The sequence below is a fragment of the Cinclus cinclus genome, chromosome 2 (genome assembly GCF_963662255.1).
Source record: "Cinclus cinclus chromosome 2, bCinCin1.1, whole genome shotgun sequence".
Classification (NCBI taxonomy): domain Eukaryota; kingdom Metazoa; phylum Chordata; class Aves; order Passeriformes; family Cinclidae; genus Cinclus; species Cinclus cinclus.
In genome coordinates, this window is record NC_085047.1 from 113,030,123 (window position 1) to 113,101,204 (window position 71,082).

The 71,082-nt window shown below is 42.7% G+C and overlaps 3 protein-coding genes across 4 annotated transcripts in view; 1 reads left to right on the plus strand and 2 right to left on the minus strand.

Annotated features, from left to right (window-relative positions):
* Positions 1-319: 319 nt before the first annotated feature.
* Positions 320-28,359, minus strand: SLC37A1 (solute carrier family 37 member 1). The gene is made up of 19 exons (XM_062515206.1): positions 28,304-28,359; positions 26,539-26,620; positions 25,567-25,687; positions 23,637-23,715; positions 22,688-22,823; positions 21,107-21,183; positions 19,171-19,337; positions 18,172-18,209; positions 13,645-13,728; positions 9,717-9,848; positions 8,041-8,131; positions 7,060-7,122; positions 6,106-6,191; positions 5,432-5,480; positions 4,582-4,655; positions 3,627-3,705; positions 2,979-3,076; positions 1,042-1,094; positions 320-400 (listed from the first exon to the last, which is right to left on the minus strand). Exons 1-19 carry the CDS (start codon positions 28,357-28,359, stop codon positions 385-387), a joined length of 1,581 nt encoding a protein of 526 aa, XP_062371190.1. The 3' UTR covers positions 320-384.
* A 14,365-nt stretch (positions 28,360-42,724) lies between these two features.
* On the plus strand, positions 42,725-49,258 carry RSPH1 (radial spoke head component 1). The gene is made up of 9 exons (XM_062515207.1): positions 42,725-42,775; positions 43,133-43,246; positions 43,360-43,465; positions 44,481-44,571; positions 44,806-44,941; positions 45,245-45,316; positions 46,805-46,982; positions 47,400-47,480; positions 49,236-49,258. Exons 1-9 carry the CDS (start codon positions 42,725-42,727, stop codon positions 49,256-49,258), a joined length of 852 nt encoding a protein of 283 aa, XP_062371191.1.
* A 14,476-nt stretch (positions 49,259-63,734) lies between these two features.
* Positions 63,735-71,082, minus strand: part of UBASH3A (ubiquitin associated and SH3 domain containing A) — a 20,380-nt gene continuing 13,032 nt past the window's right edge. The window contains exons 8-14 of one of the 2 annotated variants that reach the window (XM_062515208.1): positions 70,378-70,477; positions 69,299-69,421; positions 68,432-68,524; positions 67,290-67,434; positions 65,211-65,323; positions 64,600-64,706; positions 63,735-63,872 (exon numbers count right to left, since the gene is read on the minus strand). In XM_062515208.1, the coding sequence (XP_062371192.1) occupies positions 63,735-63,872; positions 64,600-64,706; positions 65,211-65,323; positions 67,290-67,434; positions 68,432-68,524; positions 69,299-69,421; positions 70,378-70,477 (819 nt within the window). The remainder of the gene's footprint in view (positions 63,873-64,599; positions 64,707-65,210; positions 65,324-67,289; positions 67,435-68,431; positions 68,525-69,298; positions 69,422-70,377; positions 70,478-71,082) is intronic. The other variant, XM_062515209.1, reaches the window with a different exon arrangement.

Genomic DNA, 71,082 nt, shown 5'->3' on the forward strand with positions numbered 1-71,082 from the left:
AAAATTTCAACTTCCTCCTGCTCTAGTTTTGCCTTGATTTTTGGCAAAAAAAAAAAAAATAAAAAAATCAAGTTCATAGCTTCAATTAAAAACATCCTATCAAAAGAAATAAAAAAGGCACTTGGTATTTCTCTTTGGCTCAGTTGAGGCGTGCTGCTGAAACCTTCCCCAAGTCCCCATCTTTTCATCTGGTGAACAGTTGCCATCCTGAGGTACTTATTCATGTGCAAAAATCAGAGCTTCAGGGATTTACCAGCTGCTCCCAGTAAACCTGCAAGGCTCTTCACCACACTGAGACTCTTCAAATACAGAAAAAGGTGTTTGGTTTTCAGGGAAGAGCTCCATCCATTGGCACACTCCTTATCCCAGCTCTGGTCTCATAGCTCAGTGCTCTTTGAACCTGGGGAAGAGGAGCAAGCAGGCAGGAAAAGCTGAGCTGTGAGGCAGAACAGACACCAGAAGGCAGGATTCTGCCCCTGCTGTGTATTTTTCTATTCTCTCCATCTTACTTCTCCAAAATTCTACAATCAAGGAGCTCAATTTAGATTTTGTGTATTGATTCAATGGAAATTTTTTCCTCAATTCAAAATACTATGAATTCAGAGTGACCCTTTTCTTTAAGGAGAACTTTTGGAAAAAGTTACATTTTAAATTATTATTAAACACAGGGCAGGCAATTCTCCACCTGCACAATTAAACCCATGGAGGACTGAATATTTGGGAAAGAAAACCCACAAACAAGAGACTTTGACAGAGGTGTGCTCTCAGATATTTTTCAAAAGAAGATCTTCTAAAGGAAAATGTCTATGGCTTGAAAACATCAAACTAAGGTTACTGTTTTGAAGCAGAATTAAACCAGATGGAAATGGAGATACACAAACCTTAACATGCCCGCTCTACATTCAGGTATTAATGGGACAAAAGTTGGAATTGATCTTGGAGGTATTTTCCGACCTTAATGATCATTTACAGTCATAAATATATGGAAGGCTTAGAAATGTGTTTTCAAATTAAAGAGCAGCAGCCATACAAAACACTTACAGGGTGTGATCTGCATGACACTGAAGTTCCTTCTGGATAAGACGGAGTAAGAGCTGCAAAAACAATGACAAAATCTCCTGTAGCATCATCCAAACAAGAGGAAGAGTTATTTATTGTTATTTGGAGAGTTTCTTATTTGAAACATTACTCCGTAATGCTGAACTCAGTTTAAAAAAAAATAAGATTTACACATGCTCAGTAATGTTTGGAAGAGGAGCTTTCACAATAAGCAGGCAAAAAGAAAATAATTTCCTTTTTGCATCAGAGAGGTCAATTTCTTTATAAAAACCACAGTGGTTTTCTGGTTACTTTACCAGCAAACGTGTAAAGAAACCAGCAGAGGGACCCCGAGGCTTCAAAAAAAACGTGTCAAAGATTTTGGAGCATGGAGGTATTTTATCTGCTATATGCAAAAACATGTCTGTGTCTGAAAAGCTTTAATCCCACAATTAGTCAAGGTGAGCACAGAGAGTCACATTTGCTTATCTGTGCAGCATCAGGGCTTCCAAGTACACTTTAAAAGGATTATTGAGATAGTAGCAGGAAAAGTGATTTTACAAATTCAATTTGAAGGTTCTCATGTACATTACTGACAGAATTGGAGCTTTCAGGGTTCCTCACTGTTTCAGGTTGTGTTATTCTCAGAATGTCACTAATATAAATGTAAGTCTGCTCACTGTTTTAAGCACGAATGTTTTAAGAGGTTAAACATTTTCAGAGGCACAGAGGTGGCTGAGCATGACAGGACTGAATGCCACATAGGAGGCTAAGGCCCCTTCCAATGTTAGTATTTCTTGGAAAAATAACATTTGAACACAGATATCCATATGCTGCACTGCAAAAACCAGGAAAAGCAGAACAGTTATTAAAAAAAAAAAAGGATTTATTACAACTTCAGACTCAAACCTATCAAACCCAGAGCTTTGCAAAGGCGTTTTAATTGATTCTGCTAAGAAATGTGGCAATTTTGCATTTGAATCAATAACTGTAAGAGAAAAATGAGAGCTTTATCTAGGAAAAATATGACAACTTCCCAAGCCCCACTCTGCAGCATGAAATACCAAATACTGAAACCAGCACAAACCAGGACTTGCTGCTGTGGATAAAGCTGCTGACTACCAGTGGCAACACACTTCAGCTATTAACTTACCTAATTTATTTATTTAATTTCCAGAGAATTACTCCTAACCATGAAAAAAATTACTTTTAAAATTGAATTAGAAAATTACTTTTAAAGTTGAATTTAGGAAAAAAAGCCTCAGTTGAAACTGAAAGGCTTTCTGATTTTCTTGTGTCAGGAAGGGAATGGTCTGACACTCTCAGTTCCTCTGCAGCAGCCCAGAGCTCAGGGCTTTGGACCAAGCCACCACCTGTGTGTTCTTTTTTCCCCCTAAATATCTGCTCCTGGTTACTGTCAAAAGCCAGGATTACCACTCTTCATCTAACTTAGTACAGCTGTTTCAGGTCCCATCTGGAAAATGTGATGTATTAACTTTCAACAAGTTCATTATCAGGGAGATTTTGGTGACACAGCAATGCAGGAAAACATTTTTTATGTCTTTCATAAACTGGCTTTAAAGAAAACAGAAGTGATTCTTCCATGAGTGGAATCTCAGGCAACTTCTAGGTCTGAATATAAAGATTTACTTGCAATTATGCCTGCTCTAAGGTGCTCAGCCAGCAATTAACAGCTGGGAATTGAAATTGAGCTGAAAATGAACATTCTGCTCAGGAATTGAAGTGTATCAGAAGTGATTTGCACTTCTGATTAAAATTAGATGAGAATTTCAAAATAAGCAAATTTGCTGTTAGACTGAAAATCTCCTACACCACTGGAAGCCTAATACAACACAATATTGAAATAGCAAAAGGACAATTTTCATTTTGGGATAATTTAGCACAGAGGAAATACACATCATCTAAATTTTTAGACTTACTAGCAAGGCACATGCATCTGCCACCATGAGCATGTAGAACACGTTGTTCCAACCAGAAGGGGAAATAAGGCCAGCCAGGAGAGGCCCCAAAGCTGCACCTAAAATATAATATTGGAATTACACTTTGGTATTTTGTATTATATACTGTCAGAACTGTGCAATGTAAGATTTACTGTACTGAAATGTAGTTATTCTGAATTAGGGTATCAATTTTTCCACCTAGTTAGCTCAGTATTACCTGATAAATTATAAAGTCCCAGGAAGTGCAAAACATGAATGGTACAGATGGGAAGCTGGAAGTCTTAGACATGTGATAAACATCTGCCTTTGGTTCAACAAAATGCTCATCCAGTACTGAGCTGAATTTCATTTAGTTTTCCCTTCCACATGGAGGGCATAAATAAAATATCCCTGATCCCAGGACAATCCAGTGCCATCTCCTTTTGCTGTCTGTGCTCAGTATCAGTGATCCCCCTCTCTCCTTCCCTGTTCAGGTAGGAGGGTTTCAGAAGGTTTCAGGTGAAGCTTGTGCTATTCCTCATTTCCAAAACTGCTCTGAGCCCTGGTAAAATGTGACCTGCAGAGCCCAGTTTCTCCAAAGTGCTTTGTTTCAGCCTGTTGCAGCTGGGGCAGGTGGCCTTGGCTTACCCACAGACCCTGTCCCATCGATGATCGCCGTCACTGTGGACAAGGCTCTTGCATTCCCTTTCAGGCTTTTATGGGTTCCCTGCAGGGACAGAGCACATAATAAACAAAGAGGTGGATCAGACCCATCCTGAGCTCTGAGAAAGCCCTGAGAGCACCATCCATCTCCCACCCCTCCACATGGGATCTGTGTGCAGGAGATGCCTCAAGCACCTTGCAGCGTCAGCCCCCTGACCAAGGCTAAGGATGAAATGGGCATTGCCTGGTGGTCACCTTGGTCCTGCCAACACCTCTAGGCCAGGGACAGGGCTCCAGAGGATGCCTGGAGATTTCTGCCCTGCTCATTTTCTTGTATTTAAAACATTTCTGCATTTAAGACAATAAGAGGACTTTCGCCTCTTGCTTGATGCCCTAAAAAACCAACACATTAGAAAACAAACTTCCAAAGTCTCCCTACTGAGCAATGTTAATGTTTTCACATGGCATTTGTGACTTGGCTGACCTGATCCTGCTGAAAGTGCTGGCAGCTGGACTTGTTATTTTCACATACCTTTACTTCTGTGAAGATCTGTGCCAGATATAGCTTTCTGATGGGAATTAAATCACCAGCTCATGTCTCTAACAGGTACAGCTCCTCCAATCATTTAAAAATGCAATCTATAAAAGGGGCAAGGCACTTGTACAGAGGTCTGACTTTGCATGCAACCTTCAGATTCAATCTGGGCTGTCACCCACAGTCTTGTGAGTGGTCAAGAATAATTTAGAAGCCTCTCACAAGCATGGAACTCATTCATACTAAAACACAAAACATAACACAAATCTCAGGGGCTGAGCTCAGCACTGCCTTTCCAGCTCCTTTCTCCTTTGCTTTGGGACAATGCAGCCCCTTCCCTGGTGACCCTGCAGAAGTCATAGGGCTCTCTCTGGAGCCAAATATCACAGGGGAAGACAAACTCACCAAGTCAGCAGAGACAGCAGTGGTGATCAGGGCGTAAGGGCCATTCACCAGGGCACCACTGATAAGCAGCATCACTGTTCCAAGTTAAAAAAAAAAAAAAAGGAAAACATGAGTTGCATGGAAAAATGTTCACCATAACAGGAGACATCACAGCCTATGTTCCCAAGTGGTTTAATCCTTCCTTGGCTTCCCTGACCCAATACAGAATTGGGAAAGAAAGAAAACATCTATTCCTGTCTCTTTTCAATGCTTACTCCATGATGTGAGTTCTCAAATGTACCAGAAGGTGGGGCTGAGACAAAAAGCACTTCCCAGGGTCTTTACTGATCCTGGTAGGTCACAGAAAGGGGAGTATTTGACCAAACTGGCCATGAGGGCAGGGATTGCTCACGAGATACAACCACAAGTCCCTTCTCTCCTTGTACAGCACCAGAGACCCCTAAAAGTGAACGAGGCTTTTAGATGGGTGAGACACCACTGCCAGCACTCATGTTTTCATTTCTGGTTTGATAAGCATGTTAATGCTGCTGTCAAAAGAGCTACAGGCAATATTTAAACACCTCTGACATTTGGAACAATGGATATAAAAAAGCCTGTGCTGACATAACTAGCTCCAGAAAGACTAATGCTATTAACTAAATCTGCTCTCTTGCCACCACTTACTCATTTCCTACCTTCCCACTTCAACCTGTAAAAAGCCTGCAAGACCAAATGTAAGGAATTTGATTCTGTACTTCCTCCTCTAAGGAAAAGATAAAATAAAAAACAAAGGCAAAAAAGGGAAAGAGCATCAAAGGTCATAAATATGAAGTTCATAGAAAGCTAGACAGAGTAATTTAAAAATACTCACCTACAGTAGCCTCAAGGCCCATTTTACTGACTGCAGAGAACATGTATAGCTGTAAAGAGAATAAACAAGCACTCAGAATACCAACATATAGCCTAATCCTGGGCTCCCCATTTGCCCCATGTTATCTACAAGGTATCTTACTTGGCATTACATGAAAGTTCCAGGTTTTACTAAATCCTTTTAGAAGGATTGTTTGACTGGACACAGAAAGGAGATAAGGGGTAGGATCCCATTCCTCTATGTCCTTTCAGAAGGAAGGGCTGTGTTATGAGACCACTCAATTTTAAACTCTCCAACTGCAGCTTCAACACAGCACAGACTACAACTCATGAAAAAATAAAATAAAAATGTCTCCCTCATGTTCATTTGCTGGTTTTCCAACAGTTACAGCTCAGAAATTTTAGCCTTTGAGCAAGTAAAATTCTGGCTAACAACTGAGTATCACATGTTACAAGAGAGTGAAACTTCCCACATATTCTGCAACAAAAAATACATTAGACTCGTTTGCATGTTAGCTTGTTTACCCCAATATCTATACTTGCTCAACTTTTCATGCCAGTTTTTAATCTGGCCTGGACTCTTTACATCCAGGCTGGGAGATGCTGCCTGCAGAACTGTCCAGGGAATGGTGTCACAGCCTCAGCCATGGCAGGAAGACAGGGGCAGGCTCTTACTGTGGGTGCTGCAAGCAGCAACATCATTCCGCAGGTGGATGCTCTCTTCTCCAGCCTGTCTGAAATGAGACCTGCCAAAATCCCACCTGAAAGAACACATACGTGTGAGGAAAACATTCAGTGTGAGTTCTGCACAAAAGACATCAGTTTAAGTTAATGAAACAGAATAGAAAAAAATGGCTTTTACTGCTTAGTTACACAATTCACACAGCAACATCCTCATTAACCCAGCCAGTTTTGACCTGAAAACAACAGAAGCAGACAACTGGTCCTCCTCGTTATTTATTCCAAATATCCAAGGCAAAAAGCCTTTTACTAGGTGCCACGTGGCCCTACTGCTGGAGTTGTGGTATCCACTCACTGGTCTCTTAACACCTTACATGCAATAGAAAACTTGGTTCTCTGTCCATGTCCCATTGCAACCAGGGAAACAAACCAAACTGTCTGCACTGGCATGAAAATTTATTCAGTGGTCACCTTGAAAATGATAAAGGAATAGCTTAGTCATCATTATTATGATCTCCCCATTTTATCACATACAGTTTTATAAGGCATCAAGACATAAACCAAAACACCTGTGGCCATGAACCTTTGTGTCCACGAAATCCACACCACTGAACAAACAGGGACAGTTCTCATCAGTTAGACTGACAAAAAGAAGTCTTTTGATGGGTGGTGACCAAGACTCATGGACCAGAGCTGATGGAGATAAAAGATTCCATGATTTGACTATTCCAGTCTGTACTGGACAGCATCACTGGCTGTGAAGGTATTCTACTAGATTTTCACTTTTCAACACAACTCTCAGCTCAGTACCTTTACTGTACTCAGTACCTTTACTGCTACTCTTCTTCAGTAGAAATAATGACTATGAACTATAAAAGATGCAAGCTGTGAATACCAGAGCCCTTCCTGAAGTGGTGTGATCAAGAGTGAAATAACATTAAAACTTACCAAAGATCCCACCCACATCAAACAGTGTAGAAAGGTCCCCAGCTCTTTTGGCATCAAGATGCTCTGGTGAGAGAAGCAAAGCATTTGTCTCATTTCTGGACTATAAAACACGGAAATCCCAGCAGCCTTGTAATGCCAGGGCAAAGGCATCTTACAGCAGAACTCTTTATTCGGAATAAGCCACAATAACGTGACATTGTGTAAAAGAAATAAGAACAAAAGATGGTATTCAGCAATACAGACTTCTGAATGCAATTACTCTCACTGGAAGAGACATTTCACCACTTCTGTAATCACAGAACTACAGAATGGTCTGGGCTGGAAGGGATCTTTAAAGGCCATCCAGTCCAACCCCTCTGCCATTGTCAGGGACATTTTCAATTAGATCAGGTTGCTCAGAGCTCCATCCAGCCTGAGCTCGAATGTTTCCAGGAGTAAGGGATACACAGGTTCTATGGGCAGCCTGTTGCAGCATTTCAGCACCCTCACTACAAAATTTTTTTCTTTATATCTAGTCTAAATCTTCCCTCTTTTAGTCTAAAATCATTACCCCTTCTCCTACTGCAACAGACCTTGCTAAAAAGTTGGTCCATCTTGCCCTCTAAAAGTATTAAAAAAATCAAAACATCAGTACTGAAGAGATAAGGAAGTTCACATAATTTTGTTATGTGTTTTAATAGGACACTTCAATCATGAAAAATATTGTTAGAAAGTAAAACTTTTTGATTTGTTTGCAAGAGCCAAAGAAACAGCATTTATGCCTGGAATTACTGAAAATAAACCAGACACTTCTGTTTGTTTTGAAAACACCCTCTCATTACACTGAATTAATAAACCTGCTTGGTGACTTACAACTCCCCTGCTACTGCAGCAGAGAAAGCCTCTTGCAGAAGTGATGTTTATTTTCTTATTTATTCCAAGCTCGTATTTGCAGAGACTCTGTAGCCATAATTCTGTATACACCTTTCCTGTAATACTCACCTACATTTGTGATGTAGAGGGGAAGCCAGAAGAGGAAAGTGTAGCTCACCAGCTTTGCAAACAAGAGACAAAGGGAGAACTCCACAACTCCCTGAGAGAATAATGAAAACAGGGAGTTAGTATCTTGACAGAGCTATTTACTTTCAGAGACCATTATGAAAATGGTTTCTAGGAAGCATTTAGGCTTTTCTTTTTCTCTCAAGAATTCCCAAGAAGCATTCTTGCCCTGAGAGCACAAAGCTTGCACTCTGAGCAGACTGTGGTATTTCACTCACATGTTTCCTTTCAATTGTACAGAACTGCCTGAATAGAGAACACTAAAATGGTACTGAATAACCTGAGCAGAGAACACAGAAATGAATGTGAAGGATTTTATACTGTTTGGGACACCTGCATCACTTGCTTCCCTTAAACAAAGTTGCTATACAGCATTATAGCAGGTTTGGAGTGTGTTCCAGAGGAACTGGTATCTTTTTGTGCTCTTTATCTCCTTCCTGCAGATGGGTTCAAGGTTTCTCCCTCATTGTTCAGCTCTGTAAAAAGCCAGTAAAACAGTCTGACACAGTTCAGATCAGAATGTGGTAAGAGCACATTACAGACTGAGCAATGACCTGCTTAAAGCTCTACCTTGCTCCATGCTCTCTCCTGCTGAGCACATAAAAGTGCATTTACTGCACAGAGCTGCAACTGAACTGCCAAATTAACCCATCTTCATTCCCTTCACTATCTGATAGCTTCTTGTTTGAAATCAGATTTCTCAAATCCCTGGTATGGAGGGCTGCAATTATCCTGAGGTACAGCACACACACTCCACATGCAGCTGTGACCCTTCCCAACAGCAGGCAGGACAAATAGCACAGGCTTTCAGAGATTCCAGGTGGCAGCAGCAGCAATATTTTACCCACTACTTCCACTTTGCAACACAAAGAACACTTGAGGACCAGACTGAACACTATGAGAAGGTACACAGGAATACAGTTGTAGGGTGCAGAATTTTTAAAATATTCTACATGTGGTCCAAATCAATCTGCAAATGATCCTACTTCTGCATGCAGGCTTCAGGTTGAGAAGACAATCAAAAATAACAGGTTCTGACCTCAAGGAATCTTCCTTTCCTCTACCAGCAGTCCAAATGTTTGGGCTGCCTGAAACCTCTCAGACAAGAGATTTTAATATCAAAGCTTTTGAAAACAACGCTGAAGAACACAAAAAGAGGAGCAACAGAAGGAAGTTCTGGCACACAGAAATGCTTATGGACTCAGTTTGCTATTCCACCCTTAACAACTGCATGTCATTAGGTTCAGTCAACTTTTAGAACAGACTTTAGGACAGAATTAACTATTTCAGTCAGGAGGGACCTACAGCAACCACCCTGTCCAACTGCCAGACCCCTTCAGGACCAGCACAAGCTGACAAAGTCATTATCCAAATGCCTCCTGAACATTAGCAGAGAGAGATCAGCAGCTCTCTCTCCACCTGCCCTCTTGAGGAAGCTGCAGGGACCAATGAGATCCCCTCTCAGCCTCCTTTCCTCCAAATAAATCAAGCCCAAAGTCCCCCACATTTCAAGACTGGGATGCAAAGTTAACATCCACTACTGCTCCACCTGGAACTTTATGGAAATATGAATTTTGAGGTAAAACTTAATTCTTAAGAGGAGCAGCACAGGCACTCACAGGTATCTTCAGGGCCCCAAGGAAGCTGATGGCTGATGTCCCATGCCTTCCTTCCCCAGTGGCCACAGTGCTGGAGCTCAGGGACACGCTGCAGCTCTCGCTGTCAGTGAGTAAATGCTGCACCTCTGGATCCTGCAACGTCCCCCACCAACAGATGAGAGAGAGAAAACAAAGAAACAAAATATGTATCAAGAAATCAAGCAGTTCCAGAATAGTTTTTAAAAACAAGTACCTATTTTATCACAGGAAGTTGCAGCTTTTAAAAATGTCTTGGTGTGGCTATCCAGAGCATACAGACAGAGCAGAGTCTATATTCAGAATATCAGGTGGTATCTGGTTGCCAGATCTGACGGCATACAGTCCATCAGAAATCAAGTTTCTGTTCTATTGAAGAACAATTTCAAGTTGCAAAACCCGCACATATTAAAGAGTATATCCAGTGGAATAAAACAGTTTCTAATATTCCCTCACCCCACTACACAAACTTGGTCTAATTAAAGCTGACAAGCTACTGAGTCCTACAACACATTGTGTACAAGGAATTTCTACAAGGATATATTTCTGTATAAAATCATGTTTTGTCTTCTTTCTGTACAAATACTAAGTCTGTTTTCCAGACTCTGTAACATCATCTTACTGACTGATCTAAGTACAGGCCATCTTTCCACAACAATTATGGACAGAAAGTGCTTTATGTTAAGCAATCACTTACTTTTTTTCAAACCTGTTCCATTTTAGCATTGCAATCCCCAAATTACAAAAGCCTGGAGTTCACCAGCATTGCCTAAGTTGTGAATTCTGAGTTCTTTTCTAGTACTAGGAAGGATTTTATTCCAACAGTTCCACTGGCTGCTAAGAATACTTGTGGAGCAAGTTGACACCCCAGAAGAACAAGCCATCCCAGTGTAGCCAGGAGGGTTTATGTTATTTTTAATCCTCTACCAGACTGAAGTGAACTCTCAGAATAGAACTGGAAATTTACATCTTACAGCTGTACACAGCAAAAAAAAATCAGGTATAAATAGACCTCAGTACTTATTTTCCAACTTGGAAAAAGGATGGGATGCAGCTATCCTCACTTTCACCTGCTTGCTGAGAGGCTTTACCAAGCTCTGTACTTTTCCTAGTTATGTATTCTACACACAGTCTCCTTTCTCCTAATTCTTCAACATCTGAACAAAGCCTCAATGAAGAATTAAGCCTCAAATATACATTTGACCATGGGCTAGAAAGGATATAACAGCAGGCTGTTCCATTTCCAGTGCTTATTGCAAAAATAAAAACCTTGATTAATATTTGCTAAGCTGATGGGGGAAGGAAAAAAAAAGTGCTGGAAAAATTCAATTCTGCTATTTTACATGCAGTGATTCTAAATAACTCCTGTTTTTAAAGACTGTAATTTAGGAGGAGGCACCAGGGAACCATTTGGACCTGACATTGGACTCCTGTAAATCCTGCACCCCATCTAACAATCATGTCTAGAATTTTGGGTGCTGCGTGGCAGCTTCTAAAACTATGCTGAGTGTCTGGGCTCGTGATAAAGAATTAATCAGGAGACAGAAAAAATATCTAGGGATATGTGACACGGTACTGCAAACCTATGTCATGGCCCAAGAGTCACCCCATCATCATAAAAAAATATTTCTCTTCTGTATTACTGGAACACCTACAAAACTTGAACTATTTTAACAGCACCGATTCAAACCATAAGCTATTGATTATTTTTTATTTTAATGAGAAGAAAAAGAGGGAAAAAAAGACAGGTTTAAGCAGTGAATAGATAGTCTAGATGGTGTCTGAGTATCTCCTGCACAATCAGCACAGGAAACTCAGCCAGCACTGGCTGAGGCAACACTGCTCAATTCTTAGACAAGCAGCTCTAAATCTGTTTTAAAAGAGTGGGTAAATATTGCAGTAGAGGTGACCAAAGTCCAAATAACTTATTTAAACTCATACTGGACACTTTTGTTGATGATTTGGGGGTTTTTATGCTGCACACAGCTAAAGGATAAATAAACCCAGCAGTTTGCTTGGCAGAGATGATGTTGTACAGCCTTGCCAGCTTGTCTCAGAGCATGATTAGGCATATGGCACGCTCTTGATCTCTGGGGAAGGATTCAATATCCCACAGTTTTGTGCCATTTTTAAGAGGCCAACCTAACATAAGCAGCAATGAGCACAGAGGTATTCGGGTCACGCAGCCAAAACCACATTCTGCTTTCAATCACTGCAGATCCTGAGTATTTGTTTCCTTTCTACAGAAATTGCAGAGGTCAATGAAAACCCAGTCAAAGCTGCCATTCCAGTGTGCCTGGAGACCAACCCATAAATGCAAAACATCTGCTGTTTGTAGAGGCTCAAAAGCTGCCTGTGAAAATCGGCTCCAAACAACTGCAACACAACTCCTGTAAAAAGGGGAAGATGTTCAGCTTGGCTCTGACAGGAAAAAGATCTTCTTCTGTCACTGGCAGAAAATCAGGAAGCCCCAAAGCACGACAAAGAAAGGGTTCTAATGATTTTATTTGTTTCTTTTTAAACCTTGTTAAGGCTCTGTATTACAGACATACCCCAGCTGGCAGGGTGGAGAGAGAAGGGGGGGGATATTCCCAGGAGTGCCAGCAATTCCCCCAGGTTCACTGTCTGTGCTGTCCCTCTGTCCTGCTCCCAAAGGACATCAGGCAGTGGGAGAGGGGCACTTTTTCCTCACGCTATGCTAGGCACACCCTTCACAGGGTGGTAGCAGAGGCACCAGCAGAATTAGAAAAGAAATCTCTGTCCACTGATTGCTGATTTATGTGGGTTTTTTTAGCTTTGTCATCGTGATTTAGAATCACAGATTGGCTGGGGCTGGAAAGGACTTGAAGATCATCCAATTCCAACCCCCTTCCCCTATCCCAGGTTGCTCCAAGCCCCATCCAGCCTGGCTTTGGACACTTCCAGGGATGGGACATCCACCCTTTCTCACCACCCTTTCTTCCATAAATTAAAAAGAATTTATTCTGTAAATTCCATCTTGTCTAAAGACACCTGCTGATATTCTTACATCTCCCCTTACCTTCCAGCTGGTTGTGAAATAACACTGACAAATGGTTTCTGAGCTGGAGATTCTTGTTGGGCAGCTCAAAACAAAAATAATAAACTCAGTACAGAGAGAGTTTTAGCTGTATTGAAGTGTTTCCTTAGCAAAAATTTCAAAACTTTTTTATCAACACTGATTATTCCACCCTGTGAATGCTCATTGTTATTCTATGGGCAAAGGATAAAGAGACCAGGAAGTTCCTATTTTCCTGGAAAAGTCTGAAAGAAGTTTTAAAAAAAAAGTTATCCTCTCAGGATACAGTGTGCCAAGTGTCCTGAATACAAACACAAAATTTCAAATGCAAATTTTCAGTTCATGTCCATCACAAGATAATTTTTTTTTTTTTGCCCACAAAATGGGCAAGTCCAGAATTCATTTTCTAGTGAGAAACAGCAGCCCTTATGGTTATGAGTTTTAAAGCAAGACTTTTGTGAATAATTGTGTATATTTAGAACTTCCCATCTCCACATATAATCCTGTAAGTACAGACAGCTTTTGAAAGGAAAAGAGAGAGAAGTGAGACTGCAAGGACAGGACACAATATGCATAATTTAAATATTTCAAGTGGGCTGTCTTTAAAGTATTTTGCAGTGCATTATTTTTGATGGAATTGTGTCAAGATCACAAAAATAAAAAACCATTGAGCAAGCACTGCCATCTCCTACAGCTCAGTTTGCATTATTTATGGCAGGTAATGCTTAGTTCCTCATCTGAAGTTACATTTGTGTGTGAAGATGGAAGCAGATTTCAGCACCATAAAAAGAGAAGCAGTCTTTACAAACTGCAAATGATTCATGTGAGCCTTAAGAAGTCTTCTATGCTATTTTACAGCAATATTTTATATTTTACCTGAGATTTGCCATTTTCCTTAGCATTTAAGGTTGGCATCTGGATTCTGCACCGAGAGGCACCATTCAGGAAGGTTTTAGAACTCTAAAAAAAGAATACAAAATTTTTGTGCACTTTAACATAAACATAACCTCAACTGGAGCATCTTTAATTTGATGACCAAATTTAATTTGATGATGATTGTTTTGAGATTTTCGAGTTCTAACACAGACCTATGGCAATGGACATAAAATGCACTCACAAATTGATCTGAAGGCTGATTTCACACTGGTATTATACAGAAGTTGAATTCAGAGCATAGTCATGCCCCTCTCAACACCTTTAGCTCCTTTTTCTTTACTGAACTTACTGACATTACAAAGTCAATTTTCTGATCTTAAGCAGATGATTCTAGAATCAACAGAAGTTGATTTGTTTCATGAAAATCTCAATTTTTCATTTTCCTAATCCCTTTAAGAGAGAAGTTCATCCCTTTAGCTTATATTCTACAACACTGTATTCTTTTAGCCTGTAAATGCACTGTGTTCTTCTGGACAGGAGTATTGATGAGAAGTCTGAGCACCAGCAAGTTGCAGAAGAAAAAAAATTAGACAAAAAGCTACATTTCAGGCACCAGATGGACAGGCTTTTTATCATTACTTATTAACAAGTACATTCCTGAGTAAGTTCACACCAAACTGCATTCACTGGAAATTCTGGGATCTTTAGTCTAAAAAGATTTACCAGGGACATTCAGATTTGTGTGCTGAATTAAATATACATCTCTAAAGAAGACTTGCAGTCAACTATGGACAACCTGTTGCTAAGTCCAAAAGAAGCACTGTGTATTCTTCAGGGATGAGATGTTGAAGTGTCTAATCACAAACTGGATGCCACATTTAAAAAAAACCCAAACAAGATAAAACAATAAAAACCCCCCACAACCTCTGCCCCCAGTAACCCCCTCCTCAAGCTCACCAGCACAAATAAAAAAAAGAATGCAAATCCTTACTGAACAATCCAGCTCAAAATCAGTCACTGGGTAATTCTTACCCCCCCAAAAAAATCAACAGTATGTACTTCAGTATTTTTAGATAAATTGCCCTTCATCAATCAAATCCTTCTGAAAATAAAGAAATACTTTTGAGGATAAACTGTGATATTTCTGCAGCTCAGTATTGAGCTAAGGCACAAGCAGTCTTGGACACTCATTCCTCAAAATAAACCAACAACACTTAAGCCCCCAGGGTCTGACAAAACAGATTTTTAAGTTTTATCTTAAAGAAAATCTGGCTCTTGTCAAAAATGTGATTTACATGAACCCACAGGGAAGGAAATCCATCACCTAGAGACAAGTCATCTACATTTTTAATCAGCAGCTCAGCAGAGGAAAAATGAATGACTTTTTCATTTGACTGTCAAAAAGTTAGATTTGCTGTGGTAAGGAAGAAACGTCTAAGGAAAAGGACTAGACTGAGAGGCTGCACATTTAATACTTGGACTTCCTCCTCCTTTTCAGGAGATAAAAATTGCAGCCTGGCAATTTTTGAATACACAAGCACTTTGCAACAGGAGTTTAAGGGAAGGAAGTCTTCTGACAATGTAAAGTTGAGGCAAAGGAAGTTCCTAGAGTACAAAGGCAGGTTTGTATGAACATGATGTAACTATGGGGGGGGGAAAAATGCCACAGGAAGAAAAGATGAGAAGTAATAAAACTAGTTCTAAATCACATTTCCCAAAGGGGGGGGGGGGGAGGGGGAAGTTAAGTCTCCTCTTTAACTTTCATAAAGGAAGTGCAGCAATTCTGAATAAAACCCACTGACTTGTCACTTGCATTTATCACAGGTACAGCCCTTCAGAAAGTCAAGATTAAGCCTCCAATGCCAGCATTTAAAAGCACTTTATTGTCCTCAAGTATTTATTTGGAAACAAATTTCAGATGGGTAAAATCAGAGCCAAGATGAATTCAGGCAAGAGAAGCACAGCCCAGGAAACCAGAGAATAAAGAGAAAGAACCACACACTCAAGGCTCTGTGCCTGACTCTCCATCTGTGGTTTTGGACAACTCAATGAAATCAGATTACTCACCACTACAAACTCTGTGGAAATATTGGGCTCACGACCACGCTGCAAATAAACAGTAGACCAAATTCATCCAAGACAGTGACATCACACAGAGAGGACTGCAATCTCTGAATCTTAATATAAACCCTAAGTCCTTCCCTCCTGCTGAGCATTTATTTCAGTGGTGCTTAAATTTAACTGGCCTCATTCTTCCACGATGAGATTTAGTTTTCAGCACCAGCCAGCAGAGCTGCCTGCACCTACCCAGGACATCTGGCCAAAATTACCTGCCACAGCTTTATGAGAAAAGCAAGTGTGTACTTTAATGCCTCAAAAAAAAAAAAAATTAAATTTCTAACTACTTAAGCACATCAGGTTGCTCAGGTTGTTACCAGAATGACCAAACAAACAAACAAAAAAATAAAAGACAGCAAGCATTTTACAACTGCCAAATTCTATCCCTTGTACAACACAGATGAAATACTTTTTCCCTATTTTATTACATGAACCTCCCTTCAATTAGCACTCACTTTTCTTCACAGTCAGAAACTGTCATCACCACATTTACATCTGGACATCTTGAACTCTTACCCAATTAATTTCCTCAATTTCTAAGGAAATTGAGGAATTTCATGAACAGAAGCTGTGAGTCCCTTCCACGAGGGTTTATAATCCTTGCAGACCACTCAGGACTGAAGTATTTGAGCAGTACCAATGACATAAAACTCCCCAGACCAAGGCAAATCTCAATGTGAGAAGGGCCCAAGGCAAGTGGGGAAGCCCTGTTATAAACTCCTCCCAGATTTCCAGATGTGAAATGAGAAAAGGGAAGGAGAAAGTGATGCTTTTTGCTCTGCACAGTGAGGTTTCCAGGGAAACAGAAGGTCAAATGCATCTCACACAGTGAGAGTCACTGGAGCAGTGACTCTGCTGCTGTACTAGTGAAGACTGAGTCAAATGCTCCTCCCTCTTCTGCAACTGGGGGGAAATAGCTCCTAGAATACTAAATCTTTGTTAAAAATATCATGGTAAATAGATATTCCATGCCAGAATTTTCCACAGCAGCTCACTGAGACGTAGCAGCAACATACTGTGCAGAGCTCTTTAGTTATGCTTTCCAGTTAAAGTGTATTTGAAACAAATGTTTATTTCCATCAAATATGGAAAATATGGGGTATTCTCTGTTAAAACTATGTTCTGAACTACATAAAAGCTAAGGAAAATGGAACTCTGAAAAGCAGGCAATGAGAGTCACTTAAAATGCTCTCAGACTTTTACACAAGTTATTCCTAAGGAATGAAAGAGAAATAAATGAAAAGTACACAGCACAGTGTGAGGCCACCTTGTCTAACAGGAATAAGGTTAAGAACAGGAGTTCCACAGACCATCAAAAGCATTCAGAAACTTTATTAGAAGTGCTTCATATGAAGAGATAAAAACCAGTAACTGGTAAAGAAGAGAGAACAGAGTCCAGTAAAGTTGCATTCAGTCCCTAGTGAAGAGCATTTAAAATGCAAAACTCCATCTATCTGAAAACATCAGGTGGCAAAAAAAGAGCAATAAACCCTGTACAATCAACCTGTGAGACTGACAAGGAAAATGCAGAGTTCCCATGAATCCACATGTACAGACCATTTCCACATGGGATTTCCCTGGGACATTCACCAACAGCCCTGATGTGCCCTCAGACATGGGAAACCTCATGGCCTGCTCTGCTAATCCCCTCTGATATTAAAAAAAAAAAAATAAAAAAAAAAATACTTGGAAATGTGGCAAAACTGATGGCCCAAGGGCTCCTGGGAGCCTGGAGCAAGAACTGCTCCAGATTTTGGCTGCAGTAGAGACAAACACAGAGCAGAGTCTCAGGGAACATGAACCAAGACCAACCTGTGAGCACAATCCTGAACAAAACTGGGCCAGGAATGACATTCTATTATGAGAGGTTAAACACAGCTGGTGCTCCTAATGCTCTCTTTGTTGCCTTTCCTTGCTTTTTACTTTTCTCCAATTCCATTTGGAATTTGGAATGGATGAAATTCCATTCCATCCTCCTCTTGGGTTCACAGTATCACGAGGCAGAAAAGGAATCATCTCTCACCGTAACTTGGGATTTCTTAGGGAAATCTTTCCACCACTGACACAACTTTCTAAAATACTTAATTTTGAGCACACAAAACACCCTAAGACTGAAGAAAAGTATGAAAACTCAAGAAAAAAGCAAAGAAAAGGGATGAACAGTTTTTACTTGGTTTACTGTAAGATCAACGGATCCAAAGATTTATTTAAAACAAATTAATTCACGTCTTGATTCATTTGCTTTATAAGCTCCTGGTTTAGCAGTGAAGCACAGAAGACCAATCATTGCCTCAAGCATAGGATCAGCCTGGCACAAAGAGCCACACAGACAATCTGATTCACAGAACCATCTCAATAAATGTGTCTATTAGGAGACAAAAATCACAAGAAGGAAATGCATTCACTTACACTGGATGGTGTGCAGGAGCAACTGACATCTTTAGGATCTGAAATAAAATACCGCACATAACTAATAGTGAAAACAAGACTAAGAAAGATCTCTTAAAACACTTTCAAATAGAGAAACAATAAACTGACAGCACAGATAAAAAGTGCTACTCTGCCAGTCCAGTTAGTTACAGAATTTTAGGCATAGGGGCCAAAATTTACTCCCTGAGACAGGACAGTTATAGTAAACCAAGCATTTGCACCTCTGAGTCTGCATAGGGACAGGACAGGGCTTTCCTCTTTAAAGTGTCAAAACCTGCTCCATCAGCTGCCTCCTGTAATTCATAGCACAGAGGGTGGATGGCAGCACAGACTATGCACTGCAGCCAGGTGGGACCTCCTGCTCAATACACTGAAACCATGATGAGCACAGGGAGCTAATGACAGCACCGTGGGCTGAATGCTCAAGTGTCACTGCCAGGGGAGCTGGGGAGGGGGTCTGGGGCACAAACCAGATGAGGAACAGCCTGAGGGGGCTCAGCCTGGAGAAAAGGAAGCTCAGGGGTATTTTATTTCTGTCTATAATTCCCTAACAGGAGGGGCAGGGAGGGGGGGTTCAGGCTCTGCTCCAGGGAGCAGGGATAGGAGCAGAGGGAATGGCCTCGGGCTGGGCCAGGGCAGGCTCAGCTGGGACAGCAGCAGGAATTTCCCCATGGAAAGGGTTGTTCAATACTGGAATGGGCTGCTCAGGGATGGGGTAGAGACCCCATGGAGGTGTCCAGAGAAGGTCTGGAAGTGGCACACAGTGCCCTGGGCTGTGTGTCCACAAGGTGGACATCGGGCAAAGTTGGACTTGATGACCTTGGAGGGCTTTTCCCACCTCAGTAATTCTGACAGGATAAGCTCTCTGAAGGCACACAGGCTCTTCTCCACCAGGTGTTCTGGGAAGAAGCTCTCCAAGTTTGGGCACAGCTTGAGGAATGTGAGCCCTCCATGGCTGTGTCCCAGGGAAGCACTCACGTTCAATAAGGAACAGGAAACAAACAACCCCCATGACAGCCACGACGACCCCAGGCACCACAAAGGAGAGACCCCAGCACGTGGACACCCAGTAAGCAGCAATCAAGGATCCCAGGATATTCCCCACTGAAGTGTGTGAATTCCAGACTCCCATGATCAAACCTCTCCTGCATAAAAAAAAAAAACAAACCAAAACAAAACCCACAAACATTCATTATAAGCATTAATCTCTTGAGAAAAGTGCATCAAAATGGCTGTGCATTTGTGGTATCAGTGAAATATATCTTATGGTTCTTTAACTGATCATTTATTTATGCTACAGTCTCCATCTGGCAATTTCAAGGCACCTAAGTATTAATGAAACTGTTGTAAATACTCTGTGCATGACAGAATTTATTCTGCCCTTACTGGCATTTAAAAACACCACTAGGGCTTGCATTTTTCTGGGTAGTTCTTTGATTAGAACAAACATGCTGATGTTGTGTAGCATGTGGACACCAAGTCTGATGCTTTTGGGAACAAAAAACCTCCTGCAAACACATTGCACTGATAATCTGATGCTTTCAAGACATGTCAGATTTGTCATGCAGAAGAAAACAAACTGTACAGGGTATGTGGAGAAAATTCAGCATTTTTTGACCCCATTCTGGACTTGCTGGGCTCTGGTAGAAGATGACATGTGCACAAGCTTGGCTAAGACACATCAGGTTCCTGCCTGCCTGGAAATCCCAGATAAGAGCTAATGCACATCAGGTCCATCTGAGCTAAGGTAAAGCACAAAAATCCCACTGAAGTCATGACAGAAGGGATTTTTTTTTTCCCTTTAAGTCATGGGAAAACTGCCTTGCCTTCAGCAGGATTTTATCTGGAGCAGCTCAACTTGAACAAACCCAAATCTTTTCCATGGCCTGAAGACAAGATCTAAGAGGTCTTCATGGAATTACAGCAGAATGAAAACAAGGACCAGGTCACTGACATTTAAACCAGAACCCTGGTCACCAGCCCACTGTGTAGCATCCTAAAACTAAAGGATGTTGCTTTTTCACAAAGCAAAGCCTGAATAAATGTACTTGTTTTGCAGAGACTCCCCAGCCTTGTTCAGCATTATATGACAGTTAACATTCTCTGCATTTCCTAATGGAAAATTAGATTGAGGCCACATCTTCTTAACTATCCTGTGGTTTATACAAAAATCAATTAATGAATTTCAATACATCCTTCTCTGTAACTGATTAACAATAATGCTCTACATATACAAAGGACATGCTACCACAGTAGCATTATTATATGCTACATGCATCAACTATTATCAGAGCCAGTAGGTTTAGCATGCAGCTCTTGCAAAATTTAAGGAAAATTACTGTATGGTGTGACAAAATAAACATCATGAGTGATCTCTGTGCAGGATTAAGATAAAAAAAACAAGCAGATGATTTAAAGAAGGTGATGAAAGAAAGGTTAAATCAGTTGCCATATGCATTTTGTCTTCTAAATTAAATTTTAAAGTTTATGTAAGTGTGTTAGAATAAAGGCCATCACACAAATGTATTTTTTACAGTTATACCTTGACAACTGTTTGGAAACACAAATGAAAACACAGGAAATTTCACATTGAAGTGACATAATAAGAGCCTTTACTAAGAGCAGTTTTAGACTGTTTATATTTGCAAGAATTATTCTAATACCATTCTGAAATAATTCATCTGAAAAAAGAGCTACCACAGAACACTGTTTTGACATGAGGGAGACAGTTCCAAGCCCATATATAAATTAAGCAGCGTAACAAAGGAAGCTCCTCTGAAAATTCTAACTGCTTTGTTTCATCTCCCAAAAAATCCCCAGAGAAGCCTAAGAAAGACATTTAAATAGAGTACAATATCACAGCCCAGAATGTACTGATCTGTACTTCCAAACCTTTGGATTATGAATCATTTACCTTCCTTTTCCAAACCAGTTACCAATACATGTAACGACACTCGGCCAGCCAGTGGTTTGCACCAACCCATTAGCTATCTGAAAGTATATAAAAAAAATAACAAATAATCACTCTCTGTCATAAATCAGGTTCCTACACAATTCCTGCTAAGTGTTGCATTGGGAAAAGGAAGTCTGCACAAATACTTCAAACTTAGAAATTTAGTAGGGGGTTTTGAGAGCATTTTTCCCCCCAGGAATAAATAAGTTATAAAGCTTTGCAGAGATTCTTCCCTCTACCTACATCTCTATAATTAGTTTATGATTTAAATCACAGAATACTGTAATTCAGTCACATGTTTACCAAAAACCACACTGCTCTGAGATGAACAGAGAAGTGAATTCCCCACACTTCAAGCAGCAGCATAACACTTATCTCAACTTGAACATATGGCAAAGCATGTTTGCAATCAAATAAAGCAGAAAAAAAGACAACTTTAGGGGAGACTGGGTAACTTTAGAATGCTTAACAGACATTTGTAAATAAACTGAGAGGAGGAATTTAATTTAGTATATTCAGGGTGAAGTAAGAACTATTTCAGCCTCCATATTGCACAGAACTTTAACTCATCTCAACTCCTAAAAAGCTCCCTCTCTACAACTGCACCATAACACAAATATCACAATACCTCACATGTACAATGAGCGTTTGGACATGCAACAAAAACCAACCTCACCCTAACCAACAAAAACCAGTGGGGCTGGTGGTGTGAGACCACCCTTGAGTTACAGGGCTCACTGAGCACATCCCATGGGGCAGAGACAGCTCAACCCTGAAAGAAGAATTTCCTCCCTGGAAAACGACTGATGCCAGAGGACGGGGGCAGTGACAGATTATTGGTGACAAGGTTACAAAAATGCTGTGCCCAGGTTAGTATCTCTGCATGCCACCTTGCTCACTGCCATGCCAGAGGTGAGAGTGTTACTGCAACAACACAGAAAGCAGCAGTGCAAGGTGCAGACCTGTTCAAAATGGCCCCAGGGCCACCCCTACCCTGCTGCTGACCTAAAATCCATTTCAGGCCAACAGTAAATGTTCTTGTGACACCTGATCAGAGCTCTGAAACATCTCCCACAGTGAATCTCGTTATATAAGCTGCCTGTTCCCAGCCACACCAGTGTGGGAGACTGCTCATCATTAGCAGTGTAAATGGAATTTTCCTGCAGAGAAAGCCAGGATGTGTCACTCAGGTCTTGGCAGACTGACAGAAGTAAACATGCTTGTTTTAAAACTCACCCGCATTTAACTTTGCAAAGATCTGATCTCTGATTTAACACAGAGTGAAACACATTAATTTGCTTTCAAAGATTTCTTCCACTAAAAAAAAAAACAACAACAAAAAAAACCCAAACCCCACCAGTTTTCAAAAATAAAGCCTGGGGGTATCCACACTATCACTTCTGCCTGTCATCAACAAGATATTCCAGCATCTACATCCTCCCACCCAACGACCATCACTGTGTGCAAGTGAAAAACCTCCAGTATTACCCTAAACAGCACCACGGGAGGAACTGTGAATGTCTAAATTAACACTGTGCCTACCTGGGCCATTATGTAAAACCACAGATTATGCACATTATAGAAATAACCCAATCCAAACATGGCAGTGAAGAGGCCACTGGCGAGCATCCCCCCTGTCAGATAGTACCGGATGGGCAGCCGCTCTCCGATGAGTCCACTTGCAACAAGGGAGGAAATAAAGAGAAAAGCCATCATTAAAAATGGAGATCACACCCCAAAAGCCTTCACAAATAAAGAATATTTTGTGTTGTTCAATTCTGGTTGAGGAGAAACTCTACTGGTAACTGCTGGCTGCCCTTGCAGCAGCAAAAGAACAATTTTTAGCACTCGTCAGGGGGGGGAAAAAAAAGCCCCAAGAAAACATTTCAAGTTCATTAATTGCTAAGTTCTGACATCTGCACAACCATCTTTCAGGGAGACATTCATCTGGAGCACACTGGAAGTCATTTACTTACAAAATAATTTTCCAAATTATCTGTCTCCAGCCATTTGAAGTGAGACTTGTCTCCCTTGCTAAGGATTCATGTCATGAAGGTTCTGGCTTTAGTCAATAAAAAGAAGCATCTCCAAACAGTAGCTAAGACTGCATGCTTCAAGATGGGTTTGGGACTATTTTTAGGAGGTGTCTTCTCCCATTCTTTGACTAAAGAAAGCCAGCACAATAATTTTAATCCAGTCAGTGAAATTTGGAGACTGACTGGAGACTGATTGATTGATTCACGTTCTCTGAAAAAAAGACAGACTTCAATCTGGAAAACATTTCTGCTCAAGGCAGTCAAGATTGGTGCAGGTAAAAAGCTTTCTATGTATCAGAGACTGATTCCACTGGGGCTCAGAATCATGTTGGCTTTTTTTTTTCCCCTCAGCAATCAGTTTCTCACTCTCCATCAGAAACCCTGCAGTAGCAAAGCACAGTATGACAGAAGTCACACAGCCTCACAAATAAACAGTAAAGAGAGTGGGGTTTTACCTTAAATACATTCCAACTGCATATGCACACAAAAATGAGTAATCCAGCGCTCCCAGGAGCTGTTTGTAGTTGCTCTTATCTAAGAATAATTTTCAAAACAAATGATCACTTTAAATGTACTAATTACTTCCCAACCATTTTCACATATAACAAGAAAAATGTCCATGAATGTGCACTGACATTCCATTTTCAACAGGCACATTTAGATTACAGCAGACATTTTGCCAATGTTTTATTTAACAAAAAAAAAAAATACCCTTCTGCCTCTAACATATTAGGAAAATATTGTCAGGCTCATCCTAAACTCTACCTTATTTAAAACAGCATTTTGGAAAAGAAGAAGCATCACTTCTTACCAAGGTGCCCTTTTCTTATAAGGCCTTAGGCAAAAGCAAATCCAAAATGCAATTTAAAAGACTTGATTAAAAGTGGTAAGATTTGAAAAAGCATGAGGTCATAACAGCCAAAATGTCTAAAAAAAAAAATAAAAATCCATCATCATAGAGGCTTTTAAATATTCAGCTTCATATGTTGTTTTTATTTTTGAATGGATAAAGCCTTTTGCATTTCATTTTCCAACTATTCACAAGGCACAGAAAAGTTTTGCTTAAAAAAACCCCACAGTTCAGCCCTGTAGAGAACAGCCATAATCACACCTAAGTGGGAACTGCAGACAGGATGGAGGGAGCAAAGGGGCTCCACCCTGATGGAAACACCAAGTCAACTCTCAAGGGACCTGAGCTCATAGCCACACAGTTTGTGAATTTATTTGCAATAAATTGACACAATTGCTATTGGCTTTGAGCATGAAGTCACAGGCATTAAACAAAAAAAAAAAAAAATTCCTTCCTTCAGTGTCACTCCCAGCTTTGCCAGAAAAACACCTGAAAGAGCAGATCTAGAGTGCCACTCCAAAGGGACAGCTTGGCAATAATGTCCATGGGAAAAGGAGGATATTTGGGCTGAGAAGTCTATATTAATAAAGTCAGTCAATATTTCAGACAGACAAACTCAATCCTCCCTTTGTCAGGGGACAAGAAACACCCTCCAGGTTTAAGTGCATCCCACCTGGGGGATTGAGGTTTTTTTTTCAGTAGATCCTGCAGCAGGAGTTAATACTCTGGATTTTGTCCACAGAAACCCCAGAAGTCAGATCTTTAATTATATTTGAAGAGAGCAGGGCTTTTTTTTTTTTAAATTGCTAATTAAAGGCTAATTAGAATGTATGGCTACACAGACTGGGGTGGACTGGCACATTGACAGAATGGACTCATCTGTTTCACTGATGTTTCTGGTAGTAATAAAAGTGTCAAGGAATGATTCAAAGTCTCATTTAAAGTCAAATACAATTAAATTAAAATTTAATTGTTCAGTAGGCAAATATTTTTTTCTATTCAAGTAAAAGGCCAGGTTCATGAACTATCCATTAAGTTGTCAAGTCTCTCCTGCAATAAAGTCTCTCCTTTTTCTTCATTAAAATGGAGAGAAAAATACTCCTTCAGGCAGATAAGGACTCTGCAAAGTTCCAATTTAGATAAGAAGCAAGTAATTTCACTTAAAATATTGTTTGAATTAAACAAGCAGAAAATTACAATTGATTTTGTTCTTCACCCTTTTTTCCTAAATAGACATGCTAAAGACAAAACCCGTTTTCTGACTGAAAACTGATCTACTGAAACCATCTCTCAGCGATAACAAGTAAAATAATATCACTTGTTTAAGTGACTTTAAGTAGCAAAAAAAATCATAAGGTGTCACAACTTCACTTTCTGTGGAGAAATCAGCAAGGACATGGAAAACAAAACACCATTTCCATGCACATCTCTCACACTGAAGAAATAGCTAGAAGCAAATAATGTAATTATGAATATCAGCTCATTCTTAGGAAAGAAAAATCCAAAACAACAACAACAAAAAAAACAAGGCTTACCAAATGGCTCCCATCCACACTGAGAGGCATTAAATGGCTTTTTGACAGGCTGGATCTGGGCAGCATATTCTTTGTAGGAGTCAAGTTCAACTTGACTTGAACAATGCTTATGCAGCTCTCCCTGAAACAGAAAGGACATCTGAAAATGGAAAATTCACTTGCAAACTGGGGACTGATAACTCTCCTACAGCAAGAAATTTAACAATTCCAGGTTTTTATGTACCTATGTCAAACCTACCACCATCAGTAAAAATGTTGGTCCTTATGTGCTGGTTTTTGCACATATGACATTTAATGACATTAATTGCTTGGTATTTCGCTGGGTGAAGCCACCATTAGATGAAAGAGTAATGACATGGTTAGAAAAAGCATTCAACAGTAAACTGGTGTTCCTGACAGTGAAAAATCTTTGAAATTCTGCACTAACATCAAGTACTTTGGCCACTGTCACTCCTCAGTTTTATGCAACACAGCACTGGGGGAACTTGGGTTGTGTTTGGCAAGTTATAAACACTGAAGATTAAAGTAACAAACCAAGAATTAGAGAATTTGTGTCATCAGCTTCACTGGGAACAGCCACAAGGGTATAGACAATGATGACCACAATGCTCAGCAGTACTGGGAACACTTGTAAATGCCAGTGGAATGTTCAACTCATCAGTTATGAGCACTTTTTTCAACCATAAGAATGTAAACCTCTCAAGTATCTCTGGTTAGATTAATTCACATGAATTAAGTGTAGGCACAGCTGCTTCCAGCTCAAACCCCAGACTTACATGCAATATTCTAGGTGTGGTCTCACTAAAGTTTATCTAGCAAATATCACTGTGTGCCAGAGCTATCAGTCTTTCATCTTGAAGGTATTTCAGGTTAAAGTTTAACCCTGTCTTTCACAACAGGAAATACTGAAAATGACAACATCCTTGTCTGACAGGAGCAGGAGGATGTTTAAACAAGGACACCACCTCTTACCTTCACTATACTGATAGGTTTCCTTGATAGATGGAAGCTGGCATACAGCAGGAAAGTGAGAGAGAAAATGAAAGCTCTGTACCTACAATACAAAAGAAGGGAAAAAAAAAAAGAAAATTATTTTATTTAGATTTTCTTTTAGATCCAAGTTGCACTAAACCACTTCACAATTCATTGATAATACTGGAATAGTGGAAGATGAATTTTTGTGTTCTCCACAGCCTGAAGAACCACCCTCCCAAGTGATGCAGCTTCCCATCTGCTCCACCTGCCTGGTGGCACATGGGAAGAGGCAGGACAATGTGGCAGCACCCTGAGCCCACAGAGCTGACCTGCTTGGTGTGCAACCCTCCTTTTGGGGCTATTAAATATCAGCTCAAAATTATTAAATATTGGCTCAACACACTGACACAGCCAGATTCCATACCTCCCTGTCCTGCTGGGTTTTGTGGTATTGCTAAGACGTAAGTGATGGCTCTCTTAATTGTCAGTTTGGACAATTCCTTCTTTTCTTACTGCTTTTAGGATTTTGCTTTCCTTTTGCCTTCCTCTAACTTCCTCTTCCTCCTTCCTAGTAGGAATCAGAAATTTCCAGAGATGGACAAAGGGACTGACATTGGAGCACAGGAACAGAATTGAGCAGCTTTGGGAAAAGGAAGGAATTCTCCTTTGTACCTCACTGGGATCCTTGGGTCTTTCTCTACAGTTCAGCTGAATTAATAGGGCATCTTAATTTCACTATCACTGCAAGCATTAAACAAAGATAATAATCTGACCTATTCAATTCCTTATCTGTAGTTTCAGTTGTTTAAGGAGAGCATTTTGTGGATTTGTGCTTTTAAAAATACCCAAAGTGTGTCTACTGGCTCCTTCTAGCCTTGACCTTAAAATTAACTTCTGCAAATATAAGTACATATATACATACAAACATCTGATATCACACTGCCTACTATAGTCGCTGATTCTTAATTGATCTTTTTCAATCTTTTTTTGCCTTATGAACTTTTACATAACCAGGGTCTTGTTTTATAATTCTGGCATATTCACAGGAAAAAGAGCCATCCCACGAGCAGAGTTATTCACCCTCATGACTGGAAACATCCTCACAAGGGATAAAACTGAAATTACTTTGTTCCTGGTGCTCAACTAGTGAAAATGTCATAAAATGGCTCAGATGGAAAGTGCTTGCTCTTTCATTTGTTATTTTTTTCTTATTCACAAACAACTGACTCACTATTCTGTCTCGGGAATCACATGAACTGATGCCATAAAATTTCCAGGATTAGTTTTCCTAAAGCAAGAAGGGTTTGATTTTTGTTCGGTTTTGCTGGGGGGCTTTGCTGGTTTTTGTTTTATTGTTTTTTAAATATTGTATTAGCAAGAACTAAACCCGTAATTGTACAAGTCTGTATCACACATCAAATTACTGGGGAGAAAATACTCTTCTGACTAAAAGAAAGCTCATCTTGAGCACTCCTCCCACCTAGGATCTTGAAAATGCAATTTATTCTTTCAAATACATACCTTGCACAGAAAAGGACAAAGGCTTTACTCTCTAGCACACTCGACTAGTAAGGGTTTGTCTGGGTTTCCCAGACAAAGAATCTCACTTTTTAAATACCAGCAATATTTATTTATTATACAACTGACTGTATGTTCTTCCTGTATGTACCAAGCAACAAAAAAGCAAAAATTCTGAACAAGGCAACAGATACAAACTCACACTGTCCACAGCAAGGATCACCACCAACACTCCAAGACTTACCACTGATCTCGAGAGAACGAAGTGACAAAACGAATCCCAGGAGGAAGCTGAGCCATCTACACTACAGCTGGCACCAGACTGCAGGTGACACAATTACGTACGTGTGACAGCCTTATTTGTTCTTCTGGAAGTGCAACAAAGATCCCCCAAAGCCTTCAGATTCCACAAATGTGGAATATCTGCTGTTGGGCTGATCTCCTGGCAGTTGTTTTTTGTTTTTTTTTTTTCTTCTACCTTCAGTCACGACGTGGCAAATTCTTCACTCTGCCTTTGTTTACTGCTGATCTTCAAATAAGAGAAGCAGGTAAGTAAATAGTCTGCTCGAGTTATTGTGATATTTTCTATTCATAATATTTGAATCAGCAATTACCCATTTCAGAGGCAAATAATTAACATCACTAGACTTCACATCAAAAATCCAGTGGAGAATTTTAAGACTACATAAATTGTAGCCTCCTCTGACTTTTATAATTTATGATTTATTTTGAGAGCTTGGCATGGTACAAAGCAGTGGAAACAAAAGAAAGATGCACTCAAGAACTTGACCCAAAGCCAGCTTACATCAAAACATTCTGCTTTTGTCCCAGAATGACTACAAACAGGCAACTCCTCATCTCACAAAGCCCTGTTTGAGCACATCAGAAACATCCATGAGCTTGCAATTTGTTCAAAAAATGGCTGCAGTGTTTCCAGCCTGGAATAAGAGACTCCTCCAACTTGAGTGGGTGCTGCTAAACAATGCTGCCAGCAAGGCTTGACCAGCACTCCCTCATCCATCCCATTTCCCTGACCCATTATCAGCACTGCACAAAGCTCCACATCATCAGAAGGCCTTGGAAAAGGAAAAACCAAGTTTTTTCATTACTTGAGCTCCCTACACCAGCCCAAGGGAGAAGGCAGGATCACATCTGTCCTCAGTATACAGGGAAGAGAGAGACTGTGCTGGTTTGGTTTAAATTTTGATGAAGTTCCTCCTGTTTGTTCCATCATGAGCTGAAGCCCCCTGACAATAAAAACCCTCACACTTTATTCCAGGTACTGCAACAGGAATTGGCTGCACTGTTACCTGGCAGCAGCTCAAGGCAGGTGGCAAAAGGAGCTGTAGGCAAAAGGTGTGACTGCAACTCATGCGTGCAAAGCCAGCCACCCCAGCAGGATGCTGGGCACACTCCAGGGTCTGCAACGACCCCACAACCCTCCTGGCAGCCTGTTTCATGTCAGCACAAGCCACTGCCATGCTCCTGACGGGAAGCTAAGAGGGTTCAGGATGAGCTCTCCTGGTAAACAATGGGAGGTGAGCCAAAGCAAGAAAGCACACCTGCCAAACCCATGGCTGGTGCTCACCTGAAAGTTTTAGGGGCTGCCACAGGGCAGGCAAAGGTGTGAGACTCTCTCCTCTCGTCTTCACTGCCCCATCTTACAACAGACATCAGAGCTGTTCATCCTCAGCTAGGTAAGTCACAACAAACAGGATCTGCTGTGTCCAAGCTGCCAACTTGGAAGCTTCACCAGCTACACAGGCTTTCTCCCCAGGAATAGAGGAACACTACCCCCTCTTTACATAACTGAGTATCCCACCAAAAGATCCAGGCTCTGCTCCTTTATGCTAACACATTTCTGTCATACCCCTATTTTTTCTACAGTGTCCTGGTTCAGCTTGTCACCTCCCCAGCCTAGAAGTGAATTGACTTGCAAATCTCGTTTGGCATGTTCCACTCCCTCCCTGGCCCCGAATCAGATTGTGCAATTAATCAAATCCCATAATCATTCCCACCCAACACGAGTTTCCTACCTCCTCTCTGAGGTTGCAGAGGTTAGAGAAAGTGCAATCCTACCCTCTCCTCCCCTCCCCTAATTCCAGATAAAGATCCCGGCCTCCCTTGTGTCAGGTCTTGTCCTACAGCCATGGTTCAGGTGCCTGATCCATCAGAAACCCTGTCCTGAGATACAGCTGATCCAATAGAGAATATTAACTCATTCTGCGGCCACAAAACTGCCATGTAGGATGAATCCAAAGGAGGAGGAGCATGAAGACAAGGACTAAAAGCTGGGGCTGCCCCTTACAGCCACAGCTGACTAGTTAGGTCAGGTTTCAAAATTCCAATTTCAAAACAACTATTTCTCATCAGTAATATGTGTTAGGTTGAAATGAGCTGCAGATAGCTCCAAGTGGGAGAAAAAAGGTAAGGAGAGAAAAAGAGGTTGGCACAAACGGCTCACTGCTGGAGTGAATTTTTCCTCCAGCAGTAACAGATTCATTTCAGGGTGATCCCAAACCCCATTTCTCCTCTCTCCAAACACCAAAATTATTTCACCAACCAAACCAAGCGAGGTGACAGAAATATGTAGCAGGAAGAAAACCTGAGAAGCCAGCAAAGAACAAACACCTGAGACCAAACACCTCCTTAAACGGTTCTCTTAAAGTATAATAGGACAGGGCAATTATCATTATGGCAAAGCATTTGTTTAGCAGGTTACTATTCAACAGCTCTAGTGCAAGCAGGAAGAGACTTCACACATCTTCCAAAAGGTTTCAGAGCTCAGCGGTCACGCCAGGTTGCACATCTGTACTCACACCACCCAGCAAAGGTGACTGGACTATCAGCAGCACAGACAGAACTGCAGCCTAACTCTATCTGACAGGGGTGGATTGCATTTATGTGCTGCAGGCAGAAACACCTGAGTTCTCATTTACTTGTCAACAACTTGCCTCTGTCTCCACGTATCTGTAAGTTCCTCTGACATTCATATTCATTTTAATAAACATAAAAAATATTCTCTGAATGATGCCTTAAGTTTCAGCTTTCATATTCTCCAGATTCTGTATTGCATTACTGTATAACTGAACTTCATATAAAGCGTTAGCAAGTTCTCTGCAGAGGTTAGACAAAACCAAGGACATTGTTACAGATTCAAAATTGTAACAAAAAGTATAAACAACAGCAAATTAAGAAGAGAAATCTGGGAGGATGTGACTTCATCACCTGAAGCTGCAACTGGACAATTAAGCCCAATATGTAAATGGACACAAAACTTATAAAAGTGTGAAAATGTGTGACCCCTTGTCTATCTTGGGTGTAGCCCTAGCCAAGTTCTTGTACTGCCCAAGGTGTATCCTCTGAAAGCCTTTTAATAAATACCTACTTTATTCCTTTAACACTGTCTAGCCTCTGTTCCAGGTAGCCCCTCAAGGCATCACACCAAAGCAAAGAAATTTGTGGCAATAAAACCTGTGATAACAAGTTGTAAAGATGACCTTCTACTGTAGCATAAAGCAGATTTTAGAAACCAAGCTATACTTCAGAAATCACACTAGGCTACAACACATAACACCTAGTTTACCAATACAATTTTTCATATTTCAGTTTAACTGATAAAGCCCAAGGGCAACGTCCCATTCAATCACTCAAACTTGCTTCATATTCTTTCATTTTCAGCAACCGTTTCTGCCAGTAGCGAAACCAACCCTCCACTTCCTCCTTGCTGGACTGCAACATACAAATAGATATTCTCTGAAATCGTATTTACCTTTCAAACTTGGTACTGTTCCCTCGCTGCAGTGGCTGAAGCATACCTTCCTCCCTGTCTCACGAAAACAAGTCACGGGTGAGCGGCTTTTTCCCCCTGCAAACACGGCAAACCCTGGATTAGCTGTGCTGGAAAGGGGAAGGGAAGGGAAGGGAAGGTCCTGCCCAGCCACAGCGCAGCTCCCCCGGGGCTGAGATTAATTCTGTGTCTGCAGACACCAGGTAACCAAACCCTCCCCGGGGTGTCCTTAAAGGCTCAGAACGCCTTCGCACACACGCGGATCAAATGCATATTGTGCTTAATACCCGGCAGCTCTGCACCTGAGCCACAACCTGCCGAATCCATCACTCTGGCACCCTAACGAGCATTCCTTCTATTTAATACAGGGAGGGAAAGGGCTCACGGCAGCTTAGGCAGAGGAGCACAGCTCCTGAGAGCACACGGTGACCCGCAGGATCGAGCAGGGCGGCTCCTGGTCAAAGGTCAAGGGCAGAGGGAACCGAGGGCTCCGGCCATCCCGAAGGTCAAGGGCAGAGGGAACCGAGCCGGAGGAAAGGGCAGGCACCGCCTTCCCCCGGGACCCACAGGCAGGGCCGGTGTCTGGCTCTGTCTCGGGTCCCACCGGCAGCCCCGGGGCACCAAGCTGCGGTGCCACCCCCGAAAGCGAGGAGCGCCTCCTAAACGACCCTTCCCGACCAGCAGGATGGGGGGCTCCAGCCAGCGCCCGTGGAGAAATAAACGGGAGAAAAGGAGACAAAAGGTGGTGGAGCGCCGGTAGCCGGCGGGGTGACAGAACACCCGACCCCACGGCCGGGGCTGCCCGGCCCGGCCCCGCCGCTCCCGAGCGGCCCCGCGGCCGAGGAGCCGCCCCCGCTCCGCCCCCGCCGCGGGCTCGGCAGGTGCGCGGCCGCCCCCGCCAGCACAGCCTACCCTGCACTGCTGCTCCCGGAGCCGCTGCTGCCTCCTTCTTCCTTCCCTTCTTCCTGCCAGCCCGCCTGCCGAGCCGAGCCGGGCCGGGCCGGGCGCGGCTGCGGATCGCCGCCCGCCGCCGGAGCTGCGCGGCTGGACCCGGCGGCCTCGGCCCCTCCCCGCCGCGGAGGAGGAGCCTGCGGAGGGAACCCTTCGTTTTAGGAAGAGCAGGGCCAGCAGGTCAGGGAGGTGGTCCTGCTCCTTGATTTAGACTAGGTGAGTTTCCTCCAGGGTGCTGAGTCCACGTCTGCGCTCCTAGAGATAAGAGGGATGTGGAGCTCCTGTAGCGGGTCTAGGGGAGGCTGCGAAGATAAAGAGACTGGAGCATCTTTCTGAGCAAGAAAGGCTGTGGGAGCTGGGGCTGTAAAGCCTCCAGAGGAGACAACTGAGAGGGGACTTCATTAATGTCTATAAACATCTAAAGAAGTGTGCGAAGAGGATGGATTCAGGCTGAGCAGCAGGACAAGAGGAATGGGCAGGAGCTGGTGCCCAGGAATTTCCACCTGAACAGTGACTGAGCACTGGGACAGATTGTCCAGAGAGGGTGGGGAGTCTCCCTCACTGGAGATACTCCGGAACCATCTGGACACAACCCTGTGCCACATCCACCAGGAAGGATGGACCTGTGGCTCACTGTGGTCTCTTCCAGCCTGACCATTATGTGATCGTGATCTGCTGCCCATGGCCTCTGGCAGGGCTCCAGCTCAACCCTATCCTGCCAGAGAGGGAAAAGATGTCCCTTGTACCTGCTGTCCCCATCTGTCATCCCCCATGTGTCACCCCAGCAGCCTCTTCCACTCCAGGTGCTCCAGAGTGGAGGCCGGACCCCTCTGCACTGCCGAGTATTGCCAGAGGGATCCCCAGATAGGCAGCCCCCAGCCTGGGCAGGTGTGCACAGGTGCTTCCCTGCAGCATTGACAGACATACGTGAACGTATTTCTGGTGCCAAACGTTCACAGATCACACAGCAGAGCATCTGAAATCTGAGGGAAATATTCAGCAGGGCTTCATTAAAGAAGAAAGAATGCATTTACTTTAGTTGTCTCCTGGTTTCCTGATGCTGCAGTATTTCAGAAACCATGTAGCAAAGGTCAGTTTATTTGTGTAAATATATACTTCCTGCTGCAGGTGTATTTCTTCATCACAGCCACCTCACCAGTGCAAAAACTCCTGCACTATTTACTTCATCCAAGACTGAACAGCTGCTGAAGTTACTTCATGCAGGTTAAAGTTTATCTGTGTAAGTCTGTTCCTTGTAGAGCACCGTGTGACTGACAAGCAACTCCTTAAGGCCCTCACTGAAGCATCTGATTTTGTTCTCTTTTCCCTCTCATCTTCCATTGCCTGTGCTGGGAATACCAGTAAAAGAAACTCTGACTCCCAGTGTGATGTTCTTTAAGCCCCACATTTCAAACACTTAGACATGTGCTCAGCTTTTCTCCATGATGCCAGGACACCTTTCCTTCACCTTGTCCCAGTCAGTACTAAGGAGCCCTTCACCCTTATTTTCACATTTGCAGAATCAGGATCTCAGAATTGTACCTGAACCATGACAAACGCAGGTGGGTGCTGTAAAATCTGCTGCTTTAAAGCTTGTTGGTGGCAAATGTTGATTTCATCTTTCTTGCTGAGATTTGTAAGTAGTGAATCAGAGATTTTAAAAAAATAATTTCTCTAAATGCTACAAATGCCCTACTTGAAAAGTTAAGGCTCTGCTCTTGATTATGACCAATCTTACCTTCTGACAAGAAGGTTTGCATGAATCATGTGGCTGCAGTTCTGTACCAGCACCAGAAGGAATCCAGGCACTGTCTATTCAGACTGGTGCACAGACACACACACAAGAAAAGATCTGTCTTTTTACAGCAGAAAAGGTCAGACCCATCACAGTGCATCTGTATACCTGCTTAGCCGTGCCAAATTGTCACAACTATTCATCATCATGAGAAATACTCATTAAAAAAAAAAATGCTGTTGCCTTGGCCCTTTTAAAATTCCTTAAAGAATTTAACCTTGCTTGAATATCTTACTATTCTGTTAAAAGTGACATGCAAAAAGCACGAGCCAAACAGCCCCAGAAAACCCTGGTATTTTTTCATACTTAAAGTAGAAACTGCATATCCCATTCAAATAAATGTTTCCTGTAATCCATTCCCCTGGCATCACTGAAACCTGCTGGCTGCCACACTTGGCATAGCTGATGCCTCTGCTATGCCAGTGTGGGTCACCAGCAGCTACAATTGCCAGAAGCCATCAGATAAGTAGGAATACAGGGATAGGCAGCAGCAGGAGCTCATGCTGCAGGTTGCACAATAGCCTGCTGGTGTAGAGCATCACAGAGGGGCCAGAGGTCAGGCAGAGATAAAAGGAGATCTACATGGTTAAAAAAAACCCAACACACACACACACACACACACACACACACACACACACACACACAAGGTTTAAAATAAGGTGAAATCTAGAGCCTCACAGAAAAACAAACAGAAATCACAATTTGCCAGTTGCTTTCCAGAAGGAAACATGAATCAAGGGTCTGTTCCAGGAAATTGTTGTGTTGGGTAGGAAGTGTGGCAGTGGTTTGGCTTTTTAAGCCCCTGGCAATGTTTATACCAGAGGAAATAGAAAAGGACGAGTTCTTGTCTGTGAAAGCAAACAGAAGTAAAGATGTATGAGTTGGCAGATGCTTTCATGTGCTCGTGATGGTGCTTCTGTCAGAAGACATAATCTAATTTCCCAGTTGATAGTTAAATTTTACTTTCACAAGTTGTGCTCTTAAGTCCTCAAGTTCAGACAAAGCAAAACACTTTGAAGTCAGTGGATGTCAGTGTCATCTTTCCTTCACTGAATAGGTGATGCTGGCTGAGCAGAGGTCTGGATGCCAACTACTGTATCCCTTAGCTGATTAGAACATTTATTTTCTTTCCAGCAAATTGCATTAAAAATATCTTTTGTGATTCATAATTGCACAGATGGAAAAGTTTAATCTGTTTGGCCACGGAGTGATTGCTTTGTCTTGGGGGAATAAAAAAATCAAGAACTCATTTACATAATAATGGATTGTTAAAGAGCATTTTACTATCTAAAAATTGATATTTACTTAGACTTTATTCCTGACAAGAAGCATGATTCTGAGGACTGATATAATCATGGTTTTTAGTTGCCTTTATTAGTTTCACATGATTTGTTTTCCCAACAGAGCAGCTGGAATATTGTATAAGCAATTGACATCAGCACTGGGTGAAATCCAGATATAACCTGCCATCGAGTTTTGGCAGACAAAAAAAAAAAATATCCAAAAGAGCCAGAAAAGGAGAGGCTTTTAAGACTGTGCCTGTATGTTTGGGAATAGATGGGCACTTGGAGGGGCTGGAAGCTATCGAGCTGAGTTAGCACATTATGTCCTGCCTTTTGAGAAATTTTAGTGCTGGCTCAGTGCCACACTAACATGACCACAGAATTTCCACACTGGTACTTTCATTGCATCTATCTTGCCAGAAATCCAGTGGGAATCACCAGCTGGTAGCTTTAGGACAAGACACTAACAGACAGGACCACTGGGCCAGCATGGGCTTTTCCCCAGGAAGAGCTGGGCAGTACTTGAGTACTAAAGATGACTTATGAAGAAAACACCCTATAACATGTGGAACCTGGGCAGGGAGGGGCAGTGAAACTGTGTAAAGATGCCTACATAAAGATAGATATTGGTCATCCTGGAGGAGACAGAAATAACATCACTGAAATCTGTGAGTTGTCTATTGGCCTCTGCCTGCTCTGACTCTTCCCAAGGATTTCCAGGGGGCTGCAGAGTAGGATGGTTGAACCACCTCATGCTGTCTAAGGAAGGATCTGTTTAAAAAGTGTCTGTAGCAGCAGTGGTGTTTTTTGGGGATCTGCTAAAGGCAGAGCTGCTGCTGCATGTGGTATGTTGCTCCTGTAGCAGTGGTTCCTTGGAGCAGCTCTCACACATTCAGCCACCTGCTCACAGAAAAATGAACAGGAATGTTCTGAGAATGCAGAATTTAAAACAAAAACAACCAAACAACAAAAACACAACCAAAGCAAAAACACAGCCAAGCTGTATTACTATTGATGGAATCTGTGAAACATCATTTAGACCATCGTCCATTACAAAATGCAAATCTATTTTGAGGAACTTATCTTGAAGAATTTAATTCTGCTTCCTGCAGGAAATGGGATAGTTTTTCTTGTTACTTTGCCCTTATTTTTACTCTTAAATTTCCTGGAGAACTGGGTGGAAGTGCAAGACATGGCTACAGAAACAATTGCTGAAGAGTAAACACAGTGAATTAGGCAGGTAGGCTGCTGGCAGATTTCCTTTCTCCTTGCTTGCAGATTTGATCACTGAAGTGAAGTTATATGAGAAGGGAGCACTGAGGCATATTGTGGCAGAAATCAAATTCCAGAACCATGGTAAAATAGAAAGCAGACCAGAACAGAGCTTACACTAAAGCAATTGCCTTGCAAGTCATGAATAAGAAGAGAAAATACAAAGGTATTCGAGCTGACAGGAATGAAGAGACAGCAGATTAGTTCTATCTATCTCAATTATTTCACTGTTGTCTATTGAATTAATTTTGAATTACTAGATTAGGACTTCAGGGGCTATAGACCAAAGGATTGGGCAGCTTGTGCTTTATGTCATTATAAGCTCTGCCTGAATAAAGAAGCCTAGGCTTGGGGTTTTATTTAATTTAAAAAAAAAAAAAAAAGAAACCAAAAACACTTCCAGAGAGAAATAGAGAAAATTATAATATTGGTGCTGCTTTATTCTTATACTGACCATATTTTTTCTTTTCTTAATCTCATGAATGCCAGCTGCTTTCTTGGTATCATTAGTAACATTGATTGTCATCAAAGTCTGGAGAAAAGACATCAGCAACAGTTTCCTAAATGGAACTAAAGCAACCTCTGTATGTTCCCACTGCACTTTAGTGGAAAGGGAGACCCCTTAGGTAAAAGGAAAAACCTGACAGTTTTCCCAGATGTCTGAAGAATGGAATGCAGTCTGTACTTCAAACTGAGAAGTGAGGTCAGAGAAATGGGAGGCAGGATATAAATACAGCAGAACACTTTCCCTTGGATAATCTGCAGGAGGGAAATGAAAGGTCATATTTAGCCAAGAGACAGAAAAAGCATTATCTGTATTTCAAGAATGGCTTTCACACAAACTTACATTTCTGAATTGTCCTGCCTTCAGGATATGCAATGTTAATTGTACTTGGAGGAGGCAGTTGTAAACTCAGTGTCTAGAAAGGTCGTTTGCTTGTTCTTCTGGCTTAGTTATGAGCACAAAAAGAGGCTATCTTTACTTGGCATACACACAGAGTAAGCAGATTTCATCTTTCCAGTAAAGAGCTTAAAAAGAGCTGTGTGGAGAGAAGTTCCCATTTTGCAAAGGGTTTTGACATTTCAGAATCTTGCTTAATTCTCAGTTGGATGAAAAAAACCCAATATATGGAAGTTAGTGACAGTAAATTCCACTTTGTCCACTGTTTGTTCCCATGATCTCAGAAAATATTGGAAGTGATGATACTGCAAAATATTAAAAAGACCTGAAATGTATATTCCCGAACCAGAACTCCCTTTAGGATATAATTTCAATTCCCTAATCCCACATTTTTCTTCCAGAAAGGCTGTTGAAAACAATCTGGTTTGTATTGAAGTGTCAGGAGGAGCAGATCTGATTTCATTAAGTTTTTTCTGACAGCTCCGATTGACACTTTGCTAATATCTGTTACCAGCCATGCATTACACTTTTATAAGACAAAAGATGGAAATTACTGCCTTCTAAGAGAGAAAAAGTATTTCCTAGCATTTTCCTATTATTTCTGTTCTTTCTTGTCAAAAGACATAATCCTGCCCAGGTCTCCCCTACCAAAAGCATGGAAGGATCACCTGCATCTCCAATTGAGCCTACAGCAAAACTCAAACTGACTTGAGTGCCATAGACTGACCCTCCCAGAGTCACCAACTCTGTGAGGACAGATTGAGTAATGTGTGAAGTGAGGAAACCAACCTGTGAGTCAGGCAAATTATCTCCACTCGTCCTGTTAATTTTGATGGCAGAAGATGAAAAGGCAGCTCCTTAGAGCCACACTGCTGGCAGGGTGGAGAAAAGCTGGCTCACCAAGGCACTGGTTCTGGAAGAAGGATGCATGGTAGGACAGGGGAAGAGATCAGTGAGCTCCTGGAGGGCAGGAATTCCAAAGTGCACTGAGAGGGAATTAAGCAGCGTGCTGCCTTTGCCACATCAGAGGCTGTGTGTGCACCCTGCTGTATTTTTATCACCCCATTGAAGCAATACACTGATTGAAATGTAGAGGTCAACAAACAGTCCTGTAGTTTCTAATGTTCATTGTGTCGTTTGTGTTCTCAGAGCTTGGTCAGTGCTAGAAGGCAGAGTTCAGGTTGTTTCACAGGTCTGGCACAGCACTATTTTCCCTGCAAAATCCATGAACTGGGAAAGTCTCTCCCTCCTAAAACACATTAAAGTCCAAGGATAAACAAGAGCATGATTGGCCTTAAAAGTGGGTTTTGGCCATTTTGCTCTGCAGAAGAGCTGAAAACCAAAAGAGGAGCTTAAAATCAAAGTGAGGATCTGCAAGGCAGGATAAAAAGAGCTGTCCTCTCCCACAGGAGGCACCTTCTGGTACCTAGATCAGCCTTTTCCTTCCCTGTGTTGTCTTTCTCTGGTTTTAAGCACTAATGGCAGCAATGGCTTTGGGTTTTAGTGGAGCTCTGGCTCCCTGTGGGGCTTCTGTCAAACTCAAACCAGGGCCACTCACAGCTGTGACAGCTTTTGCTGTCCCCGCCAGGGTGACTGGCAGTCAGTGCTGGCAGCTGCCAGCTCAGCCAGCAGCAAGGGCAGAGCAGATAATCAGCACAAATTACCCTCTCGGGACTTTGGACAAATAAAATTTGTATACAAGATCAGCAGGACCCTAAGAATATTGGTCCTTTGACAGAAAAGGGAAAAGAACAGGAAAATAAGGATGATAGCAGACCTCCTTTCAGTAGTGACATCCCTGAAGCTTAACTTAAATCTGACATTGAAATACATCCAAATTCAACTAGAAGACAAGAAACTACAAAGTAAGTTCTCCTTGTCATTAATTATACATAAGCTGTAGCTGTCCTCACAAGGTAGTTTCTACTATAGAAAACTTCAAATGATGCCTCCCTCATTTAAGTGAAGTGATCCTGATGTAAAGACATTTATTCTCTCTGCCACTTCTGGGCGCTGAGCAGTTTAACTTTTATAAAGAAAAAGTTCTTAGCTGCTTCTCAAGAAAATTCAGCTGCTTCAGACCCTTTTCCTGCTTCAGAACTCTGAAACAATTAGCAAGAGCAGCTAATGATCATTATTAGTGGTCATCCAGGGGAGTGACTGATGTCTTGTCACTGCTTCCTGTTTGTGTCACAGCTGTTCCCTGAGCCACGTCACCTTCCAGGCCAAAACACACGTCTGGTTATTTTCGTCATCGAGTTTAACAGGGAGCACCTCCCCATGCATTCCAAACATTAATTCCCTGGTCACTCTGAGCCTCAGTGTCTGCTTAGAACGAATTTGCCACGCACAGACCAAGTGAGCACTTCTATAATTAGAGACATTACCTTATCACAGATAAAAGAATTTAGCCAATCTTAGGTGCAAGGGAGAAACAGAGGCATCATCAAGAATAAGACAGAAGGAACTGCACGGACTGTGCTTCAGATAATGTGCACTCATGTCAGCTGTGCAGGAGGTGAGCAGAGCAGTGGTTTGCATATTCTGCAATTGCTTATTAACAGCACATGATGCAAATTAGGCTTCCCTAGTCAAATGCTGGGAGTGTGCAGGAAAGAGAAATAACCATGCAGTTTGGAGTCAATAAATGTGTAGATTCTTAATGCTCTGCCAGCTAACAAAATTTAATTTCATCATTCTTAACTGCTTCAAAGGCAAAGTGCTCTCAAGTGAGTAACTGGACATTAACTCAGAAGCAGGAAGAGTTCCTATGAACACAGAGGTATTTAGCAATAGTCTCTTCCTTTTTTATCTTTACCCAACTGAAGACAAAAAGAGACTTGCCACAGAAGCGACACCTTATTACTTACTATTCATACATTATTTAAATACTGGCTATTTAGATTCCTACCTATGAAAAGGAAGAAACCCACCTGAATATGGTGTATATTTGTAGAGTGATGACCCTGTTTTTCTTCTGGTTTGGGTGGTAAAGCTTTGATTTAGGGCATAAAATGTGGTGACCTCCACCACATTTTCCAGCCACTTGCCAATCTTGTCTACCTCAGAAGCGTCACCTGCTCTGCCCAGTGCTTGTCTAGCTCACTGCTTTTCACCAAGCATATCCTTCCCTGGTTCCTCTTGTGAATCTTTGGCCATTAAATTACTGTGCAAAGTGATGGTGAGGTGATTTGCCTGACTCTTGTATGAGATAAAAAGCGGACTGGTATTTCTGAACATCAATAAACCCGCCCAAATATAAAAGAATCTAGGTGGAAGAATGAGTTTAAAATCTAAATTGTTTTCAGGCCAGACCTGCTGAACTATTGGAAGCTCTCAGAAGGCTGAGGGGGTCTCGGGTCACATCCCAGATGTCACCAGTTCCAACACACAAAAAGCACTGGTTGGGAAAAGCTGAGGGGAAGAGGCAGAGAGTTGGAGTGACCTGTGGAGATCACCCAGCCCAACCCCCTGCCCAGGCAGGGTCACCCAGAGCAGTGACACAGAACACATCCAGGTGGGTCTGGAATGTCTCCAGACAGGGAACTCTGTGTCCTCCCTGGGCAGCTGTTCCAGCGCTCTCCCACCCTGAATGGAAAGAAATTCTTCCCCACGTTCAGGTGGAAGTTCTTGTGGTTTATTTCATGGCCGTTGCTCCTCATCCTGATGCTGGGCACCACTCCACAGAGTCTGGCACTGTTTTAAAGGAGCCTGTGCAGCAGTGGGGGGAAACGTTGAGCTTTAATCTGTGAAATAGTTCACAGTTGACAGGCAAACTCTGGGTGATGTCCATGTGTTAGAAAAACCAATTAAGAACTTAAGGCTTGACATACTTGAGTGCTCTCAGACCTAGAGAAGGAAGTTAGCAGAGCCTAGGAGAGAAATTTATTGTTGAGAACTGAACAGAATTTATAAACCACGTTACATAAAGAAGAGATGCCCTGTCTGGGAAAAAGATAATAAAAAGACTGGAAAATGTGCACTAATTGGCATGAGAAGCAAGAAATAAATTACAAATAGAAGACAGAATACTAATTAATGAGGATAATTATGTGAATTGTAAGCAAATGAACACGAATCTCTTTGCCAACAGGTATAAACAGGTGAACTCTTTGATGACTGACGTTGCATGCTGTGCAGAGCCATATCCATGTTCCTTCTAACGCTGAATTATTAATACCAACTTTCTAACAAACAGGTTGGAGAGTTTATTTTTATTTCCCCGTGCTTGGTGTTGGGGTGTCCGGCCAGTGGCCGGGCCCGGGTCCCGCTGAGGGATGGCCCCGGGTCCCGTTGAGGGGCGGCTCCGGGCCCCGCTCGGCCCCGGGTCCCGTTGAGGGGCGGCTCCGGGCCCCGCTCGGTCCCGGGTCCCTCTGAGGGGCGGCTCCATCTCCGCTCGGCCCCGGGTCCCTCTGAGGGGCGGCTCCATCTCCGCTCGGCCCCGGGTCCCGTTGAGGGGCGGCTCCGGGCCCCGCTCGGTCCCGGGTCCTGTTGAGGGGCGGCTCCATCTCCGCTCGGCCCCGGGTCCCTCTGAGGGGCGGCTCCGGGCCCCGCTCGGCCCCGGGTCCCTCTGAGGGGCGGCTCCATCTCCGCTCGGCCCCGGGTCCCGTTGAGGGGCGGCTCCGGCCCTGCCGGGCTCGCTCGGTTGTCACAGCGACGGCGACGCCGCGGCCATGTCGGATCTGGGCTCCGAGGATGCCGAGGAGGCCGGTGGAGACATCGGGGTCCGCGGGGGCCCGAGAGGAGCGGGCGGGCAGCGGGGAAGGGAAAGGGAACGTCCCCGGGGAGGAGGCGCTCAGTGCCCCCCGGGGAGGGCCGGGCAGAGCTCCCGAGGGACAGCCCCGCGGGCTCGGGGCTCTGGGGACTGTGGCTGTGGTGTTCCAGGTGCGACCTGCCCGGGTTTTAATACGGGGTTGAAACAACGCGCCCATGCTTTTCAGTTTTGCCAAGAAGCCTCGCGGTGCCAGGGTCTGATTGAAGCTGAGCTGGACCAGCTTTCCCCAAACACCTGTTTCCCTCTCTGATGAGGTTGGATTCTGCCAGGCCCAGTCCTTTAACCATTTTCCCTCCGCGTTTGTCAGGAGTATGAAGGCGATCGCAATTCCGAAGGACAGCGACATGGATTTGGGAAGGCACGGCTGCCCAATGGTGACACCTACGAAGGGGAATACGAGTGTGGTTTGAGGAATGGACGTGTAAGACACCGACCCTGGTTGTGGTTCTTCTTCTGCAATTGTGTTATTTGGGCTCTGTATTGAAATAAGGGTGAGAAGTGATGGGTTTTTCATCTGTATCAAATGTGTTTCAGGGAACCTACAGGTTTAAAAATGGTGCTCTCTACACCGGGAACTACCTTCAAAACAAAAAGCATGGCAAAGGTGTATTTTTTTATCCAGATGGATCAAAATATGCAGGTAAAGCACTGAACACAGTTGCAAGGATTTCTGTAGCCAAAAGGACACATTTCCCCCTTCAATCCTCTTCCACAAATGAAGAGAGTGAATTGGAGAATGTCTTATTTTAAGAAGTTATAAGAAAATACCAGATATTTCCCAGTATATATTGCTACAAGATATTTTCCTCTTACTCCCTTTTTAGCAATAGTTCTGAGAAGCTTGGGCTTTATTTATGGGGATTTATATGAGGACACTTATTAGGTCTATTGTTAAAAAATAGAGTGCTTATTAGAGCCCTTATTTAGGGATTGGGACACCTGAAGTTTGAAGAAGTTGAAATTCAGAGTTTCCCTGCTTGCTGGAGAGTACCTGAAACAATCAGAATCTATCAGTTAAGTTTCAAAGGACAGTATTTCCTCCCTCATTTCTAAGCTAGGAAAGAAAAGACATTCCCATTGCGAGGGCTAAAAGCTGAGAGCAAAAAGAGCAGCCCAATCTGGCCTTGCAGGAACATATGCACTGAGGGTTTTTTGGTTTTCTTTTTCATTTATTTTAAGTTTGATTAGCAGAATAATTAAGATACAAACCATCTAGCATCCTGAATATACATGCACCAATACAGACAGGACAACTTCAGCAAATGAGTCAAAGTAGCTCCTCTTTAAATTTGTGTGGAAATGTCACATTATCTAATGCAATTGTAATACATTGCCCAATTTAAAGATTGGACTGGGTTGTTACCTGTTCATAATGGTAGTAGAGAATGATAATGGAGACAGATAATTATGGAAAGATGGAAAGGGAGATCAGGCAGCAGCATAAACACATATGGAGAGGAACAGACTGATGGCAAAAGTGCAAGGGACTCTGTTTTAGAGTAAGGAGTGGTGTAAGGAATAGTGAGGAATCCTAGCAGTGCCATAGCTGTCTTTTCCTTCTCTAATACTTGTGTGATAATGTTACAAACTGGCCACTGTATCACACAACTAAATAAACCAGATCTCACACTGCTTTTATCCTTTTGTCCTTGAAGGAGACTGGGTGCATGACCAGAAACAGGGCTATGGAGAATATGTTTATGCAAATGGAGACACCTACACTGGAGAATGGGCTAACAACAAGAGGTTTGTTTATTTTCACAGGGATGTTTCAAGTCACCCAATGGCATTAAAATGCAAACATTATTTTCAGAGCATGTCTGACTCCAGCAAATGAAACCCAGGGGTGACCTTGGAAATTTAGTCCAGCTTGAGTAGTTTCAGCTGCTTAATTAATACAATTTTAATACCTTAATTATAACAACAGCCTAAGTTCTTCATATTCACTGGTATAAAACAAAATTATTATCTTCTCCCTAGGCATGGGCAAGGCACGTATGTCTATAAAGACACAGGATCTAAGTATGTTGGTTGTTGGGTAAATGGAATCCAGGATGGACCAGCTGAACTTATCCACCTAAACCACAGATTTAAGGGCAGGTTTCTCAGTGGAAAGGTAAGCGTGCAGGAACGCTTTCTATTCATCTGAACAGTTAATATGACCTATTTTCACATGAAATAAGAAGCCAGGTTTCTGATCTTTTGTAGTATTTCCTGTACTATAAGTGTAACACATGAAACTGAATTATTCTCTGGGACACAATGCCAAGTTTCTTTGCAACATTGCTTTGAAACTGCAGCGTTACTATTGTATGGAATTTGTAGTAAAGGATGTTTTACATTTCTGTGCTTAGAATGGATTAACTGTTTAGTTAATTAACTGTTTAGTTCTCTTGATGTTCTTGTGTATTTTATGCAGCCTTTAGGTCACGGCAAATTCATCTTTGATGTTGGATGTGAGCAGCATGGCGAATACATACAGCCAGTGCAGGTAAAAGCAATAGTGCAAGTTGTAGTGAGTATCAGAGGACTCAGTAAATCAAATCCATGTTGAGGAATATATAAAATGCCTTACAGACAGTGATGTTAGTTAATGTAGATCTTACGAGTCAAAAAGGGTGGAAACTCATGAATTCTTAAGAACTAAACGAGGCTTTATTTTGTTTTTTTTTTTAAATTTTCTCTGCTATGTAAGCATTGAAAAGTACAAGGTGTGATTTTGCACTGCTTGTAGACATGAATCCTTTCTGCTTAAAAATAATAAGGGCCTTCCCAAAACATTTACAGCTTCAAATCACAGTGGAATAGAGATATATTTATATGCACATTTAGCCTCTACTGCATTGTCCTCTGAACACCAGGAAACAAGGAGCAATATTTTCTGTATTTCTGAACTGCTTGGTGCTATGCCTACAAATGGTAATTTCCAGCAGAGTCATGTTTGGGAAATATGTCCTATTGTTGTTCTGGTCATGTGAGTAGCTTAATATCCATGGCTTCTAATAATTCTAACAAGGGAGTGGTTGGGATCAAACTCTGTTTTCCCTTCTCTATTCATGAATGTTTTGAAACATTTCTGATTGATATGGTGCAAAAATAGCTACAGGAGTAAGAAATATATTTTGATATTACTATTTGATTTCAAGAAAAATTGTCACATTTAACCTTAGAGTTTGCTAACTCTGTTGTCTGACACATTAGTTCCTGTTACATACTCTTTGAAAACTCTGTGATGCAGCAGTCATTTCTGAAGGATAAAACAATAATCATGAAAATCCTATCGACTGTGATAGAGATTTGCAAAGCTTGGAGACTGTTTTGCTTTTTTTCTGGCTAAAAGCAAGACATCCTAAAATTAATATCAGATTCATAGGAGTATCCACAGTAATGTGTGTTTCCTTAGTTCAGCTGGGAATTCTTGGATGAGTTTTTAAAGCAAGGGACAGTTCTGTCACTAAAGTAAGATTAAATTTTGCCCTTTTGCTTTAGTTGAAGTGATTACAGAACAAATCCCATTAAAAAAAAAAGAACTAAGCAGCTAACAATGCTGACAATGATTCAATTATTGACTCATATTTGTAGAAAAACCGTGATTTTTTTAAATTAAAAAAATATTTTCCCATTTAAAAACCATAAGGTCTGTGCATAGCCTTGCTGCTTCCTAGATACTTTCAAATGTCCTCCCTAGGCAAAGATTGAGGCAGAAACAGCTGGTTTTTTCAGTCTGTTACTGTGTGAGACAGACAGTGCAGTATCCACCAGGTATCAATCATCAGTAATAGCCAACTGACTTGATCAGGGTTCAAAGCGTAGTTCTTGTCCAAGATTGGCAGTTGCTGAAGTTCCTCCACCTGTAAATACTTCTAAAGTCATTGCCATTGTCATTTTGATCCCAGATAAGGAGGTTTTAGTAGACTATCCTATCATCTTAGTTACTGTCTGTAGGATGAGATACTAGATTTCATGAATTCTCTTCTAGGAAAAAGAGGAGGAGGAAGAAGAGGAAGAACCGTCAGTACCTCTTGAACCAATATGGAAAGTATCAGGAATTACCAAATTAACACCCTGGTCTCCCCATGATGAGGAGCTACTAGGCCCCAGAGAAGCAGCAGAGGCAGCAGGTGCAGTAGCTGAAGAGAAAATTCCATCAATTATGGGTTTGTTCTGGAAACATCTGGAAACTCCATGCTTTGACCATGGTGACCATTGTTTTACAGGTTTAATATTAAGTGATGTGAGAGGGGTTTTGTGTTTTGTTTTATTTTTCCTATGATTTTCTATGTATTGAATGTTTGGAACTTCCAAGTCCATCCATAAACTGCACAATAGGTATGTATCTGTTTTATTTCACATAGCATGAGATAAAACTGTCTTGAGAAGCTGGTGAGTTATTTTACTCTGTATCATGGCTTACTATACAAACTTGATCATAAACAGAAGATTTTGCAGGATTTCTCATGCAAACAACAACTGCAGCCTTCAGTAGGAGTTAGGAGCTATTACATGAAAACAAAGGATAAATGCAAATTTGTAAAATTTGTTTTCTTTGGTATTTCTAATTTCTTATATTTCAGTCACTGAGGAGGGTGGGGGTCACCCAGCAAGCGCTACAGATGGGGAAGGTGAGGGAAGAAGAGAGGAAGAAGTAAATCAAAGTCAGGAGGGTGAAGGTGAGAAATGGGGCTCATTCTGTAATTAGCAATCAGGGTTTGAAATTGTGGATGTCAGTCAGCTGAAGCCATGCTGCTGCTGGGAGACAATGGCAATCTATCGTTCATAAGGAGGACAGTCCTTGGGAGAGGTAGACTATGAGAAGTTAGATTCATACACTGCAACAGAACAAATTAAAAGTGACACTTCTGTGCATATACACTTGATAGCACTTGCAGAGCTGAATTTGTAAGGGATTGCATTTCCAAACTGGTTGGGGTTTTTTTTAAAAAAAATGAGAGAAAATATGTCAGATCCTGAGAAGTTCAGGGAGTTTTGAGCTCTTCGCTTTCCTCTCATGAATGCAACTGTGTATTCTTAATTCTCTCAATTGTAGTTCAAAAGCAGGCAAAACAAATTTAGGTGTTGTTATGCATTCTGGTTTGTTTCTGGTTGGTTTGTTTCCCCTACAAACCAAGGAGATTTGAAATTCAGGTGCTCAGGTTTTCCTGAGCTGTTCAGAAGCCTGTTTTAAATACACAATTACAAGAAACAAAAGAGATGCATCCATGTTTACTCATATTCAGCTTATAAGCCTCCAACCAATTGTGTTCTTTGTATTTATTCATAACATTTACAAGCTTGCCTATCTGATACGAAAATACCAGATAAATTTATCCATTTGTAATCAGTTCATTTTACAATAAATCCAAGCAAACCACTGTCTTTAGGGATTAGAAAAATCTCTTAAATCATATGAAAGTGCCTGGAGGTATACACTAAACATTTAGGTCAGCTCTTGTAATTTTCAGTTTATTTCCTTTTAATTTTCATCTCTGAAGGTGCTCTCCAGCTTCAGGGCAGAACAAGCCAGCAGCTTGGCTGACCTGGTGTGTAGGACTGACATCTTACAGGTTCCCTGGGCTTGGGTCAAATCAAGCAGAAATCTCAGCAGATTATAGTTCTACTTTGGATTTGGCAAAAGTGCATTGAGTCTGGTTTGTGCCAAAGACCCTTGGACTCAAATAAACATTTGGATTGAACTTGATTCTAATAAATTTTCTGGCCCACCACAACAAAGCAGTGCTGGTTTTCCCAGTGGTTTTCTGGGGTGTTTCTGAGAACAAATGAGCCCAAGTATCTGTCAGATACGGCACAGAGGTGGATGCCAATGCCTGAAAACACAGCAAAGTGATAGGTGTTCTCAAAGTTCCCTCCAACTCTTTATTTCCAGAATTAAGGAATTGGATGATTTTAAACATTTTTCAGCATAGGTCTCCATTCATAATTAATGAGACAACATGTTTTCCCCCTTGTCTTTATGTTTAGCAAGTTTAAGTTAGTGGGAGAGGGAATGATTTGAAGAAAATATGCATCCCGTGAAGAGCAGGTATAACAAAATCTGTTTTCTTTGCAGCCTGGTATTCCTTACCCCTTTGCCATCATTCTTTTTTCCACACAGAAATTCCCTCTTTCTTGTTCTGCATTCCTTATGGTATCATCTAACCAGGAGACATTCTTTGGCTGTCAGAGTTCCATATGCTCTGGCTGGCAGTCAGTGTGGGTGTAGTGAGCCTGTCTGCCAGCTGACAATCAATGTAAACAACCTCAATTCAAGTATTGGCATTGAAAGGCAGCGGGTGAGGAGGACTGAGGTGGACAGCAGGGTTCTAGAGTTACATTTTATATTACTGGGATTACTTTACAGTGTTTTATAATAAAATGCATCTCTATGCCCTGTCTTTCCTTCTGCTCCACAGAAATTACTGATTTAGGAGGATGAACCAGAGGAAACAGAGGAATTGGGTACAACAAAGGAAAGACCCAAAAAAATGAAATTTCAAAGTAGATGATTTAGTGTGGTAAGCCCGCAATATTTTTGTTTGTGAAAGGTTGTGTTAAGATGTTTTGAATAAACTTTTCTGTCAGTGTTCTGTGTGGAATGTGTATCCTTGGACCTTTTATCATCTCAGAGTCTCACAGCAACTTCCTTTATTCCATGTAGCTGGTAATGAGGCGTCGTATTCAGTATGGAATTATTCTGGATTCATGAAGCCATGAAGCTATGTTCGCACAGCTTAATCTTCTGCTGCTGGTAGTTGCCGTCTTTTTTGAACCCTGCCTCTGGGCACAGAGACTTGAGGGTCTTGCTGGTAACCACAAAGGCAGTACTGGACTTCCCAGCTCTTTCCATTTTTCCTGTCACTAGTGCACCACTCCATGCCTATGTTTTCCTTGTTTATTTTACTGTTGTCCTTGCATCTGTAGTAGCTCTTCTTGTTGCCCTAAATTTTCCCTTGCCAGTTTGAACTCTAACTGATTTTTTTTATCCTAATACACTGCAATGTTTTGAAATTCTTCCCTTTTAGGCTGGTTTTCCTTCTGCTTTCTGTATACTACTTGTTTGTTTTGAGTTGGTTGGCTTTTGGTGTGTTGCAGCTCAGTCCCAAGATCCTTCTTTACCGTATGCCTTTCTTAAGCTGTTTCAAGGACACTTGAATGATTGGGGTGAGGAGGTGGCTCTGTAACAAATTCCTGGCCACGTCATCATAATGATCATTGGTGATCCACAAAGCTATTAGCAAAAATGTTGTCCATATACAGAACACTTTCATGCATTCAAGCAGCTTCTTCACATGGAGGAAAACTCCAAATTTTATCTTTCTCTCTGAATTAATGAGCCCTTCATGTACTAGAGAGCTCTGGTTATGTGAGCTGTCCCACAGTGTTTCAGTTTTCCTGAGGATGTCACTGTTCTGCAACTGAAGCAATTCCTAGTTCCTCCTTATCCCAGTTTTATACACATACTCTTAGGCAGGCTCCCTTTTGAGTTGTTCTATCTTCACAGTGGGTATCTTGCTACCATAACCCTGGTCCATTTATGTAGAAACCCTGAACTTCATTCCTTAGTGCAAGTGGTTCTTGCCATCCTCCAAGATCCCAAGTTTCTCCAAATCAGATTCTCAAACCTGTTGAAAACAAACTCTTACTTTGTTGCTCAAAGAGGGAGCCATGGTGATTAAAGCTGAAGCAGGAGCACCGTGCTCCTGTCACCACTGAGGTACAAGAGGTGGCAAATGCAGCAACTTCCCCTGCCTTGCTCGGCTTCCCATCCCCTGCAAAGGTGCTGAGGGTGAGCTGGATCCGCTTTCTGGGTCATTGGGGAAGCCATGCAAGAGCCCTGGAGCCTCTCTCAGGAGGAAGCAGCTCCTGGGATGTCTCTGTGCTAGAGCACAAGAGAGATGGAGTAGGACAAAGTGAACCCCAATTCCTAGTCACCCAGCCCCTCGCCCACCTGGTTGGACACCAGGCCCTCAGCGGGCACTTGGTGAGGGCAGTCAGAGACTGAGGAGGAGGGGGCCTTTGCCAATGAGGAGGAAGAGTGGGAATCTCACCTGGATCATGAGCTTAACCAGTGGGGAGATGTTAGGAGGTCTCTGACTGGGAAGAGTCTTTTGTGCAAGAGCTTTCCCAAGGAGGTGTCAGTAGCTGTGGAGAACCATCTGACTGGGATGAGGAGAGCAGGAGCTGCCCCAGGGAGAAGCCCTTTGCTACCAAGAGTTTTCCAGCTGGGAAGAATGCATGGAGCAAGGGCTGTCCCAAGGAACAGTCAGTAGCTCCCAGAACCGTCCGAGTGGGAGGACTCTGTGGGCCAAGAGCTTTCTGAAGAGGAAGACTCCGTTGGCCAGGAGTTGTCCCAAGACAATGGCAGCAGAGTCTCCTTGCAGTCCAGCTGGGAAGATGACAGTGACCAAGAGCTTGCTCAGCACAACTGGGAACATGTGAGCGTTCACAGCAATGGGGTCAAGCCCTTGCTGCGGGAGAAGGACGTGGGACAAACCGAGCTGCTTTGAGCTGAGTGAAGAAGAAGACAGGGAGCAAAGACTGGGAGTTTTTGCAGAAGACGAAGTGCCTGTTCCAGTGCCTGTCCCTCAGGAGGCCTGGGTTGAGCACAGGGCAGCTGAACCGTGCTGCCAAGGGCTGCTCTGGGCCTCGCCTCCCCACCTGGCAGCCCAGGGCCTCCTCAGAGCACCGCGGCTCCTCCCGCCTTCGAGGAGCGGGTGCCAGAGGCAGGGACAGAGAGCCCTGAGCCTGCCCGGTGTCACACAGGCTGCCTTTGCCTGGACGTGTCCTCCAGACTGAGCCCGGACTGTGACACAAACCATTCTTCCAAAACAATGAAAGTTTGTTTTAAGAAATAGTAGTAGTAAGAAAAAAAAACAAAACAAAACAAAAACACATCAAAAAGACCCCAAAAAACCAAACCCCCAAAAAACCCCCAATAAACAACACCACCAAAATCCCCTGTCTTGTTTGAAAGACAGGTATCTGCTAGGGAAGGCAGAGCCTCCCTTTGGAATGGAAAATTTGAATCCCCTCCCTCCAAATGTTTATAATTTAGAAAATTAAAGGGGCTTTCCGGCAGAGGTCTGGGAATAGGAATAACAGTTCTTTACTAATATGTATAGCAAGACAAGCAAACAACAATAATGACTACAGTATTAAAAGTAAACAGAACTAGGGACCTTGAGGGGCTTTGTTTTACAAAACCTGGGGCAGTCTGATTCCGGGTACGGAGCTCCGAGAGCACCAAGATGGAGCAGTGGAAAATCCTGGGCTGGTGGTAGCAGTCCAGATGAAGCAGTCTAGTTGAAGCAGTGATCCCATAGAGAAGGTCTGGTAGCCTTTGTCCTCTGTGAAAGATCTAGTGGGTAAGGGCCTAAATCCCACATGATATCCATGTGAGGATCCTTGGCTCCTCCCTCTGGGCAGAGAATACCACAATGGGATGCAGTAGGTCCTTGATTGTCCATTAACAGAGATAGCTCCTGGAGGGAGTTATCTATGAGTCATGACAAGGCATTGATGGACCCATTAACAGTTTTCGAAGGTGGTGATAGAATAGATTTTGGGCACATCCTGGATTGTAACCTAGGACATCCCCCAGTAAACAAAATTACAACAAAACCAAAACAAAAATCAAAACAAACTAACAGAAAAAATCAAAAAATACCCAAAAACCCCCAAAACCAAAATAAAATAAGAATGGGAATATGAATAAGAGTAAGATTAAAAGGAATAAGACGATGAACTATTACAAGAGGAAAATTTAAAAGAAGAAAAATAACAAAACAAATAAGTTTAATAAGAAGAATAAGAAGATGAAATCATTCTAGTAGTAAAAAAGAAGATGAGAGGAAGAAATAGTAGTAAAATAATAAGTAGAAGAATAACAAAAAGAATAAGGATAATAATTTGAATAAGAGTTATAAAAAGAATAAAAGAACAAGATTAAGAATAACAAAAATAAGAAATAATAGTACTAATTAATAAGTTAGAATAAGAAAAACAATGTGAAGAACAAGAATTACTAAGATGAAGAAAAAGAAATACTAGTAATAGTAAATAAGAATAATAAGATGAAGAAGAAGATGAAATTGTAGTAGTAGTAGTACTAGTAGTAAACAATAATATCAAAATCCACACCTTCTAGAATCACAGAATGAAGGGGAGGGCCTTAAAGATCATCTAGTTCCAGATGATTATCTTCTCTCTCTTTCTGAGCTCTTTTTGCTATTTCTTTCTATCTCTATTTCTTCTTGCCTCTGCTTCGAGCTGGGAAAGTGCTTGAGGATGTCCAGCAAAGAAGCCTTTGCTGTCTGCTCTGGGAGCCCGCACGGCTTTGGGACCTTATCACCTGCACAGGTGTCTCCAGAGGCACGGCAGAACCAGCACCCCCCCCCGAGAGCCTCGGGAATTCCCCTCTGTGGTCCATGGCACACACTGCAATGGTCTGGAATTCCAGTTTCCAGCAAGGAGAGGGTGTTCCTGCCCTTTAAGGCAAAGCTCTGAAGGGGCTGAAAGCCAAGTGGAGCAAGATCTTATAATGACATTTCACTGCCAGCTTTGATAACTTAATCAGGGGTTGTTTTAGCATGTGGATTGTCTTTGGCTGGCAGGTGCCACAGGTCAAGACAGGCATTATGAAAGAAACAGAGCAGGCAAAGAAAGGAAGAAAAGACACAAATAGCACTAAGCTGAAAAGGGGACACTCCGAAATCTAAAGTGGAACTTCCTGAAAAGGAATGAGACAGAAATAAAGAAATCTGAAACTTTTGCTTACTGTGCAATTCCCTCCCTTTATCACAAACTTCCTCCTGATAACAACAATCATGCAGCACAGTTTTCAGAAAGGCCTTAGTTCTGAAGCGATGTTGCAGGCTGTGGACACAATGAAACATGGAATGAGCTTTCTCCTCCTTCTAGTAACTTTGGCATCCTCAGGAGAGGAGGCAGCAGGGAGAGAAGGGCAGCTTGCATTCACCCTTCAATAGGATACAGAGCAGAGGGAGGGAAGGTCTCATGATCTCTGTAATTATTCCCACAGGGATGTGAAAGCTGATCCCAGACCCCCAAGGCTTACATTAAGGGGTGCAGGTCCTGCAATTGCTGGGTATTGAGGGCAGTGTGACAACTTTATTCACTGGGCTTTGTGATTCTGCCACAAGCCAGGTGAGTAGGCCTCGGCCTCTTGAGCACAAAGATCCTGTGATCTTTCTTGTTTGGAGGAGGAAGCCAGGCCCATTGGTAGCCAAAGCCCAGTGCCCACAGGTGACATTAGCAGGGTCTTTTATTGCATGAAATGACATGTGGGGCTGCTCACATAACTCTTTGCAGTTATTGCTTAGAATGCAAAGAGCATCACTCAGTAACACTGAGGGAAAGGGAAACCTCTTGTAAGAAAACCAACATAAACTCGGAATTTGACACTGGTATCTTTGGCAGGCTGCTGAATGCCTCTGCTGGCCCAGTCTCCCTAAGGAAAGTGCCCCTCACAGGGGCCTGGGCACAGCAGGGGCTAAAAGTGCCCAAGTCTGGGGCTGCTCCGTGCCAGAGCTGTGCCAGTTCCAGTGGGGTCAGCTGTGAAGGGATGTTGAGTGTGGCCCTTTGTGACACAGGCCCGTGGTGATGCAGGACAGGGTGGTGCCCAGAGCCCTTTGTGACATGGCAGAGCCCTGCCCTGCCAGAGGGGGATCTGAGGGGTATTTAAGGGACACAGAGCCCTGGCGTGCCCAGTCCCAGGAGAGCCGCTCAGTCAGGAGGAAGCAGCTCCCCTGAGAGCCTCTGTGGCAGAGCACCATGGAGACTTTTGTGGAGGACGTGAACCCCAACTCCCCCTGTGCCGTGGAGCAGCCAGGCCTGTGCATGAGGCCCCAGGTGACGGCCAGCCCCACAGCCGGGGCACAGAGCCAGGGCCCTGCCCCACACAGCCCCTGCTGCTCCCCCAGTCCCGTGTGTCCCCCCGGCTCCTGCCCTGGGTGGATGGAAGCCCTCGGGGAGCAGGGGGAAGGGGCAGTAGAGGGGACGGAGCTGCCAGGGCCACAGGCTGTGGATTGTGACTTGGCCAGGGAGGAGAGAGAGTGGGAACCCTGCCTGGGCCAGGAAGTGCCCCAGCAGGAAAATGAGAGTGTCCAAGAGCTGTCCCGTGGGGAAGATGAGAAATGCCAAGATCTGTCCCAACTGGAATTTGAGAGAGACCAAGAGCTGTCCCGTGGGGAAGATGCGAGATGCCAGGAGCCTTCCCAATGGCAAGATGTGAATGGCCAAGAGCTGTACAAGCAGGACAAGAGAAGAGTCCAAGAGCTGTCAGAAGGCGAGTTAGACCCAGAGCTGTACCACTGGGAAACTGAGAGACATCAAGAGCTATCCAAGTGGCTGGACATGGGAATCCAAGAGCTGTCCCGAGAGGAAAGCAGCAGTGACAAAATTTTTCCCCAATGGGAGCACTCCATTGACCGAGAGCTGTCCAGGGGAGAAGTCAGACGATATCCAAAGCTGTCCCAAGAGAGAGGTGACAGTGACAAAAAGGAGTCCCAGGAGGACTGGGAAAGCATCGTGATCCACACCATCTGGATCAACCCCAAGTACCCACAGCTCCTGCAGGACCCCGACGCTGCTCCCCGGGACTCGGCCGAGGCAGCAGCTCGTCCGGCCTCGGCTGAGCAGGCGCAGGCAGCAGGGGCACGGAGCCAGAGCCCTGCCCCGCACGGCCCCTGCTGCCCCCCGGGCCCCTCAGCTCCCCAGCCGGGAGCCCAGGCCCTCAGGGAGCAGCCGGCTCCCCCCAAGGAACGCCCGTCCCGCCTCAGGCGGGCACTGCGGGGGCTGCTGTGCTGGCCCTGCCTGAGGCCGCAGCCGGACAATCGGTGCCCGCCGCCAGCGCCAGGCCGGGCCCGCAGGCGGTGGCTGGCCCGGAGCCTGCCCCGTGGCTGCCTCGGATGTCCGGGTGTCAGGGACAGCAGCTCCTTGTCGGGAGAACGGCCTGGATGAGGCTTAGGGCTCCAGAGGCACCGGGGGTGTCAGAGCCAAGGGCAGGTGCACAAAGCCTGGGCAGAAGGAGCTCCTGCTCAGAGGGGACAGCGAGGATGCGGAAGCGACAGCCACGGGGACGTTTGGCAGAACTTCCCAGATGAGGAACAAACTCACAAAGCCAACTCCGCAACTGTGCTGAAATCGGTTCCAGCTGGGGAAAAGGTACTTGTGGCACAGGGAGATGGCGACCATTGACTCCCGGCCCAGTGACCCCAGAAATGCAGAGAAGAAACAAGAGGCAGATGGAGCACAGAGGAAGACTAGTTAGCATAAGAAGCAAAGGAATCTTTAAACGAGTAGAAGAAAAGTATCATTATCGATATATTAAAGCCAAGATAAAATTTTTATTTTCATGAAATATGAAAATAATTTTAAAAATATATAATGTATTAATTTAACAAGAGAGCCATATAATGGTTAGCCAATGAACATGAATGCCTTAGTTTGCTGCAATATATAGATAGTGAACATTTTTGGTAGCTGCTGTGCTGGCTTTATGGATTTGCCATCCCAGCACCTGTTTCTGTGCAGAACTGTAAATAAAGGAAATACCTGAACTCTGTGTGGGGATTGGCTTCTTGCACACGGGGCGAAAGAATCCGTTTTGGGACAACAGCTTTGCCATGGCCACATTGCTAAAAGCTGCTGCTTTTCCAGCCGTGCTCACCTGGGCCTGGCCCATCTCGGGATCCAGACGGGCACAGACAAAGCAGCAGAGATCTGAAACTCGGCGGCTGCGCGGTCGCTGTGCCCAAGACAATCCCACGTCGGCCACGAGAGCTCTTCTGGGAACAAGCAACAAATCCCAGAGGGCACCTCTGCGAGCCGGCTCCCCGAGTCCCTGTACCGAGGAGTTGTCGTCCAGGTGTTTGGGGAATCTGCTGCTGCTGTTTGGACCAGCTGTGTGGTGTTCCCAGTGCACACCTGGCAAGCTGAACTCCCCCACAAGGACAAGGGTGGCTGATTTGGAGGTGTGCCCTTGGTTCCTTAAAGAATCATTTGTTGGGGTCGTCATCCTGGCTGGGTGGCCAAGAGCATCCTCCCACAATGATAATGCACAATATTCTCTAACAGATATCTGGAATCATGGTCACTTCCTGGTAAAGAAATGTTACTTTTGGATAAAGTAAATTTCCATGCAATATTCCATGGTGAATTGGCATATGGGAGATGTTATATACTTTATTTTCTCTTCATCATCTCTAGAACATCTGTTATTTTAGAGGCTCAGGATGTCAGATTACAGATAAAAATCCCAACTGAGATACCAGGTGGACTTTCTTCTTCACAACCAGACATGGACCCAGCCCAGCTATGGAGAGGGTACATGGTCCTGCGGCTGCCCTGCAGTGATCCTGAGAGGCAGCACTACAGAACACACCACAACTTCCTTTCTCCTTTCCCAACCACTCCTGGGATAGATGATTTTAGATGATATTATAACCTCTACTATCTCTGTTGAGGGATGCTTTTAACTTCTGGTATGAACACAACATCCGTCTACTGCATATGACTATACGGAACAGTTGAATCTTCCAGGGTAGGAGCACCTTTACATTTCTTGCTTTCTGTACAAGGTTATTGACTTTTTGAAACAAACCAAAAACCTGAACTCCTGACCAGAGCAGTTGCCATGTAAATATCTGTATTTGGATGCAATTCTCCAATGCTGTAAAGCTGTCAGATGTGCAAACTGAATTGCTGACTGCTAAGGGGTTAACTAAAATTCTGCTTGTGAAGCTTGTGATTCTGCTTCATTCGTTTGTCCTTCAGTCCTTCCCCAGGGACACTCTGGTGCCATCACCAACAGCAGTTCTGGACATTCCCACACCTCCAGTACATCCAAAGCTCCCAGCAGTGTCCTGCATGCTCACACACAGCCCTGTACACTGACATACTGTGCACTTAGATCTGAGCAGGAACAAGGAACATTGCTACTGCTGTCAGAATTAATGCACATCAGCAGCTTCCCTCTAGGGTGTCCTCCTCCACTGCTCCACCCAGCACAGCCCCTGACATGCCTCCACCTCAGGTTCAGGCTCTCACCTCTGTGGAGTTGCAGCTGATATCCCATTTTCCCTCCTTAAAAGGGAGCAGTCTGCACGCCTCTTCCTGCAATTCCTCGGACACAGCACTTGGACCATCACCACCTCCCCCAGGGAAGGAGCCCATTGCCCACAGCCCTGGGAGAGGCTCGGACACAACATCCCCCTGCCCAAACCCTGTCTATGCTGTCACCAGCGTGGGGTCAAGAGAAATTTCTCCAGGGTGCTGGAGATCAGGCCCAGTGGTTCATCAGCCTTGGTGTTGCACAGTTGCCAGTACTTGTAGGAGTTTCTGCCATTCCTCAGCACAAAGACAAATTGCCAAAAGCTCTGCTTGCTCTGCTCCCATCTCCCAGTGGAAGAAGCATCCTTACAGAGCAGACAAAGCTCAGTCCAGCAGTCCCTATCAGCAGGCAGAAAATTACTTAACATGCAGCTAGTTTGAAATCAAAAACCTGTCCGTCAGGAAGCAGCTGGTGGGACATAGCAGCTGCAGAACCCTCCAAGAGGCTTCCAGAATCAAATGGGAAAACATAAATAGTAAATTAAAAGTACAGAGCAAGGCAGTGTTGTACAAGCACTAAATGCCCCTGATAGATAGTTTTCTCTCTGTAAGTGAATAAAGCTGCTCTGAATATTTTTTCCTTGATAATTTGTAAGCAATACCTTAATTATGACATCTATCTGTCTGGTTTTAATTGGCTCTCCCATACTGTGGGAATTTTGGTATGAATATTAATGGGCCTGGAGCCTGAGGTAAAGAGTTTCCAGCCAGTAGCAATTTGCTTTTGAAGTAAAAAAAAACATGTTGGGCCCATTTGGGATGAGATATTGCACTGATATTGCTGAAACAGGACTTAAATTTCCTAGTTCTTCACCTCAGAGCAAGAAATCAATATTAAATTTTTAGTTTAGCAGAAAGAGGAAAAAACATTTTAACAATTTCCATTTCTCTACAACTCAGAATTCCAGCAAAAATGTACCTGAAAGTTGGAAAGTTAGTGATAAAAATGGATTAAGAGAAAGTGGAGATAGGGAAACCAGTCATATGAAATGGACTTTATTACTTCTTCTTTGCAATTTTTTCTGCCATCAGAAATACCATAGTGAGAAAATTCCTATGCAATCTTTCCTTTCCTATCTTACATTTTGTTTGCAATTTCTTGTGACACTATTGTTGCCCCAGTGAGAATTTTTAAATGTAATGTGTTCTCTTTTCCTATTTTTTATTTTTGCTTTTTTTTTGTGCTGCATTTTTGTTATCACTGTAGTTAGGTCAAAGCTAAGTTGGTCTACTAATGTGTTAGTCTTTTTATAAGAAAATTAAGATAATTAGTCCACTTGCTACTTTTATTATAGTCTACTGTAAATTTGAAGAATATCTGCACAATGTAATTCCAAGCTTGCTTCCATTTTAATGTAATCTTCAAGTCAAGCTGAGTTCATTCTTGGATAGTTAAAATTACCTTTGTCCCCTGCGGCACTGTTTGTTAGTACATGAGTGACCTCCAGTGGTATTCCTGAAAAAAATGAAAAGTCTCCTGCCTGGAATACAATCAAGGAAAGCTGAGAACATCTGGAAATCTCTACTGTGTTACAGATTGCTCCTGAGAACAGGACTTGCTCCTTTTGGAGACCCCCCAGTGTTTTTGTTGGAAAAGTAAAAAAAAAAAAAAAAAAAAAATCTACTCAACTGTTTTATTCCTTCACAACAGGAATAAAATTGTGAAAAGAATAGAAACATCTACTTTTCTGAGTCAGCAGAAATGTGCATATTCCTTGCAGCAGTATTAATGCTGGCACAAGGGAAAAAGCTTTGGAAAAATCAGGGTCAGAACATTCATAACATGTTTTATCTCACTTTTCAGAAGGATTTGTCTCAAGTGACTTTCCAAGCTCCTCTGCCTAAAAGCAGTCCCAAGCAATACAATTTTTGATGTTAATATCCTTTCAAAGGGCATGGAAGAAGCATTATTGTTAAAAAAATAATAAAATGCTACTCTTCCTCCTCATCCCTCAGTCGCATCAGACCTTATTTAACCATATAAATCTGAGGTTGTTTTCCCACAAGGGGTCACCATAGATTAGCTTCACATACAAAGAAAACGTTCAGCTTCTCAAGGCAGTACTAAAAGCATCTATTGAAGTACATAACTTTGTAATGAAATTGATCCAGTCAGAGAAAACTGCAGTGGAGTAAAGCAACAACTAATTTTAGAAGTTGCATAAAAAACCCAAAAACAACAAACAAACAAAAAAACCAACCACCACCACCAAAAAAAAAAAAAAAAAAACAAAAAAACCCCCAAGAAACTGGAAAAGAGTTTCTTATTTCTTTTGCTTACCACAAAAGTATCTTGGAAAATTCCAAGGACATTTTCTTCATTTCACCTGTGTTTAGTGATTAATCTCATGCTGTGTAAATACCACATTAGGAATTTTGTCTGTCTCCCAAGCACCAGATTGTACAACCAGGAAACCTTGTATGTTAAAGACATCATTTCAGCTCTGATTTAAAAAAGTGTTTAGAATTGAATCTGTGCTCATGGGGTCCCAGGAAAAGCAAAAGCAGGGTCTCTGTGAATAGAAGAGCTTGTCCTTTCCCTTCCATTATTAAGACTGAGATAGTTTCAATGGGTTCCTGAGTGTGCTGCCTGTTCCTTCTATTCATGTTCTTTCTGTTAAATTGGCTCAAAGAGCAGACATGGAAAAGTCTTTGTAACTTTAATACAGTATTTTGTGACTAAGCATTTGTCTTCACCTGCTTAGCACTGTGGTGTCTGGATTAGAAACCACCACAAAAGAAAACTTAAGTTCCCAAACCTTCTTTTCAATATGGTTTGAAGTTTAATTCATTGCTTTCACTGAAGTAAAATTCATTGGAGTGCATTGGAATTGAGAATAAAAGAAAAGCACAGTGGGATTTTGGTTCGAGTGTTTTAGGCATCTGCCTGTTAAGTATATTTAGCTTGTCAATAGTGTTATCCATGCACTGTGGGCATCTGATTAGATGCCAAGATTGGGTGGAGCAGTAAAATCCATCCTCTGTAAGAGACAGACAGACAGGCTGACACTTTTCTCAGCCATGTCCTTCTCCCCTCCTGTCACCTGCCTCTAAGGAGCTGCACACACTTCTTAAGGATAGGAGCTGGATGGACAATAACAGGATTAGAGTGGCATTAACTGGCTTTCAGCAATAATATTTCTGCAGACCAGAAGGACTGAAAAGCAAAAAGAAGTATTTCATTGCTCTGTTATACACAATGGCAGCAGCATAGAAAAGTTGTTAAGGAAAGGAGATGATGCTGTTCTTACAGGTTATTTTTCATAACAGACCCACCCTGACAATACATCTGATGCCATTGGGTGAAGGGAGAGGTCTAACTTGGTATTTTATTTTGGTATTTTAAAGGAAGACACAGATTCTTAAACCAAACTGGTGTTTGGAGCCCAATCTAGGACTAATATATAAGAGCTTTATGGAAAAAACAACCAAAACATGTTATCTCTAGAAGAAAATTTGTAATAAAATTTAGTATCACTAATGTTGGAACCCAGAAGCCTGGGAGTTTTGAACTTTCTGAGCTTTCTGACACTGACCCTGAAAAGAACACTGCTTTTGACTTGAGGCCTTGGAGTAGGCTTCCAAATTTGAGTGATGGAGTTGGAATCACTGGTGTGTAGTTAGAATGGAAGAGTGTAATATCACATGGTGAAGGGTTTAAAATTGGGGTTTTAGAATATAGTAATAGGTATGGGACAAGATGGAGGTTCTTGGGCTCTTTCTTCTTGTTCCTTCTTCTTCATGATTTCAGGTAGTAGTTTTTGGTTGGATAGTTAGTGCTGTACTGCAAGTCATAGGAGTTTGGATATTGGGTCAAAAGTGTAAATAATAGAGGCGTTAATTCTCTATTGGACTGCTTATCTTTAAAAGACCTTGAAACTAGCTAAATTCACCTCCATTTTAGCTGGTAGCTATGAGTGTTGTTTCTCTGTTCATTATCTAAGATTTAATAAACAGCCAAGTCCAAACGAGAAGTCTATCTCTGTGTTTTAATCCTGACTCTGAGTGAAGGCAGAAGAAAATGAAGACAAGCCACTGATTAGGTGGTGCACTTACCCTATTGCACATTAATATATTAAAGATAACCAGTCTTTTAGGTGGCTTTGCTGATTTTCTTGTATCATACAGCCCTTTCTCAGCCAGACCTGTGAGTCACTGCCCTCCCTGCTGACCACAGAGGAGCCTGGCCACCACCTTCAGAGCTCAGAGCAAGATCATCCCTCACCACACCTGCCTCTCTTGGCTAATAGCAAGTGTGTGCTGGGCTGAGATGTGGAGAAGTAGCCAAGGCACAGTCCTCTCAGCACTGCAGTGGCATCCTGCTTCCCCTGATTACAAAAAGGTTGTGGTGACATTTGGTGTTTTTATCTTTTTCTGGAACTGCAGGTGTAGCCACCCATCTCCTGAGCTCGAGTCCGGTGTCCTTGCTCTTTAAAGAGCTCCTGTCTTGGCCCTGAGACGTTTGACTTTCACTGTAAAATTGCAGCACTGTCAGAAAACTGAGAGCTCAAGCAACTCCACCAGAGCTGGAAAGTAAGAATGAATCATTGCAGCTGCACAGCTGAGATAACAAAATCTCTACAGCCACAGATAAAGGTGCCTGTCAGACACTTCTCATCCCCAGAGCTGGAATGTTGGATGGGCACCTCTGCATGCTCTGATGGCTAATGGCATGCAGGGAGATGTCACACAGGAGCAGGTAGTGAGGAGTGAAAATGAAAACATTTTTAGTCATGCTCTGAGAGAAACATTTTCATTTTTTCCTTTCATTGAAAGAAACATCGTACTTTCCTGGAGGTAGTTATCTGATAACCAGAAAGGAAAAGCAGGAGAAAAACAGACAGTGGAAAGGCATGTTCCTGTTGGTGCATAAAATTTCAAGGCTACATTCCCTTAATTAAACACATCACCTGGAGAAGAGTGGCAGAAACATTTCAGGTGACCCCCTGGGAAGGTGGGTGTTCATTAATAAATTCAGCACCAACCAAATCTGTTGTGCTGCAAGTGCCACCTCAGGAAGGGTTCAGAGTTAAAGTTGCTCATGTCATAGTTTTGTCATCAGTACAGTAACACAGGGCATCTTTCTTTGTCCCTGTAAAGAAACAGTAAAGCAATTAATTCATTTCCCTTCAAAAAGGAATAAATAGACTCTTTCGCAATATGCATCACTTGAGAATTGCTGGATGAGGAGCTGGTGTCATAGAAAATGGACTCCTTGTGTAGAAGAGGTAAATAAAGAGTCAGTGTGGTGTTTGCTTTCACAGAACTGATGGAGTGAACAGGAAACAGTGGTTTTAGCTAGAGCTGGTCCCCTCTTTGGGTAAAGGTTGATTTTTTTTCAGTCCTAGTATTTCTGTTGTCTGAAAATATTCAAGTGACTGAAGAAGGGAAAAAAAAGGGAATTCTTGCTGGACATAGTTCAGTCTTAAAAATACAACATTGTTTACTTCAGTGCCTCTTGGACTGGAATTTATAATCAGGTAGCTATCTCCATATTTATTAAACATTTGTATGCTCAGGAACAGTTAAAAGGTACTTTCCTCACCACGACCAGAAGTGTTATTTCTCACTTGAATGCCACTTCATAAGTTCATTCTTCTCAGTCATCAAAATAAAAACAAAATCCAGACTTCAAACTCAGAAGTGTTTTTCTGTGCTTTGACAACTAAGAGAGGGCATTTGCCACCCTCTGTGTGCCTTCTGGATGAATCACTGCACTGTGATGAACCATAACCTGCCTTTGGCTCCTTTTTGACAACTGCAAAGGCAGAGATGACCTTTTAATCTTCCATGATAGTATTTCTCCAGTTAAATGCTGCATTTGCTCCGTGAGTTAATGTCTTCACTGGTGGGTTGACCATCTGCCATTTGCTCTCCTCTTTCTGTTCTTCACAGAAACACATGCCCAGGGAAGGGATCTGGGAAGGAAGTTACCAGCAGGGTCATTGCTTTGACATGATGGGGAGGCTTTGCTCCAGAAAAGAGCAGCCTCTGATATTCTGTCACTTCTGAAAATGAAATAAAACCAGGCTGGAAGCCCGAGGGGTGAAAGCTGAACTTGTGTCACTATTTCACATTCATACCTGGGCAACCTGTTCCTGTGCCTCACCCTCCTCCCCCCCCCCCCCCCCCCCCTAGTAAATAATTTCTTCCTAGTATCCAATTTGAACCTGCTCTCTGTCAGTTTGAAGCCATTGCCCCTTGTCCTGTAACTCCAGGCTCTTGTAAAGTTTCTCTCCATCTTTCATGCAGGCTCCTTTTAGGTACAGGAAGGCTGCAATTTGGGTTACCCCAAAGCCTTTTTTCTCCACTTTGAAAGGAAGGAGACTGGCTCCAGTTGGAGAGGTTTCCAAATGTGCCTCTTGTCTGTAGGTATTACATGGCATTAACTTTCATTTAACTTTTGGAGAGATGAAAATCTCGCCAAAGACTTAGGTGCCAGTCACATACAAACCCTTAGAATAAAATCCTTCTCTTTACCTCCAGCACTTTGTTAAAACTGTGTGAAATTCCCTTTGGAATGAGAGAGCTGATGCCATTGGTGTTGCCATGCTGTTTATATGCCTCTTGCTGCATAAGCAATCTCCTTATTAAAAATATAATGAAACAACCCAAAGGCTTCCTGATGAAATAAAATCCTCTTACCTTCTGCACCATCTGGGCAAAGTCTCTGCTGTCTCTGTCAGGGAGCCCTGTGAGTGCTCGGGTGAGAGGTGCCAAGGAGGAGCCGTGGCCCACGATGAGGATGACACCTGGCACACCAGGAAAAACAAAGTGCTGGTAAGGGAGCTGCAGCATTGCCATGTTCCCCAGCAGCAGATGGGGATGAGGTGGCTTTGAGGCTGTTCATCTTTGCAGACCTTTTTTGATAATGTGACAGAGTGTGTTGTGATGGACAGAAAACATCTGGAGTGTTGAGCATGCCAGCTACTAGAGAAGGCATTTGTGAGGGAACAACAAACTAGCATTCCAGGAAAGTGTATTAGCTTTTGCTGAGCTACATCCTGGTGTAGAAGGACCAAGGAAAGCATATACTTTAGCAATTTAATACTCTACTGACTCAGTTTTATTTTGCTTTTTAATTTCTATCCCATAAAATGCATGTATGTCACTTCAGTGTAGCCCAGGACAAAGCACTGAGTCTACCTTAAGCTCTGTGCAGTGCCAACAGCTCACATTAAATGTGCTTCTGTTGGCAAATCTCTGCCAGTTCCTGTTACTGCAAGTGTCTGACAGAGTATTCAAAGACCTGAAACCTCTACCTTTGCTGGGGCAGGCATTGATGATCTGTTTTATAACCGCAGAGCTTCTGCTGACATAGTCTTCATAACTTTCTGATGGCACCAGAGAAGAGAGTGGGAAGTTACCCCTGACAATAAAATCACAAATATATGTAAATCTAGATGAATACACTCTTAGCAGCATTGAATGACTACACCAGAGCAAAGGAACTTGGTTAAAAGGTTTATCTACTGCCTTGGCTAACACTGTTACCTCTGCTTGTCCGAAGCATTAGCTTCTCTCTGAGTAATTTCCATTAATCTCATGGCTAAGTCTCAAAGCTCATAAAGCACCAGATGCAGGGAAAATCAGGATTCAATAAAACTTGTGGTTTACAATGAAGATTATTTAAAGCAGGATTTATGCCCAAGAAAATCTTTGAGCAATTCTGCCAGCAAGGACCACTGCCCAGACATGAACTGCAGAGCTGCCTGGGTCTTCCAATCCTGACTGAGTTCAAAGGAGAGACACTAATGAAGCTTACAAGATTTGCAATGCTTGCAAGATTTGGTACCTCAGCATTAATCTCCTCAATAAACCAAGTAAATAAAAATCTACAATGAAGAAAGTTTATTTGCATTGCTGGTCAAATGGGTAGTAATGACTTTCACTGCTAAAGTTAAAAAAAAGGTTGTTTCCAGGGTCCATAATCACTATGTATCACTCCAAAGTATCTGAGTACTACTGCTGAGACCAGGTACTCTTCTTTCTTTCATATGCCAGGGCTTTTCAGGCACCCAAAAAAACCTAAGAGCCAGAGCTTCAGTCTGCTGTGAATCCTCAGAGAATTCCTCAAAGGTCTGGTGGGGATTGGGTGATGCTCAACACTGGCAGTGATTGCATTTAGTGAAACCAGCCCCTGCTGTCCAGCCAGCTCAGTAGTAGAGTGAACATTGCCAATGAATTTTGTTGTGCTGATGCTTAATATTATATCTGGATTTTACTGATAGCCTTTGGTGGTGATTCTTCAAGTGATGTCAAACACCCATTCATAACACACGGCACCCAAGGATTTTTTTTTAACCCTGCATGTAATGAGAAGAAACTGGCATTCTATGTGCAAATTTATAATTCATCCACCCTATTTTTGCCTGGATCTGAGTGAGCTGTGAGGGGCCTGAACACTGTAGTTAACATTGCCTTAGAGACTGCCCTCTGAACCTCCTGCTGCTGTGCATTTGCACAGTTTCTTTTGAGGCAAGTGATTTTGTACCAAAAGAAACCTAGATAATACAGTCTGTTAGTGGAAAACACACCAAAGAGACCAAAAAAAGAAGGATTTTGGAGACTTATGCAGTCTCAAACAAAGATTCATCCTTGGCTGTAAGGAATGTATTAAGAATGAGATGTTTCCTTTCCCCCTTTCTTGAATAGGTGGGAAATCCCAGAGACAGCTGAGTAATTTCCTGGATCTGGCTGTGCACTGCAAACACTGAGCAGCCTGGTTTGTGAACAAGATGAGGAGCTAGATTGAATTGGAGGTTTATCATTTCCTGCCGGGCTGTGGTTTGCAAGTGCTCAGAAAAGGCATCGACCCTCACCCTGCCAAGTTATGAGGGCTCCAGAAAGTCCTTGCTGAGCACAGTATTAATCTTTGAGCAACTAAAAATTATGCCAGAAACATTAATTAAAGTGAAATTCTCTTATCTTGCCTGTTCCCAAAACCTCTTGGTGCTGCCCTGCAGACCCTCAGCCAAGGGCTGACTGACCATATATAATGTTGCATTTCTTTCCCACTGAAAATTGGGTTATTCTTCACATTTCTAAAGTATTTTTCACATCAACCGAAGGTAAAAGCAAACCTCCTGGCACCTGAAATTAATGTCTATAATGTTCAAGGCAACACCAGAGGAGGGCTGGTTCCATGCACAAGACATTTGTGCTAGTGCACCTGTGTGCTGGTGACAGCTTATCTTATTTTTATATCCTATTTTGATCTAAATTTGATCAGAATCACTCCACCTTTGCAGTGTTTGCAATGATTCATGAGATGTAAAAGGACAAGATATCTCAGAGAAAAACCCCACAGCTTTATCAGCCAGACACTGACATACCTGTAACTTGTATCTATGTCATAAGATGCCTCCACCAGTTCTGCCACAGTCATGAAGATAGGGATTGCTCTGCTTGCTTCCCACTTGGTCCATTCGAACAGTCCTGGTTCCACCCTGATTCTGACTTTTGGATTTAATTTAAGCCCTGCAAGAACAAGAAATAGATCTTTGGAGAAAGAAATAGTCAAAGTGATACATTCAGGCTATACATTCTGCCTTGTTTGCTGTTGTACTTCCATTAATGAAAATTAATTACTTATTATCAACCAATTGATTTAAGGAAGCAACCATTATATTCTTGTTAGACTAACATGAAGGAACTTCAAATTATTATCATCATTATCATAATCATAATATTTGAAGCTCTCTTTTGATGCTTTGCTAGAAGGAAAAAACTCAGTTTTGCAATGCTAGAATTTGAATAAACTTCAGACAGAAAATTTTTTTAGCATTTTCATATAGCATTTTGCACAGTGTTCCTCAGTGGGTCAGTAAATTTTCCAAATTGTCCAGTATTAGAAATGGAACTCTCTCGTCAAAAGAAATATTATTTTTTGAATATTCTCAAGAGAGGTTACTGAGTGGCAGTGAATGCATTCTGATGTAAACATGGTACTGAACTGTGCTTGAAAGGGACAGGAGATGTAAAAAGAAGAGAGGGAGAAGAAAGGAACGAAAAGATGTTCTGCAACATGAAGGATTAAAATAGCTTGGCTTGCAAAAGGAAGCATGGAAGCAGTCTTCCCTAATTCACATCCAGATCTTTTAGAGCTCTGAAAACATCTGATATTTGGATCAAAATATTTTCTGGAAGAGATGGCAGTGGTGATTTGATGAACAGCTACTAATGTCGAATTCAAACAGATATGAAACACCTCTGTTTCATATAACATTAGGTTCCATTTTAACTATCAAGATCTAGTGTTTATGTGCTCATATCCCACAGACTGTACACACACCAGCAGGTTTGCTGCTGCCTGCATTACCAGCAGTCAAAACCACCTCGCCTTCCCTGCCTAAAGAAAACCACAAACAGCCACAAAGTCATACATCTTCCTAATTGCTCATGTCAGAGGCTTCACAGAAGTTTGGTGAAGCTGTTTCCAGCGTGGCAGAAGCACCTGGCAGGTTTGCTGCCTTACCCTGCAGTACGTGCTGAGCTGTCTGCACACAGCACAGGGCAGGGGACGAGTACACGTGGCTGACTGTCACCTCCTGGTCCAGCAGAGCTTCCCCTGGATGGCAACAGCAAAGTGTGACAGATGAGAAACGACTACAAAACACTTCCTGAAAATAAACCAGCTCAGAGCTTAGCAGTTTCATCAACATGGGATACACTGACGATTCCTTTCTATTCATTTTTTTGCACTATCTGCTGATTGACCTCATTAGAATGCTCATCTGGTGGAAATACAATTTCTAAAATGAGTGTTGGAAAGATAATTACAGAAGATTCACCCTAAATCTGCAAACAGCAGTTAGGCATTTGGCTGCCTCCATGTATCTGAACCACCAGAGACAAGCATTTGCAGCAGACCAACAATGTCACAGTCATGGATCTTGCTCAGGCAGCACAAACAACTTCATCTGGTGAGTGAATTGAGTCAGCCTAACCCACACCCATCCTCCTGCAGCTAGGTCACCACACTGCTGACCATGGAGCTGCTTCTTCTGGCCAGCCCCTTCGCTCCTCACTGTCCACTCAGGGACAACTGCATAAGGTATTCATCCCTTGCAGATAAGCAGCAGGGCACAAGTAGTGTTTTGGCTTCTTCCTTTTGGCTTTCTCTGCCAGGAACTGGCAGAGGGAGGTCTCAAAGACAAGTAACCAGCTGTGTTCTCTATTCTACTATTTAACAAGATCTTGCAGTGGTTGCCCACAGAGAATTGTGGTCACGGTGAGTGCTGGAAGGAAATTTTTCTGCTGCAAAGCCTGCATGAGCTTTGACAGATGATGACAGCCTTCTTCCCAAACCCTTACATTTGTCAGAGGATAATATCCAGCTTACCTATAAGCCTTGACTGGAAAATACCACAGCAAGATAAAGGAGGATCATGTTCAAACTGCTTCATGCTGTCTTTCCGCCTTGGCAGGGAGGAGGGGAAGTTCAGATCTGCTCTGTAGTATTTCCCTGAAACAAGGCAGGACATTTTACTGTGGCACAAGGAAGGCAGCAGCTGTGTTATGTTTGTTTTACAGACAGAGTCAGTGTCTCACTGATGAAAAGCAGCCAGTGCTGTTACCTTAAAGGGGTCATGTTTTATGGTCACAACACTAGCTTGGGAATTCATCTGTCCTAACAGAATAGTCCCTCTTCTTCAAGCTCAGAAGGACCAAATTGTGAGGAGGAAAGAACAGGAAATCAGGAGAATTTGGCTTTGTGGGACTCAAAAGAAACAAAAATCTACTCCTTATCTATATTCTTTTACTGTTGCCAAAACGAGTGAAAAAAAATCTCCACTGAATTAAAATGAAACCGATGCATTGGTTATGTAGCTATAAGGTACCACTCTCCTTATCTGATGTGAATTCCATGCACTAAACATGGGGAATCTCCAGCATAGCAAAGCAGACTTCCAGCATTAAGCTCTCACTTGTGAACTCCCTGATAAACATTTCCCATTTCTGAGAGAGAGAGAGAGAGAGAGAGAGAGGAAATTCAGATTTTAATTTAGGTCAGTGCTGCCACCACTGATTCTCCAGGCTGGACTAGTGACATAGTGTGACTCTGATGAAGACCCATGATTCTGACTCGGGCACTGAAAGGTGGAGGGGTCTGACAAGCACCACCTCACGTGATGAGAGGTGATGAGTATGCTCCTGTGATTTGTTCATGTACCAGTGAGACACACTTCCATCAGCAGCACAGGAGCTTTGTTTATCTGCAGAATTTAACGAGCATAAACATGAAGGACTTTAGGACACCGTGACCTGGTTATGTGCAGGTCGAAGCTGTGCCTGACTTGCACTGTTATCACTCCTTTGTGCCAGTGCTGACATTTACACAGATTGAATCTCTCCTACCCATTACTGGGGTTAATTTGGTTTGGTCCTGGCTTTTGAAGACCTTCCTGTTACCTTACTCACCATCTGCAGTCAGACACTGCTGAAGCCAAGATTTGCCAAAGACCTGGTCCACTCTTTCCCCATGGTGCATCACCAGCACCCCTCTCGGCAGGGCAGCGTTCTGGGAAAAGGGAGTTTCAGAAGGATGTTATCTATAACCTGCAGGAAAAGTCTGGATTCCTGGAGAAGAGATAATATAATAGATACCTGTCCTTAGGACAGTGATAAACCTGATTGGTTCTCCACTAAAGGCAACTGAAAGATAATCATAAAATCATTAAGGTTGGAAAAGACCTTTGGGGTTATTGAGTCCAACCTTTGTCTGATCAGCACGTTGTCAACTCAGCCATAGCCCTGAGTCCCACACCCAGTTGTTTCTTGTACACTTCCAGGTTTGGTGACTCAACACTTCCCTGGGAAGTCTGTTCAATGCTTGACCATCCTTTCAGTGGAAAAATTCTTCCTGATATCCAGCCTGAACCTCCTCTGACCCTCATGGGCTGCACGTTCTAATTCTGTGTTAGCGCTTGTGAAAGATGGAGCTGGTAACAGATCTTTTAATCTCAGTGTGGGAAGGAATCATAACTTTAATTTAAATCATATGGCTGATATAAACAAAAAACAGAAAATTAGCTAAGATCTGACTGGTAATGCCTCTTTTTACACCAGGACTAACACCAAGCTTCTCCTTCTTTTCCTGGTGAAAATACCACTTCTGCATTTTCA

Excerpts from the sequence above, each read along its gene's own strand:
- SLC37A1 (XM_062515206.1), bottom strand. The coding sequence starts at position 28,359 with ATGGCTCAGCTTCCTCCTGGGATTCGTTTTGTCACTTCGTTCTCTCGA. Across the intron at positions 23,716-25,566 it reads GTGTGGATGGGAGCCATTTG|ATAAGAGCAACTACAAACAG; the intron begins GTAAGCCTTGTT and ends AATTATTCTTAG. Across the intron at positions 5,481-6,105 it reads TGCTGCTTGCAGCACCCACA|CTATACATGTTCTCTGCAGT; the intron begins GTAAGAGCCTGC and ends TTCTCTTTACAG.
- RSPH1 (XM_062515207.1), top strand. The coding sequence starts at position 42,725 with ATGTCGGATCTGGGCTCCGAGGATGCCGAGGAGGCCGGTGGAGACATC. Across the intron at positions 43,466-44,480 it reads AGATGGATCAAAATATGCAG|GAGACTGGGTGCATGACCAG; the intron begins GTAAAGCACTGA and ends TTGTCCTTGAAG. Across the intron at positions 47,481-49,235 it reads AGAGGAAGAAGTAAATCAAA|AAATTACTGATTTAGGAGGA; the intron begins GTCAGGAGGGTG and ends TCTGCTCCACAG.